Consider the following 72,089-nt stretch of genomic DNA (forward strand, 5'->3'; position numbering starts at 1 on the left):
CATCTAGGGCATTGAGAAATGAGAAATGAGACAGTTTAAATTTCATTACGTTCCCTCACAGCTCTACTGGAAATGCCTTGATTTTCTTGTACCACGGCCAATGCAGTAGCACTGTTTTTTTTTTTTGGGAGAGAATCCGATATTAAGGTGCAAACTGAACTGGATGCCACGTGGCTCACAATCAGACCGTTATTAAATGCCTGGAAGTCTTGAACAGATGGTTCCCCTCAAAGACAACATGACCCCGGAGTCATTCTCGGAGAACTGTAGCAACTGCAGCCAAGTTCTCGCCCCGGAGCTGAACGTCACGAAAGCCGTGGTTCTGGGAACGGTGTTGGCGATCTTCATCGTTTTTGGCGTTCTGGGCAACATCCTGGTGATCCTCTCTGTGGCTTGCCACCGTAATCTACGCACGGTTACGCATTACTTCATCGTGAACTTGGCGGTCGCGGACCTTCTGCTAAGCACCACGGTTCTTCCCTTCTCCACCGTCTTCGAGATGCTGGGTCGTTGGGTCTTCGGACGGACGTTTTGTGATGTCTGGGCTGCCATGGACGTCCTGTGCTGTACGGCGTCCATCATGAGCTTGTGCGTGATCTCGGTGGACCGCTATATTGGCGTTAGCTATCCTTTGCAGTACCCGTCCATCATGACGGAGCGACGGGCATTGCTTGCACTCATTGTTCTGTGGGCTCTATCAATCACCATCTCCATTGGACCTCTTTTCGGCTGGAAGGAACCGGCGCCAGAGGACGAATCCATATGCAAGATAACCGAGGAACCCGGCTACGCCATCTTCTCCGCATTGGGGTCCTTCTACCTTCCAATGGTGGTGATTCTGTCAATGTATTGCCGCGTGTACGTGGTCGCAAGGAGGGAGACCCGAGGACTGATTAGTGGACAGAAAACGGAGAAGTCTGATCACGCCACCGAGGCCGTAACCTTGCGGATACACAGAGGGAACGCGGCGGTGTCCGAGGACGAGGCTCTGCGCAACCGGACAAACTTCACACTGCGTCTGCTCAAGTTCTCACGGGAAAAAAAGGCCGCTAAGACCCTGGGCATCGTTGTTGGATGCTTTATCCTTTGTTGGCTTCCGTTTTTCCTGGTTCTTCCGATCAGTAAGTGTCTTATTTTTTTTTTTAACATTTTGATTATAGGCAAATACCAGCTTTTTGGACGTGTAGATATCTCTGACTGAGGAAAATCTAAGCCAAAAATGTCTTTGACTCAAAATTAAGGGAGTCCTATCTTTCAGTTAAGGATCATTCTACAAAATAAACATGATTTTCTGACTTTTCTTCTTTATTTTAAATCTTTTAAATTTTTCTTACTAACATTAAACAATGTCACACCAATGACATGTTTAAATAAACCATATGCAAAATAAATTAAACGTAAGTTAGTAACATTTGTGCAAAAACCACCATGTGCACCGTTTAAACAGCCCATTATTTCCTTCTTCTGAACTTTGACATTGTAAGTATTTTTCCACAGCTTTTGTATTTTTCCAAAACATGTTTTTAACATTGATAAAATCATTGAAAAAAAGTGACAATTTCTTTTAAAATAATTGATATTAAAATGTTTTTGTTTTTCTCTTTTCACAGTTTTGCTTTTATCACAATGTGCGAAACAATATAGAGTGAAATTATTTAATGAGGTATTTTATATGCAATTGTTCTTCACTATTTGTGAAAGTTTGTCACCATATTTTTAGAATGACCTTTAAAAGAGACTGTTTGGCAAAAGCACGACGGCCTGTTCTTTTTGATCTAGAACGTGCATGTGTATTATCCGGAAGAATAATGAAATCACGTTAGCCTGATTGTATTGCCGATTTTGAATCGTGTTAATGAAATGTAAAGCATGGCAAAGTTTAAGAGATGTCGACATTTCCCCGTTCAGATTGATATGAGTTATACTGTGCACTGCGTTTCCAAGATGGCCACCAACTTACCTCAAAAGGGACTTTGTCAGTGGACAGTGTGGTTTGAATTACTATAAGATTGAAGATCATTAAAAGAGGAAGAGTTTTAGATACCCCTGGAGCTGAGATTCTCTTTGCATTGTGTGAAATATCGGGTCTGTATGTGTGATTTTGACGCTTTTTCTTGACAGAAGTAAGTTAACAGATATGCACAGGGACATTTTTTAGGTTTCCTGTCTGAGATTCAGATGCACAGAGATTTTTCCAAGTGCTAGAAGATGGGAAAATAATGCCAAGTGGGTAAAATGCTGCCATGTGGAGAATGGAGAAGATCAGGAAAATATTTGGCATGCACGCTCATGGTTAATCTCGCAATTTAAGCCTGCATACAGGTCGAAAGAATCAACTCACTTGTGGCTCTGCAAATCTTGTAGTGCAGCTGAAGTGTTTGTTATGCCAGTGGTTTAAAAGATGTTTGTTTAAACCTTCATTTTCGATCGTTCTCTCAGACAACAGGGTCACGAGTGTTCTCGCAATATGTTTGGCTCCAGAAATGAGTTTCACAGAGAGTCAGAACGATCAGTAATTCCCTTAATGCACAGCAGAGCTTCTCGAGTTCCCCAGATATGAATTTTAGCTGTTATTATATTTCCCACCCCTGCAATAGGGCTCTTGTGAGGACCTTTCGGTTCAAGGTCAGTCCGAGTTAAACCACAAAATAGAGTCGGTCAGGAAAAAAACCCCAAAGAATCCAGTAAATGGTATTATTGGAAAGCCAATGCAAAACAAATAAGCATAGTTTTATGAATCTGTGGGAGTCTGTTAACTCAAAAGGACACAAAAATGATTACGAATCTGCATGTCGATTTGTAAGAAACGTGAGTTGCGCGATTCTGAAATGCTTGCTAATTAACTGGCATTAAATTGCATATAATAGAGTGTTTAATAAAGCTCAGGGGATGCAATGACCTTATCAGCATGACTCAGTCCACGCTCTCGCTCTGCAACCACATTTGTAGTAGCAGTGAAATCTAACACACTGCGTTCAATAGGAAAGTTGTTCGTTTAATGTTACGGTGATCGATCCGACTCTATTTTTGCATGTATAGCATCTCGCGGTGGAGCAGAGACACATTTTGCATTCATGATGAGGTCGCAGTTTAATCCGTGATAATTAAAAACAACAAGTTAATTGTTTTCCCAGTAAAGTAATTACATGCTATTTTCATCACCGAATCCACTGGACTCCCGGGGCAGAAAGATTTCACGTAGATGCTGTGAGGTGGAGACATACTGTATAGTATATTATCGGGGGGATTTTGCTGACAAACGTGGGTATTAGGATGACGGATTTGCCCTTCGGACAGACATTCTTCCTTTTAAGCCTGGCTGTTTCTCAAGAACATCCGCTGCATTAAAGTCAGTGTGATAATACTGCACGAACACAGTGACTTATATATATAGCAGCCAGGGAAAAATCACCATGGTAAACAGTCTACCACATTATAATTGTGCATGCACAATAGTTATGGATTTTTATAAAGCGTTATGATTCTTTATGAGAGTCCGTAAGCAACCACCGGTGAGAACACCCTAGCAACTGCATAGCAACAAGACACTGAGTTTTGCATGGGTGAACACTTATTTAATTTTTACACTTTTATTTTTATTTAACGGCTCCCTCTATTTTTACATTTAGATTGCCTTTGGCGTCATATAACAGGGATATTTTTAATTCGTTTTTTATTTATATATGTTCTGTCACCATTTTAATTTAAGTTAAAGTTTTAGTAATTTTGTTGGTTTTAAATAAATGTCTATATAGTTTTTATACATTTTTATTTCAGTTATAGTTGCAGTTATTTTTGTCCATCAGATTAAACTAAATGAAAACTTTTTTACTTGTAGTCTCAGTTATAATAACCCTGCTTAATGGTAATTAAAAACACCAATAAAAAATTATATATAAAAAAAAAAATTATATATACAAATTTAAAATTGTGACATAATCGTGTAATTTTTTTTTTTTTTTACTATGCATCCCTAAAAAAAAAGTTATTTAATTTAAAACTGATATATACTGTATTTATATATATATATATAGGCTTTGAAAAAAAATCACTTAGAAATTGCACAAATGTGACAAATAATTACCAAAAAATGGCAAGTATTTATGATTTATTATTTACCTTTTTTTCCTTATGAATTTGTTTGATGAATCATTCTATAGGCCTGTATGTATGCTTTTGCTGTTGGAGAAAATATAAAAAAATTACACAAACAAAAATGATAACAATACAATAAACTATAACAGTCAGCTTAAGGTAGCTACAAGTATTATACGGTTAAATGTCAAAATGACTCCAATATCATACACTAGAGTGTTGGGGTGGAAATTAAGCGTGATCTGCAGTGGAGTTACAATCATGTTGAATTGTGGTCTATGGATCTGCCTGAAGTGTACATGTTGAGTAGACTCGCTCGGTCGGTCCAAATACACTTCCCTCGGCCATTTGACGAAGTTGAGCGCACTTCAAAATGGCGGTGGGGATTCCCTGAGGAGAAGTTCGCGAGTGTATGTCTAAAAGTGGAGTTAAACACAGCCTACGTTGGCAACGACAGAACTTGCGACCATAGTTGGCTATTGGCTAACGATGCTTTTGGGAAATGCACCCCTGCATGTTTTTATCACCTGTAGCCGAGTCTGTTTCAGGCTTTGTTAGTGTGTGAACAAGCTCTCTTAGAAACTCCTATAGACTTGTGCTCTATGTGCAGTATATATCCAGGTAAACCTGCGTCAGACAGCATGAGTCAATCTTTAACATTGAATTCATGTCTGGAATTCTCACATGGCTTAAACTCTCTCTTTTCTCTGATCATTTGCCCTGACAAGGAACCACGGGGAATGAGGCGGGAGGTACTAAACTACTCAGGCTGAAAAAATGAAATTGAAAACGAGCTCAGTCATCCTGTATTTTTGGAAGCATTTGCACAGTGGATACATAAAATGCAGTATCTGGATCTGTGAGGCTTTAATAAATAATGGGTATCTCAGTATCTACTGTGGTTAATATTACATTAGAGCTAATATTAAAGAGCAGGGGTGGCTTGACATTAAGAAAAGCACAGGCAAACGTTTCTATGTCTACAAGTTTTTGAGAGCGGTCGGATCATTCTCAAACAGTGGCATTTGTGTATCCATGACTTACTGATATAATGAACAGGGTGCTAAAATAAGTCACATTATATGAGATTTAACTTCAGAAATACAAAAAGTGTGATTTAAAAAAAATAATACAATTATGACAATTCCACTTTCTCAGTGGCATCTTTCAAACTTCATATTTATTTGAGGATGTGAGATCATTAAAATATTTTTAAGTCATTTTATTTTTTACAATTGATCAGTATTTCATTATGATTATGTGTAAATTGGCCTTATTAAGCTCACTAGTTTGTTTCTATTATAATGGATGGAAAAAAAATCGTAATAAAAATTTGATAGACTTTTTTTCATGGCACAGAGTACAAAATATTGATTGACTATTGTGGTGTGGTGCAGTGATATACACTGTAGCAAATTAGCTCAAAATAAATGTTAAAGGGTTAGTTCACCCAAAAATGAAAATTCTGTCAGTAATTACTCTCCCTCATGTTTGTTCCAACCCCGTAAGACCTTCGTTCATCTTCGGAACACAAATTAAGATATTTTTGATGAAATCTGAGAGCTGGATCACTCCTCCATAGGCTTTTAAGACACTATACTTGCTGGCCCAGAAAATGCATTAAGTGACTCCAGTGGCTCAATCTTAAGTTTATAAAGCGATGAGAATACTTTTTGTGCGCAAAAAAACAACAAAAATAACGACTTTATTCCACTATTTATTTCCTTCTCTCTGGGCCTCGAGTTTTTTCACGTAGTGTTTTAGCGCAGCGCGTCCAGGGGCGTAAAACCGTAAAACCGACTGGGGGTAAAACCAGTACTGATTACCAGGGCCCCAAGGGGAGAGAGGTACATGTAATCTGAGGTAAAGGCTAATAAATAAATAAATAAATAAATAAACTGTACACTAACAATTTTGTTTGCATACAACACACCATTATAATAGCCTAAATTGAAACCTGTTTAATTTAAAGGAACACTCCACCGTTTTTTGAAATAGGGCTTATTCACCTTCTTTCCTACATTTAGATCGGTGGGCAAATGCATTTTTGTCTCAGTGCATGCATTGTTTTAGTTTGACAGGGTCGGCGTGAGCTTAGCTTAGCATAATGAATGGAATCCTTTGTTGCCAGCTAGCATGTCCTGAGTAAAAGTGATATAAAAAAAAAAAAAAACCCACCTAATTACTTCTTGTGGCCTGCGTATTCACAACAAGTACAAATAGCGATGCAGATTAACACTAGACGATTTCCTATGCAGATTTTGACTTGGGACTATATTAGGGGGAAGCACAGGCGAAGCACTGCTACTTGGGCGCAGAGATATCACGCCCAAGTAGCAGTGCTTCGCCTGTGCTTCCCCCTAATATAGTCCTTAATATATAAGTCAATATCTGCCTAGGAAATCGCCTAGTGTTAATCTGCATCGCTATTTGTGCTTGTTGTGAATACGCAGGCCACAAGAAGTAATTAGGTAGGTTTTTTTATTTTTTTTATATCACTTTTATTCAGGACATGCTAGCTGGCAACAAAGGATTCCATTCATTATGCTAAGCTAAGCTCACGCCGACCCTGTCAAATTAAAACAATGCATGCACTGAGACAAAAATGCATTTGCTCACCTATCTAAATGTGGGAAAGAAGGTGAATAAGCCCTATTTCAAAAAACGGTGGAGTGTTCCTTTAAATTAATAGGCTATAATATCTAAAATTAGCAATTTTATAGACTACATTGGGAGTTATATATACAAATTGAGGAATATGGGGGCCCATCAGGACTGCCTATGCATAGGGCCCGGGATCTTGTGCTACGCCCCTGAGCACGTCTGTTTTGTACGTCACACGCATGACGCACATGACCAGCGTCAGCCAATAGTGAGCCTACGCGGTGACGTGCAACACAGACGCGCTGCGCTAAAACACTACGTGAAAAAACTCGAGGCTCAGAGACTCAGACCCGGGTCACTTTATCTGTGTATTTTCCGGATTCTGTGTGTGAAAGGGGCTCATGAGTGAAAGGAGACCAATCCTGTTAATTCTGGAAAGTATTTATGTGTTTGTTTGTTTGTTTTCCATTTCAAGAAAATATTAAAACAGTATTTGGCATTGGTTTTTCATTGTTAAAGTATTTTTAAACATACAGGATTTGTTATGCTTTTGAAAGAAGTCATTCTTCAGAAATGATTTAATTGAAGCAAAATCAAACGAACCCGCGTCAAATCCCGGGTCACTTTATCCGTGTATTTTCCGGAATCTCTGTGTGAAAGGGGCTTATATGAGTCTTATTATTGGGGAAAACTGCAGAAATGTCCAGACACAAATGGCACAGTTTCCTCAGAATATCCCAGTCAATTCCTGCGCTGATTGCAACGTGCGGCCGTGTCGTGTCAGAGGTCTTTGTGTGTTGTTTACAGAAACGTTTGACAACACCAGATAAACCCAGCGGCCCTTTCTAATGATGACTAACAGTCGTTCCAGCAGTCAAGGACAGTGCTGTTATGCATATGAAATGTGATGCTTCAGCAGGACCTGGTGGCTTGATTTAGCATCAGATCAAAGGTTGTTTCTTTCCATCCTCTACGGCTCGTAAAGAGCTTTAAACCACACCTCAGTGCTCTGAGGACATAACTTTTGATGGAGTCTGACCTGATAAACAGCCACTTTCATTGCTCAGGCTTTTTACGAGAGCCACAGTCGCACAGAAAGTCTCAGGGTCTGACTCGAGGAAACACACTTTTCCCAGTGGAAAGCGTTTGCGTTTCAGTCATTATCATTATGGGCTCGGACAAAATCGCTTTTGTTTTCTCATTTTGACTTCCTTCAATTTGACGCATCATTTAGTCAGATCCACTATTTATATTTCCACATGCATCACTCGGGATTGAACATCAGTCATTTAATTTTTCCATTTTTATATTTTCTTCTCTCTTTGTACATTAAAACACACTGTGACTCCTGAACAACAGATGTGAGGACCATCAGAAGCTGGACGAATCTCACATCTCACAAAACTAATATAGGCTATATATATATATATATTTTTTTTTTTAGAGACTGAAGTAAAATTAAAGTATAATTATGGTAATATCTATCTAACAATCTATCTATGGGGCATTTTTAGGATCATTAATTTTCATCATTTTTTAATACAAATTGTCTTCTGAAAATATTTTTTTTCAAACATGATGCAAAAAATTCTTTAAGCACTTACTCCAGGTTACATTTTCATAAATTTTTAATAATAATAAAAAATATATTTTTTTAAATTTATAAAATGTACATTTATTTATAAAAAAATTTTTGTAAAAATTATAACAAAAAATTATTTATTATATAATTAATATGATTATACATTTTTCAATTTATGAATTTATGTTTAAAATAGTTAAATTGTCATGAAAATAATTTCACAAACCCAAAAGTGTTAATGGTCCTATAAAAGTAGGCTTAATTTTCTTCATGCAGAATAAATAAACTTTTAATTTCGAGGTGAAATATGTAACGTTACGTCACTGGTGGACAGTCACTGAAATGTAGATGACTGAACCTCAGTTTAAGCTCTTCCTCTTGTTTAGCCTGAAGATAGTAATGATTAAATTGTGGCGTTCAGAGACTCTCCCCCCACAGCCCCGTCTATAACAGTCTCTGGCTCTCCTTTATCTTCTACCCTGTGTGCGTAAAAGCCCCTCTAGACTCGCTCTTAAAGTGTGTTACGAGACGCTCTGAAGACAGATGCTGCGTCTCTAGGCCAAGTGGTTTTGCTAGACACTTTAATTCTTTTAATGGTACGGCCGGAATTGCATTAGAAAAAATCCATTGGGTGTGTGAACCCAGTGTTAAATATATACCCATGTAAATTCTCTTTTCTGTGCCTGTGTCCGCTGAACAATTCCTTTCCTCTGAAGGGTCCTTCTCTGATCATATTGAGCCGGATTTATGACGGCAATTTGAATAAAACTATTAACCTTGATTAACGGAGGAACGTTCCAGCGAGAGATCAGATCAGATTCTATAAAAAGACTTGGCCGGCATTGTGACGCATGACGTAGTTATCTGTCCTGTCACACGGACGGAGACGGCGCTGGTGAGAAAGATGCTTTCAGAAGCATTCACACGTTTCCAGACATAACCTTTCTCATTTTCTGCTCCTTATCTATTCATTTCAGGTCCCATTAATCGTTCCCATCTTTTTCACAGAGAGTGAAACAGCTGAAACCTTTTAAGAGCCTTATTTAATTTATCGATTGGTAATCCATTATGATCCGAATCCAGATGAATTTGACTGGATGTGGTCACATGCACATATTACACAGACAGTGTAGAGACATGGAAACACCTGAAACTGTTCTTTCATCAGGGAACTGGTTTTACTTTGCATGGAAACTCACCTGCTTGTTTCTTCATCTGATGTCTCCTCTCCATCTACCATATTGAGACACATAATCAATCCATGATCGATAAATATTGATGAATATGAAGAGCTCTTTTCCAAAATTTTTTAAAAAAATTAGTTTGTCATGTCATTTTGCTGTGTACTGAACCTATTCACTGCTCCATCAACGTTTCATGCCAAATCGCTATATTTCCTTGTTTAAAATGTAGGGGAGACCGGGGACAGTTGCAACACTTTTTGCATTTCTCTCAGTTACTCAGAGACTATTTGGACTAGACCAACCAAATTTGTATACAGTATATTACACTTGCATCTGTCTGCTAATTACCCATACCATTTAAAGATGATTATATATGACATATTGTTCACAGTATTTATTTGAATGGAAGAAGTCAGATGTTGCAACTTACCCCGACCCAGGGGACAGTTGCAACACAACCCAGGGACGGTTGCAACATGTTAAAAATACCTTAAATTTCATTAATTAACTTAAAGGTCCCATGACATGCTACTTTTTGTAGGCTTTAATATAGGCCTTAGTGGTCCCTAGTACTGTATCTGAAATCTCTTTCCAAAAATTCAGCCTCGGTGCAGAATTATAGCCACTACAAGCCAGTCCCAGAATGAGCTTCCTTCAGACAGGCTGTTTCGGTGTCTGTAGCTTTAAATACTAATGAGGAGGAGAAAGGCGGCGCAAGGTGGAGGGTGGGTGTGGCCTTGACCATCTTGCGCAACGGTAACGTGGCGTGCATGTTTACGTTAGCAATGGCACGAAGACACGCAGTCTTTCAAGCATTTCAGTTTGACCCAGAATCTGATCCAGATGGAGAAGCAACGGATGAAGAAGTTGCAACTCAGCGGCTCCAGCAGGACGTTTCCGAAGGGTTAGTTTAAAATATTATGTCTGGATACGGTACTTTATTCGGATGGTTTACAGTTATTATCATGTAGCTAACGCTAACCTACTGTTGCCTTTTCATGAGAGATCTGTAACGTCTGTATTTATCTTATTACAATTACATCAAGCTCTGCGATCTTGAAATGCGGATATCGCGCGCGCGCCATATAACCAACAGGAAAACGGTTATCCAAATAACAAAGACGTGTACAACACTCGCGTTACAGTGTGTGTATTCACACACATAAACTGCATATCTGCATAGCTAATGTTACAGCCACATTCTACGTGTAAAATCTAGGTAACCATAAACAGTAAAGCAACACACTTATATCATTAGTTGACTTACTTGTCCGAGGTGTGTAGCTGAGCCAAAGAGAGTGATCCAGACTTTAGTTTCAGACGTTCAGCAAGCCCAGCTCTGTATTGACCCTTCGGTGTTCATTTGTACATCCAATTATTGAGCAATTGTTATGCTTCGCTCGCTCAAAAGCCATGATATCTCTCGTGGACAAACTAAAATCGCGCGCGCGCGTTCCTACTTCCTAGCTCATTTTCTCATGGGCGTAAAATATTCTCTGGGCGGGCAAAGCAGAGACAGGGGAGGTAACATTTCCTCCTTATGACGTCATAAGGAGGAGATTCAAGATCAGCGCGTATGAGCCTCCATTTTCTCAAAGGCAGAGAAAGATAGCAAAAGCTCGATTTACACCGATTGAAATTTTTTAGAAACTTGGGGACCATATACAGGCTAGGGGAACTCATATTAATGTTAAAAAACCTCAGAAAGTGAAAATTTCATGTCATGGGACCTTTAAGCTTTTTGTCTCAATGAGCATAGAATTCTGAAAATATGAACTGTTTTAGGCCTACTATAATATTATAGTATTATTTATTTCAATAATATTATTGTAGCCTATAATTTATTTATTTAGTCATATTTATCAAATAACAGTTATTGAGTTTTGTTTGTTCATGTGTAGAACATAGGCCTACATAGATTCAGTGTGCAGGTGTTACAGATGCTATTCAATCTCTCCATATTTCAGTGTCAGACAGGAAGAATTGAACAATTTGCAATGTAACAAACTTTTATTAAACATGCAATTTATAACTTGTTGCAACCGTCCCCAACCCTATCAGCCATGACAGAACATCATACGCCTGCTAGACACACTGACTCTGACACATGCTAACCATGTCACTTAGAAGTCAACACAGCAATAATTCAAACTAAGTAAGTTTTGATTAATTCATACAAAATGTCAGGACAGTATGACAAAAAAATATATCTCATGAAAAAATTTACTTTCATACCTCCAAAACAAGTTTTGTTCAATAAATGCAGCAGCAGATGTTGAATATCTCTACTGTCTTCTTGGTGGGGGGAGGGTCTAACTGTGCATGTGCAGTATGAGTGTCATCACTCTAGCTTGTTTCTGATTGGAGAAAAATGACATGTTGCAACCATCCCCATGTTGCAACTGTCCCCGGTCTCCCCTACTGCAAGATGCAGTTCCTTTCCAAACCGCGATAAGCGCCGAACCTATTTTTAGCCTAAACGCGATACATCCTCTGGACTAATCAGAATTCGCTCTCTCTCTCACCCTCAAATCACTCGCGCGTAACATGAAAATCACTTGCGCCAGACGCTCTATTCGCGTTTGGTGTGAACGCCACTCACTCGCTCTCTCACTGACTCACACAAGGTCATGTCGTGATTAGTTTTATGTAAAGTGGACAATGGTTCTACTTTTTATGGGTTCGACACTTTACTGAATGCCAATGTATTTATTACTGACTGACTTGCCTTTTTTCTTTTTTTTTTTTAAAGACAAACCATGAATTTTTGGAAAAAATTGATGGATTTATATCCTTAAAAAAAAGAAGATTTATAGCAAAAAAAAAAAAAAAAATTACTTTGAATTTATCATCAACAATTTTGTTGTTTGATTTAATAATCATTGTTCAACATGTTCAGACTGAGGCAAAAAAACATTTTAACAGGATAAATTGAATATTCACAAAATGTGTGGGTCTAGCTAGGTAAAAAAAATTTTTTTCTTGAAAACTATTTAAATGGATTTATAGCGTTTTAGAAAAGAGCTCCTCATATGTATCACTTAGAAATATGTCAGATAATGGAAGTATGAATTGACTTACAATGATGGTTGATAGTTATCAGATTGTTTTATTGTTCATGTAAACACACTGATTGTACACTACTGTTCAAAAGTTTGGGTAGAGTATGATTTTTTTTAAAAGAAATTAACACTTTTATTGAGTAAGGATGCATTAAATTGTTCAAAAGTGATAGTAAAGACATTAATAATGTTACAAAAGATTTCTATTTCAAATAAATACTGTTCTCTTTAACTTCTCTGTTCATCAAAGAATCCTTAAAAAAAAAAAAAATCAACAGTTTTCACAAAGATACGAAGCAGCAACATTGATAATAATCAGAGATGTTTCTTGAGCAGCAAATCGAGTGATTTCTGAAGGATCATGTGACACTGAAGACTGGAGTAATGATGCTGAACATTCAGCTTTGCATCTCAGTAACTCGTTAATGATTATTGAAAATATCAAGTAAACATTTAATGATGTAAAATTCCTTCTTCGTCTGTCTAGGCTCCATCTTCCCAACGTACAGACCCTCGGAAACAGTCTTCAAGATAACGTTCTGGCTGGGCTATTTCAACAGCTGCATCAACCCCATCATCTACCCCTGCTCCAGTCAGGAGTTTAAGAAAGCCTTCCTGAGTGTGTTGGGTGCGCGCTGCCTCCGCAAGAGATCCACGCCGTCCCACCCGCTGTACCAGACCAGTCCTCGGCACGGCCAGTCTCAGATCCTCGGCCTGTCGAGCCGTGACAACCCGTCCCATCTGAGCCCGTCTTCTTCTATAGTGCTGTCCCGCAGCCCCTCCTCCAGGGAGTGGCAGGCCCCGTCCCGGACCTCGTCGGTGGGGACGACCGGGGTCAGCGTGGGAGCCAAAGTGGCGGGAATGTGTGGTAAGAACCTGCTGAGGACGTGTTGCACGGTGGTAATGGATTCGCCACAGCCCGAACCGCCTGCGCACAACTCGCTTCCCGTCATCAAAATCCATCAGCTCTCGCTGTGTGAGGACGGGGATGCGGTGTGAATGAGCGGCACGCTGGGGAAATCTCTCTGAGGAGACTCACTCTGACTGTGACGCCACTTGAGTCTCAGACTCGAGAACACAAACTGATGAAGAAAAGCCAGACGCTTTGGGTTGAAACGATCTGCGCTGGGAATATTGAAAGCTGATGCAACGCCGTTGATGCTTATTAAAGAGACAGTTTACCATTACATGTAAACCGTCTTTATTTACTCACCCTCATGTTGTTCGAAACCTGTCAATTGACAGTCAGTGGATTAAAAACGCATGAGGTTTCGCAGCTTCAACGGCGGGAAATGCATAATGACTTAACCCTGTAAAGCCTGAATTATGAAATAATAGATTTAATTACTGCAATGGAACAGTTTATTGAACAAAATCGGGAAAAAAAAGTTTGGTTACACTTTATTTTTAAGGTGTCATTGTTACAGTGCAATTATATATTTAAGTACTGAGTAATATTAAGCAACTACATGTACTTACTATAGGGTTAGGGTGGGATTAGGATTTGGTTGAGGGTTAGTTGCATTTAATTATGCATAACTTACTGTTATTACTATAGTAAGTACATGTAACATATGTAACAAGGACACTGTAAAATAAAGTTTGCATATGTGTTTTATGTTTTGTATCATATTTGATACATCAGGCTTTTATGGCTAATACTGAGAATATTGAGCTCATAATTTAAAAAAAGAAAGAAATTTTCTTAATATTCAGAGGCTCAAACTGAGCAAAAATATGCAATTTGGTGCAGATGCTGATATTTATATGACCAAAAAAAAATGCTTGTAGTGTAAATCAGTGAGATCTTTATAACAGTACAGCAGATACTTACATAAAATGCATATAAATATCAGTCATCACTCTATATCTGCCAGTAATGTCTTAGAAAGATGATATTTAAATGTTTAGTTTTATGATCAATCTCCGTTTAGTTTTAAAACATATGCAAAAGAACAAATAAACCTTCCTCAAAAGCCTGATGGATCATACTTGAGACACATTTGAACATGATTTTTCTAAAAGAAAATGTTTGGATAATCAAGTAAACCTGAGTTGCTTCAGTCCAGCAAGTGTTCATCTTGAAATATTACCAACAATATTAAAGTTATTCTTACATTTACTTGATGAAAAAGACACAAAAGGGGAACGTTTTTACATGTATACAAAAAGGCCTTTTTCTTGCAAAAAAGTACAAACGATCAATCAGACGACAGAAGCCATGTAGTAGACAGGTTTTACAGCAAAGTTTTGATCATGCTGATGAATAAGAGGCCTTAGACATTTATGATACAGTAGGCTTTATAGGGTTAAACTCAGTAGGCTATCATGTTCTTCAGAAGATGTTGAATATATAACGCACAAGTCTTATGGACTATTTTATGCTGCTTTAAATGCATTTTTTTTATTTTTTTCCGAGTTTGACAAACATGGGCACATCGTTTTATGCTTTTAAGCTTGGAATAACATGAGCATGAACAAATACTGACAGAAAAGTCATGTTTGAGTGAACTATTCCTTTAAAAGGAGGCAGTGCACGTGTTTGTTAGCTCGGAAATTATGGTGGACATCATTCTGCATGGGTCTGTGATGATAAATACCAGCAATTTTTATTATTATTATTATTATTATTATTGACTGCAGTTATTTTACCAATGTTTGATGAGTGTTTCTATATATGTAAAAAAGAAAAGAATATTATATTTTCGAATGTTCGCTCACCAGTTCAGTTTCTGAAATTGCACTATACAGTTAATGGCCAACATTTGATGTTTGCATTGAGTATAATCAGAAAGTCTTACAGAAAACCCATGTGACCACGATTAATCGGGATGCACAGAAACCTTTGTGAACAGAGAATTGATCCTCAGTGTGTCTTTTTGGTATTCCTGCATGGTCACCTTATTATCTGTGCACCCCTGCTAACGTTAAAGCTGGTGTCAGACACGGCTTTCCATGTGTTTCACCGTGGGACCAATAGTCCCATAATCCCAAATACTTCCCATAATTTGTGTTTTTATTACTGTGATCTGGAAAATGCACAAATCTCCATGTGATATTGATACTTGACGATAACAATGAATATGTAATGACCTCAAAAGGACCAACTTATGTTGCTTAAATGCCTTATAACAAGTGGCACTTCTGTTATTGTGTTTGTTTCTCAAATGAAAGAAAATCATGTGATTCCAATATGGATAATATCCAATAAAACATACTGAATCATACGTTTTGGGAATAACTTCCGATGAAGGCATCCCACTTATAACATAGCGTCCGGAACGACTCACCATGAGAATGTTTTCATGGCTTCTATGACATTCCAGCAGTGGACACACACATTCCCCTAGTGACGGGCGGCTATTCACAATTACATGGAAATGTGTCATGCTGTAACCATCAAGGATGAGAAATAAATAAGAACTGTGTCTACTTTTAATATTTTGGGGGTTTATATGCCTGTGAAAGTACACGAGAAATGAGATGATGGGGATGTTCGGGAAACGATGCAGTCTGGGTTCAAACCTGGATCTCATGGGACGCTGCAGCCTTTTATCAAGACCATGTGTTTTACAGTTATGACTGTACTTTTGTTTTTGTTTTTTGCACAAAATGTAATTTTTCCCTTAAGTCCACATATAATTTTAGCAAGCATGTGATTTTTCCATGTTTATACACATTTTTTTTCCTGAGTCATTTATAATGAGTATTTGGAAACGCAACACACACCAACTATCTTCCCAAATTTGTGATGAACACAGTTTGTAAATCTTTTGTCGCTGCGATTTTTTACCAAAATAAAAGCTGTATGATTTAATGTTTTAAGGCGAAGAAATTAAGACAGTTATACATATTAGTATTGTAATTTTACTGTTGATCTGTAAAATAAAATTCAAATAAATCATTTTATTTTACAATGTTACAATTATTTTTTATTGACTTTGTACATGTTTTGCTAATTTAATTAGTTTTTTATATAATTAAATAATTTAATTTAAATAATATAAATATTTGAATAATTATTATTATTATTAATAATAATAATTACTATTAAATACTAATTTTTATTTTACAGAACAACTAAGATTTTATTAAATAAAAAAACATATTTTGATTATTATTATTATTATAGTATAGAAAACAGGAAGAACAGGTCTTGCTTCTTTTTTTGGTCTTTAGCTGAAAACATGCCTGATTAATCAAGTATCGTTGCATCAAAAACATCTGTAATTTAGTGTTTTTTTGAGCCAATTTCTAAATCAGCATAATATATATTCTTTACAAACACAATACCGTAGAATTTTGCGGTTGTTAAGGTCTTCTGGGTGGTTGCTATGTGGTTATTTAGTCAAAAGTCCATCCGCAAGTCAGTTTGATATTCTGGTCGATAGATATGGCTCGGGTCCCTGCTGTTTCATTTTATTGTTAGTCTGCTTTATTGTCTGAAAATCACAAGTAAGCCTTGAGATGTAATATACTTCTCAACAAGCTGCACAATTTGAGGTGTCATGCATGCCTGAATTCAGGACGAACTCTGATTTTCAGCAATTGCAATCATGAGGTTTGTCTCAGCACTAATATGGTGAACACATTGTGGTCTTGTGGCATCTCAGAATGGCTGTTTTTGATTTATGGCAGTGCTCAAAAAAAGCCTGTCTACGGAAGCATAAACCGAGTCATCTGGGGAAGGCTGTTTTTGTAGAAGTATAGTTGTGACTATAGTTCAAACACCTCTATATCTTCAACATCTTATCAGCACCGTTCACAAGATGAAGAGACACAGAGAGCATCTCAGATCACTTCGAGTGGTGTCTCGTACTGTTAATGGCGCCTCACATTTGACCACTTACTCTCAAGCAGACGTTTCTTGCACTATTCACCGTCTCCCAAGCTCTTTATCCCTGTGTTGCTATGTGGCATCAGGCCAACATTTAACGTCGGAATGTAAATTTAGTTTAGTTCACTCTAATATATTACAAAGGCATAAAAGGTCAAACGCAGTCGGGACGCTACTATTAATTCAATCGCTGTGGAACTCAGCATCAAATGTGAGGGCAGGTTTATCAGACAGTATGTTCATACCTTGAGCCACTGTCATAGGAGATCTCAGTGTCTGAAAGAAATAGTTTATACAAAAATAAATCATTGTCAACTTCATGATTTTAAAGGTCATATGACTTTCTTTCTTCCGTGAAATGAAACAGAAGTTTTATAGAATTTCCAATTGCTTCTTCAGTTTATTTTATTTTTTTATAACGCACATTTCTACTGCCTCAAGTGCTGCCCAAAGTGCTGTATAAAGCCATCGATAAAACCAAACTCAGAGAATACAAAACACAACAACATAAAATTAATATTTAGTTCTCTCCTGGGTCAGTGTCAAACGCCAAGCTATAAAAGTGCTTCTTCAAAGCCGTTTTAAAAGAGGGCAAAGTGGGGACAGAGCGGATGGCAAGCGGCAAGTTATTCCATAACCTTGGACCGGCTATCGAAAAGGTGCGATCACCTTTTCGCTTGAGTCGGGTAGGGCTGTACCCGAATATTCGAATATTCGTTCGGTGGGTTGGTATTCGATTTGAAAATTTGACATTCGAATATTCGTGTTTTTTTGTTTTTGTTTTTTGCACACCTGGCATCCCCCTCGAAACGGTTCTCATTCGCGCTTGAATATGTTTAACACTATAAAATCTGGCGAAATACAATACTCTTTTTTACAATTATCTTATATAGCCAAGCCATTTTTAATAGGATGGACAGTTGAAGGAACCCAACCTCGTTATACTTAATAAATATATTTGCTTCTTCTTGGCCTACTAAACTGTTCCTGCAACGGGAGTGTTCTCTGGCTAGAGCGCAGAACAGCGGAGTGTGTGTGGACAGAAGTGCATGAGAACAGCGGAGTGTGTATGGACAGAAGTGCATGAGAACACTGAGCTTGTGTTTTGGGTTAAGCTGCGTTGCTTTGACATTGTGGAAAATAGAAATAGAAACAAAATGTATTAGCCTTTTATCCGTTATTATCAATCTAAATTAATCTCATTTTTAATTTAACTTAATTTAGTTTTTCTTTATTTCAATTTAGTTTTTCTTTATTTAAATTTAGTTTTTCTTTATTTAAATTTAGTTTTTCTTTATTTAAATCTACCCTTTACTGTGTCAGTAATTTGTTAGTCAGAAAAATATTAGACTACCTTAAAAGTATTGCTTAAGTTAACAGACCTGTGTGTGTGTGTGTGTGTGTGTGTGTGTTTTATATCACTAGTGCAGTGTCCGTTCTCGGAGCATAAGCCCTGCCCACGTGAGGCGTGCCGCTTCCCGCTCACGCTGTTCTTTATTAAAAGTTTATTAATTCTGAATGTGTCGCGTCTTTCGTGTCCATCTATATTGCGCCAAATGCGACACTGCACTCCCTTGTGAAGTCGATTGGATGAACGGTTCTCGAAATAATCAAAATGCAAACAGACAGACAGATACATAGAGATTCCTGCCTTTATTAGAGAGAAGAATATGTTCAGCCCCCTCTCTCCGAAGCTTAGAATATTCGATGTTCATTACTACCGAAGCTTCGAAGCTCAAAAAATGGTATTCAGACCAGTCCTAGAGTCGGGACCGCGGTACCTGGAGCAATAATTTATCTGCCGATCTCAGATTCTTTACTGGCTGGTGCGGAATAATAAGATCTGACAGATAGGAGGGCGTGAGACCATTTAAAACTTTATAAAAATTATTAATAAGGCCTTGAAGTCGATCCGAAATCTGGTAGATAGCCATTGAAGAGATGTTAGAATCGGGGTGATCCTGTCCCTCTTTCTCATACCGGTCAATAGTCTAGCAGTGGCATTTTGAACCAGCTGCAATCGATTCTCCAATGACTGAGAGAGTCCAAAATACACCACATTACAATAGTCTAGTCTGGATGATATAAAAGCATGGATGATCATCTCCAAATCTCTAAATGAGAGCATAGGTTTCATTTTAGCTATTAATCTTAAGTAGTAGAAACTAGTTTTCACCACAGCACTAACTTGTTTTGCAAAATTCAATTCAGAGTAAAAAAATACACACAGATTTTTTGTGCATGGGTGAACATTTCTGGAGTGTGGCCCCAAGTATCTAGAGATAAGTGGCAAAGAGCTAAGAGGGCCAAAAACAACAACATCAGTTTTGCTCTCGTTTAAGTGGAGAAAATTCTTAGACATCCAGCACTTTACATCATCGAGACACTTAACAAGGTTGGAACAGGACTTATCAAGTGGATGTAGTGGGACCGGGGGTAGCATCTGGATGTGAAGAAGGCTTAGGGTTAACCACTCTATCAAAAGTATTAAACAAGTATTAAAAAATGTTGTTATAAAATCTGAGAGATATTCAATTTTAGCTGCTTTGACAGCACACTGATAGGTAGACAGGCGGTTCTTCAAAAATGTTTATGTTCTGCTTTACGGCACTCCTGCCTGAGAGCCCGGGTATGGGGGTTGAACCATGGACGTGAGCTACGTTTAGAAACCTTTGATTTTAGTGGTGCAAGTGAGTCTAGAATATTTGTACATGTCTCATTAAACAACATAGTAATTTCCTCAGTGTTGAGGCTATGCGATTGAGCTTCAAAAACAGACCTCGTTAAAGACTCTGTAGGCATTAGAAAACTCCTTTACAGTTGAGGGAATTATCACACGAGAATAATGCACATCCTTCTGATCGTTAGGAGGTAGATATGGAGCTATTATATTAAACATGACAGACATATGATCCGACAGGCAGCTTTGCTTAATATCAATGTTACATAATGAAAAGCCATAAGTTAGAACAAGAAAGGCCGTTGATATGTTGAAGGAGGTCAAATGAGTCAATGAGTTGTAGAAATTCCTTCACCAACTGATGGCAAGGGCAACAGACATGGATATTAAAATCACCCAGGATTAACAATTTATCCACAGTAGGGACTATATATTAGACAGAAAGGTACAGAATTCCTGCATAAAGTCCTTATTATATTTTGGTGGTCTATAAATAAGGGCACAAGTCACTGGGCTGGGTAGTTGAATTGTAAATAATTGCAACTCAAATGTACGATATTGTACATGTTTCTAACACACACAACCAAATCGCCCATACCAATACACAAATGACGTGGATGAAATCCGACGGCCAGACAGCAAACAGCCTGGCGCCATCTTGATTAGAGACAGAGACTTGCTAATCCTTGTCATACTAACCCTGTGTACTCCTCTTTCAGTGGTGGCCATCTATGACTACTCCATTGCATTCGAAGTCCAAAGGCACCAACGTCAACAATAAATGTAATTCGAGACCCATTCAAATTCCATAACAACGTATGAGTAAAACACAACAGTCAATGAAAAGATATATAGGCCTACCCAGACAGCAACATAGTGTTGGCCCAGATCTGGCCCACATCTGGTACACGTGGAAGGCCTAGATGTGGGTTGGATCTGGGCCAACATGTTGCTGTCTGGGTATATTTTAAATTTGGAATAATGTGCATGGAAGATCTGTCCACAATGAGACCAGAAATGTTTATTAAGAGTGTAAATTTGCTCATTTGACTTCTTGTTGACTTTAAGTTAAACAAAAAAGAATCATGAAAGTAGGTCTACAATCTTTTAAAATAAAACTGCTTTTGGAAAATTTTTCGTAGAGCTATTGCATCTCTATGGAAAATGTTCCAAAAGCAGTTTTATTTTTAAGATTTATTTTTAAGATAAATCAACCATTGTTGCCTCCATAAAGAAAATTTCAGTTAAAGGGGGAGGTATAATGCCCTTTTCAAAAAATGTAAAATAAGTCTTTGATGTCCCCAGAGTGTGTATGTGAAGTTTTAGCTCAAAATACCCCACTGATATTTTTATATAGCATGTTAAAGTTGTCACTTTTGAGGGTGAGCAAAAACGCACCGTTTTTGTGTTTGTCCCTTTAAATGCGAATGAGCTGAGGCTCCCGGCACAGGGGGCGGAGCTTCAACAGCTTGTGTCCTTTTACCTCACACAGACATGCACTGAAAATTTCTAAAACTTTTAGACTTTTATGTTCAAACCGGAGTCATATGATGTCAACGGAGTCAATGATGGAGAGACTCAAGAAGAAGTGACAACATGTAGAAGCAACAAGACATCTCTGAATGGTTAGTTGATGAATATATGTAGCTGATGTATAGATCTTCTAGTCATTGATTAGCATAATCTGTCTAGATGATCTATAAATCGTGTTCAGGGGGTGGGGTTTATGTAAATTCTAGGGTTGGTGATGTCACTAACCCGGGAGGAATGTCCTTAAAAAGCAATTTCTTTAAAAGCAAATATCTCCCTTTGCTTTGAACTTTGAGCATTGTAACTTTGCAGATGTTGTTTATGCTCACCAGCAACATTACACACTAACTAAAGTTAGAAAAGTAAGAGTTTTCTTAGTGAGAAGAACAGTCTGAATAACCTTTTTTTTTTCATTACAAAGAACCTTCCAGGTTCTATAGACGTTAAAGAGGCTATATGCAAAAGTTTTCATGTATTAATCTTTTTATATTGACAATGTGCGAACAGCTTGTAACGAACTTAAAAAAAACAAGACCTTCACCAACTTCCTATGTTGTCTATAAAAGCCTGTAGCGCAACCTAGGAAGTTGAGGTCAGGCCCTGTAGAACTCAGAACGTTTTTGCCGGGAAAATCAAAATATTGTGACAGTTAGGAGCACTCCCGCGAGAATCAATTCCTTCAATGACGCATGAAATGAATGTTGTTCAGGATTATGACAAAAGAGCTGTGCTGTACTGTCATGTGTCGTGCAAAGAAAAAATATTTCATTCAAACTGTAGTTTCACACAGCCAGATCTATATATTCGATTTATAATCAATCTATCATAACAGTGTCATTTTAATTACCTCATCTCTCGACATGATGCCGGTGCAGAGCTGGTGCAAACATCCACATCGCTACGATCAGATGTTTTCTTCACTGCTGTCATTTTTGTCCTGTGATTATGTTGTTATTGAGGAAAGCCTGTAGCACATTTACTCATCTAAACGTCGCTTTCAGCAGCGCGGGCGCCGTCTGGATGCTCGTTAAACGTATATCACCGCAAAGGTAGGCTATTTCCAACATCTTTTTACTCTTAGCGGGGGAAAAAAACCCTAAAAACTAAAAATTACTTCACTGTGATTGAGTAGGCTACATTGAATCACGTTTCAGTCTCTTGTACGTTAGGTGTGGACGAGAGCGAAACTGGGAGCACGAGCAGTAAGTTGCTGACTGCACATATGACCTATGCACTAGTCTTCAGATATTTTTTGTGTGATTTTTATTTATTTATTTATTTTAATCAGCACATGCACTAGTTCACGAAAAATCAACTTTGTATATGTGGACAATCGACATGCAAAAGAAAATTGAATTCTAATCTACGTGTTTTGGATTAAATAAATAAACGTTTTATAAAAATTATCTATGGCTTTATTATGGTAAAAGTGTAGTAACCATGTTTTTTTTTTTTTTGGCAGATTGATTACCCCCAGTTTTAATACCATGGTTAAACTATTGTTAATTTGTGGTTACCATGGTTAAACTCTGCCTATATAGTAGCCATGTTTTTGATTTGTTTTATTTGTAGTAAAACCATGATTAACTTTCATAAGGGTAATAAAAAAGTCGCTTAAGAAGGGGACCAATAAAACAGCCCAATATAAATCTGTTTGCATATCTGAAGGGAAAGCAGGGAATTTTTTTTTCTTATCTTTATCTTCATGCAAGTCTGTCTTGAATTTGTCATTGGTCTGACACACCAAGGTTGCACATTTCCTGGGTCTGGGTAACGCGGCGTTCTCACGGGACTGAGATACACTTCATTCAGGCCTTCGTGAGAGCCGCTCCAAACATAGAGCACATGAGAAAGCCATCGCCCACAGAAACATGGCAACATGACAATCTCTGCTTAAAATTCCAGCCCTCGCTCGAGGGATTGTGTGTTTAGACCCCAGGGCACCATTTACCTCCATGATGATGATCATGGGCTCTGCGAATGGTGTGATTTATGTGTACAAATGTATGTTTGTATATATCAACCTCAACATGCACATTACTGAAATGCAAATGACTGTTCGGCCACACATGTGGTGGTTACCGTACACCAGATTTCTTATGGAAAATGCAAATCTAAATCAGCGTCACTCTCTCTTCTCAGATGTGGTCTATAAAAAATGTTGAACAATTATTATCATTATTTATCATTATAATGCATCTGCCTCACAACTAGCCACTTACTAACCCACTTACTAATGGTTGTTATGGTGCATTATTATTTAAAATAGATTAAAAAAAAAGTTTTGGTTTACTTTGAAACAATTTTTTCTTTCACAGCACAAATAATTCCGAAATGTAAAACACTTTGAGTGAAGGTTTTTTTTTTTTTAAAGAACTACAATAAAAACGTACTACAATAATCTTTGATTTATTTATATAATTCAGAAAAATCACAAAAAGAATTACAAAGAGCTAGTAGACTAACACACTGAATTAAACATAAAAGTTTGAAGTAGAAAGACTTTTATTTTGCAATATAAAAATCTCTTTTATTTACACATTTGATAAATCATTTACAGTGTAGGCTAATTATCAAACATGGCTCACATTCAGAATTTAATGAATTGCAATTCAGTATAAAATGGACAACATGAATGTTAGAAAAATGGCTCAAGGACAAAACGATCCTCATTAAAGGTAAAAAAAAAAAAAGAAGAAGCTCTTAAACATCAGTTCTGGGGGCAAACGCGGCCCCTCGTTTTGAAGAAAAGTTCCTGGCTTACACCCACCTCCACTGCTAATAATGAATATTGTATGCAGAAGATCAGACAATAGCCCATCATGTAATGATCTATAGCGGCTCTTGCCGCAGGACAGCGGAGGAGAATTTAAAGACCTGTCAGGGTCATTAGTGTTGTAGTCCTGGAGCTGCGGGGGAAGACAGCGCCTGCTCAACATCACCCGACAGGAACTTTAAATGGGAGCTCATGTACATTTGCATTACTTTTCTGATGCCCTCTTATGTGGGAGGCTGAAATCCCCTCGTGCCCCTTCACTCTCCCTTTGCAAAGTGCCTTCAATTGAGCACACACGAGCAAAATGTACCAAAAGTACTCATTACCACATTTTTAAAGACAACTTTGTCTAACAAGTGGTCATTTTGGACATGTAGGCTACTATGATAAAATCATAGCTTTTTGAACAATGGTAATATGTTCTTTGGACATGTGGTGTGACAACACAATGGTTTTTAGAAAATAATAGTACCATATTCTTTGAAGTAGGATGTGAATATCATGATTTATGAATATGGTATTCATTTGATACTGCATTGTCAAAATTGGCAGCCTGTAATTGTTTCCTTCAAAGAGTTATTTCTACCTGATTTAACCCATACAAATTCGTTTTGTAGGCATAAATGTATTTAGGTTGAATTGATTTGACTATTTTTTAAGTGTTGATTGTTTATCCACTCATAATTGGACGTGTATTTTTATAATGATCCACACGCCAGCACCTCCTACTGTTCTAATGCGAGTATAACACACAGAGTTTCAACACTTTGGCTGTTCAGAATAGCATACTACATTTTTGTAGTAGCCTATATATATGCTCTGAATATCCAGACTATAGAAGACATTGCAATGTTGACTTGACAGCACTGTCAGTGAGCTGTAGATCAGTGTTTCCCAACCCTGTTCCTGGAGGCTCACCAACAGTGCACATTTTGGACGTGTCTATTTCTGGTCTTGGACTCTTTATTAACGATCTGATGAGTTGAATCGGGTTTGTTTGGTTGGGAAGAGTTGTCAAATCTGTAGTGTTAGTGTGCCTCCATAACAGATCTACTGTAGAAAGTAGCTTGCACTCAATCTGGCAGGTTTAACAAGAATAGAAAGTGGAGAAAAAGGTGATACAACACCAACTAAAGAGGCCTAATAATAAATAAAGTACAATATAAAAATAAAATGACAGGAGAGTTGGTTATAGAGGAAAACGAAGGCTGCGGACTTGTTGCCTCGCTGCTTTATCAGGTAATGACTTTGAAGGCAGCGTTTGCGCACAGAGGTTCCTCACGGAAATGATTTCGGACAGACATCTGAGGCAGTGTAATGGTTTAATGATCTACAGCAAAATAGAGCGAGTTGGTGAATGTTTAATGAATACAATTAATTTCTCGCAAATTACATCATAAGTAAAAAACGTTGATCAAAAATGTACATTTAGACACAAACCGACCACCAGCCGCAATTTTCAGACGCCATCTTTATTTTTCTAGCTAAACTCAGAGCCATAGAGAGAGAGAGTTGCGACACTCTTTGATGTCGCCGCTATGGCTGTCACGTGGTTCATGTAAGCCCCAATAGTTCCAAAACGTACGCTGGCTGTCATGTTCTTCTATGGGACAGACAGCAGCGATTGCATTATTGAACGGTAAATATAAAATAAAACACACACCCAAGTACTTTTTCAGCTGTTATTGCATTATTGCATTTTGTTAATGTCAGTTTTGCATTTGGAGATAAGTTTTAAGCTATATTTTTGGAGGGAAAAGCTTAGTGTTCATGTTCGCATGGGTAGTAGCACTGGCTTTAGCGGCTCTAACTTAACTTTTCCATATCATTCATCTGATGATGGACGTCTCATGATATTTATTTTAGCACAACTGGGCTGTATTAGGCTATTGATTCCCGTGATTTTGCTTATAAATTTTGATTCAGCCATTAGCCTACCTTCGTGATCACGCAAAGAGGTCTGCCGTGGCGGTCCGTTCAGAATTCGCTTAGAAGCTAGCTCACTTCTTCTGATGAAAGTGGCCACCCCCAGGACCACAACGTGAAACATGATCATGTTAAGACTAAGAATATTATTTTAAGATTAAGGCCATACACATTATCAAAACTATAACAGATTAAAAACGAATTTAAGCATGGCTGATACAAATGAAGGTTTTCAAATAAAATATTTTTTATTAAACAATGACAGACAACAAAAATGTGTGCTTGTGTGTGTGAACAAGAAAAACAAAAACCAGGGGCAGGTGATCCATGAAACAGACAGGACTGGTGATGGCCATAACAATCCTAAAGGTCCAGCATTGTTCTCACAAGCCGCTTCACTCAAGACAATAATAACATAATGAAAAGTTAGTATATCCCAAAAAATTAAATTAAATAAAAGTTGCTATAAAGGTGGTAGCGATTCATTACCGAACTCTTAGCTGACGAAGTCGCGCTAGCTAACTAACGTTAGCTAGCAGGCAGTGCTTGAAAATTGGTTGAAACAACCAACATAAAATATAAATAATTACGCTGTGCATGTACAAATGAAGACCAGTATAAGCATCGCAAAGGGCCTCTGATACAATATAGACAGTTGACAATTCAAAAGAGGTCGATATTTCGGCAACTTAACTCTGGAACAACTCGACGCGCAGCAATGTAAGTGAATGGTGTCCAACGCCCAAATGACAGTGTTTGGAACTATTCCGATCTTCATATCCCGGAAGTAGGCGGTTAAAAGCGCCGCCATTATTTACAACGGAGGTCTATGGGAGTGTCGCAACTCTCTCTCTCTATGACTCTGGCTAAACTCTAACAGAATGGAAAGCACAGGATTGTGGGATATCAAAGGCAGTGATCTCAGGAGATTGGAAGAAAAACTAACACTGCATTCGGACGTGCCCTGATGCCTTCCGACCTCGGAAGGCACTATTTATCAGTTTTCGGACGCAGCCATTATATTATCATACCTTCTGATGGGAGTGGGAGGAGAACAATCATCCAATCAGAGAGTGATCAGGTGGCCAATAATGTCAATACTTGAAGGCTGCATTCAAAATCGCATACTTCCCTACTATATAGTAGGCGAAAAACAGTATGTGACAAAAGAAGTATGTCCGAATTCACAGTACTACTCATAAGAGTAGTCGAACAGTACTCGGATGACCTTCTACTTTTGGCTAGATTCTGAAGTGCGCATACAATGATTTGTGAATGGCACTGAAGTGACGCAACTGACGCTGGTAAGTCACATGATAATGACAACATGGCGTATACTACATAGAACATTTTTTTATTTTTATCGGTCATGAAGTAACTACCTACTCAAGAGAGTATGTGATTTCACTGGTTTCTATCTATCTATCTATCTATCTATCTATCTATCTATCTATCTATCTATCTATCTATCTGTCTGTCTGTCTGTCTGTCTGTCTGTCTGTCTGTCTGTCTGTCTATCTATCTATCTATCTATCTATCTATCTATCTATCTATCTATCTGTCTATCACAACATGACTTTTCTTAAATAAAACCCCAAACACAGGATAATTTATAAAAATCAGTATGCATATGATATGAAAGCTGTCTCAAAACAAAGGTTTAAAAAACTTTACTGCTGCTTTTTGTGTGCGGGAATTAATATAAGCACTCTATTAGCTTCACACTTTTTCAGTATTACTATCTGATACCATAAATGAGGAAGGTGAAGTACAAATACTACATTATTGTAAATAATGTGTTAGACAATGGACAAGCTGTACAGGTTTTGTTCAACAACTGCATTTTATTGTAACAATCAAAGACATGAAGAATGATGAATTCTGTACATATCTTCCATGAGAAATGTTCAGCTTGTCATAACACTCACAGACATTAATCAAGAACTGTATCACTTGGTGAATAGGCAGGCAAGACGATTTATAAAAACAAAGCAGAACTGCAACGTAAGAAAATCATTGTGACCAAACGTTTAATTCAGACTAACACCGATCAACCTTACGCATGCCGGACGATCCGTTTGAGAGACAAGAGTCACTGCAACCATCAAAATGTCCTCACGGTAAAGGGGTCGTGGCTGTGACGTCACGGGAAACGGGTACGAATAAAACCCCCGGTGAGAAGAGGTTACCGGGGCAATGCTCCAACACGGCACGGCTGTCGTATCAAATCAACATCCATGCCGAGCGATCGGGACCATTGCTATGGTGACCGCCTTCATCCTAAACTCAAATGAAAGGGTGAAAAACAGCAGCTCTCTCTCGATCTACTGTTCGCCCAGGGGGGTTTCTATTAATTTCCATTTGTATTGTTGTAGGGCCTATTCTTTCTGGTGAAGACCCCCTTTGTGTAAACAGTGGGACAAAGTAGGAACGGACAGTTTGACATTTACAGCGAAAAATGAGTGAATTCAAATCACACCAAAACCCCACATGACTGCGCACCACGGCCAAGAACACCACTGTTAGGCTTTTCTCTTTTTTTTGTATTTTTTTTTTTTGTCATTGCTCTAAAACGTCTCAAGAACTGCAGTTACATAACGAGAAAATAAAGAAGTGCAAAGAACGTGAGGAAGACAAACGTCAGGGATTTCAGGGAGCGGTGTAACACTGACCCGAAACCGAAATCATAGCATACATACAAAAAGAATCAAACTATTAAGTTCATTTTAAAACAACATTTCTAAAAAACATTGAACAAATCAGGCTTTTGTGGAAAAGTTGACACTTTTGCAAAAATGTAAAATACAAATGTGGTTTGCATCCTAAACAATAAATAACTCATCGACTCTTCCTACAAGGAAAAACAACAAATCATCAAAATGGCAACAGCACGTTTAATACTAAACGATACAGAGTTTTGTGCCGTTCTTTTCCAGAATGCAAACGAATAAAAACATTTAAGTATGGAGGCAAATGACGGATACAGTACTAGTTCCTGTTCTTTGAACGCAGCTTACTTGGTTAGCCGGAAAAGTTTCAGAAACACTTGGCAAAAAAACCAAAAATGTTCTTTCTTTGAAGCATGCATTGCATGTTTACGTCATTTATCAAGGCGGAAATAAATAATTATTTTTCATTTTAATCTAAGTGCATGTAAAAAAAAACAAAAAACTAATTTAGTCACTGATCAAAGAATTACAAAACAAATGCTATTATTTCCAGTTCATTCGTCGCATGTGAAATGGAAGGTTGCATTGCATTATGGGATACAGTACACAGTGCAATATGCTCTGTTGCATACTGCACATTTTGCAAAATGTAGTAGGTCGTATGTAAAACTCTCATACTGTGAACAGTATACATACTGAAAAATTAGTATGCTAGTATAGTATTCCGAACATTGCAACATATGCCAACTATTCCAGAGCATAAGGCCAAGTAATCCTGAAACGTATTCATCAAAGCAGCACACACTCAAAGAACAGGACGCTAGAATGATGAGGTTTGGGGGGTGGATGAACGGAAGTGGAGGTGTGCTTGTTGGGACGCGTGTCCAGATGACTGGATCAGTCCCGGAGAAAAAGCCCAAGTTTCTTTAACCCCCATCCCACCCCTTCTTTTTTTCTTCTCTGTGGAGTAAATGATTTTATCCCAGGTTGGTAATGTTGGCCCTGCCACCGGGGGGCGCCACTATGCGCTGAGTGGGACGACGAGGGACGTTGTCGTCAATTTGAGCCCCTGTGAAACAGAGCATGAAAAAACACAGGGCTTAGATGGAGCACACATAAAATGTGTGAGAAAACAAAGAGTATGCAGCAATAAAAATTGAGTGTTGAACAGTTATCAAAATGTAAATATTATTTGCATAGTGCTTTTCACAAAACAGAAAAAGCTTTACAGAAAATCATGATGTTAATGTATATAATGTCTTCATGCCTTACTGTTGCATTCAGCAGATTAAAGCTGGGCGGTAATATAGTTTACATTTTGTGACGGCAATCAAGCATTTCAAATATACAGTATACAGTATATATCACCCTACGTGAATTTTCTGTATGCATGCGGATAAAGTTGGACGTACAGTACTTTTATATCCAACTTTATATAACGAGCCGGCCGATAATATAGTTACATTTTGCAGTGAAATGTAAAAAATCAAGCAGTTGAGATTTGCTATATTGTACAAAATGCTTTATCTGACTGCACTGTGTGTTGGATCATATATATACAACTTTATATATAGAGAGCTGGGAGGTAATACAGTTTACATTTTGCAAGGATATAAACAATCAGAGATTTGCTATATAGTGCAAAGTTTGTATCTTATAAATAAAAATAAGATGCATTTTTAATCTAATTGAATGTAAAAATGTCAAATTAATTGGCAGTGTGATCCAATAAAGAGCCAAAAAGAAATGCAAAAAATCCTGGCTGGAAATTTATGGAAGATCATGCGGAGCGCAATGCATTGTGGGATACAGTGTGATCTGGTTGTACTGTATATTGCACATGACAGGAAATGCTATATATACTGCACATTACAAAAATAGTAGTATGGCAATATGCCATAATGAAAAGTCCCTTTGTTGTAAATTAAGTGTATTCTCACCAGACAGGCTGAATCCAGACTGGTGCAGGTTGCGAACCGGTTGAGGAGCAGTTTTGATTGGAGAAGTCTTACCAGAAGTGACAGGGGTCATGACCTTAGGTGTCACAGTGACCTCACACACGGGGCCGTCGTATAGACCTCGCGGGACTCCGCGCAGCTCGGCAAGCTGTGAAGAGAGACGCCTTAATTACTCCAAATCATGATCTCTAATCACTTGTGCTGAGTTCATCTGGGAGTTTTATGTGTGTGTTTATATATAATGTGTATGTACCCTGCTGCGGGCCTTTATCCTCTTGTAGACGTAGTCTGGGAAGGGTTTACGGGTGATGTAGCGTCCAGAACCCTCAGTAGTGTGCAGGTTCCCGTCCTCTAGGACGATCTTCCCCTGGCTGATCACCACCAGAGGAGCTCCACGCACCTCAGTCCCCTCAAAGATGTTGTATTCCACCGCCTGAGAACGACACGGGTAAAGCGCTCAGATCTTTAACCACTACGTTCTACAAATGTCTGTCTAGTCTGTGTACTTTCAACAGAATCTGTAGCACACCCCTTAAGTAATTACATATTAAAACATTATGGGGTTACACTATATTTTAAGGTGTCATTGTTACAGTGTAATTATATATTTAAGTACTGAGAATTATTAATTAACTACATGTACTTACTATAGGGTTAGGGTAGGATTAGGGTTTAGTTGAGGGTTAGTTGCATGTAATTATGCATACTTTACTGTTATTACTATGGTAAGTACATGTAACATGTAACAAGGACACAAAATAAAGTGTTGCCGCTGCATTTATTCTGTCTGGAATCATCACATTTTTATGAACGAATCACACTCAACATGTTTATCAAAATTATGTTCAAATTATTTATAATCTACCAACAATGGATTAAGTACTGTTCATTTTCTCATTTCAGATATTTTCAAGTGATTTTTTGAGCAAAACTATTTAAATGTTGTATAAAAACAATTATAAATCTAAAAATTACTTTTTCATAAATCTGTAATATTGATTCATATTATATTGACCAATACAAAAAATATTTTCAGTCACATTCAGTCATTTCTTTAAAAAATTGGGGTTGGTGTGATTTTTTAATGTTTTTGAAAGAAGTCTCTTCTGCTCACCAAAGCTGCTTTTATTTGATCAAAAATACAGTAAAAACAGTAATATTGTGAAATATTATTACAATTTAAAATAACTGGTTTGTAAAATAACTGTTTTCTATGTGAATATATTGTAAACTGTAATATATTCCTGTCATCGAAGCTGCATTTTCAGCAGTCTTCAGTGTCACATGATCCTTCAGAAATTATTCTAATATGATGATATGCGGATCAAGAAACATTTTTGATTTTATCAATGTTGAAAATAGTTAATACGTTTGCGGAAACCGTGACAGTTTTGTTCAGGATTTTTTGATCGGTCAAATTTATTTTAATTTGAAATCCTTTGTAACATTTATTAATGTCGCTTTTGATCAATTTAATGCATCCTTGCTGAGTAAAACGTATTAATTTCTTTCCAAAAAGAATCCCGCCGAGCGTAAACTGTTCAGAGGTCACCAGCGCTCAGTGACAGCAAGTGTGACCTCCTGATAGTTCACTCTCTCCATATTTGACCGCATCAACATCTCATTCCAGTCAAATTAAATCGGTGTAGACCGCAGGATCGGCCTCGCTGACAAACATGAGCGGACAGAGCGAGCGAGTCAGCAGAATATTAAAACAGCTCAGAGCAGAGGATCATGGGAGTCAGAGCTGGTCCAGAACTAATGGTGTCGCCCACATTACGGTTCATTTAAAGAGCCCTCAGACAGACAGACAGCCTGTTCTCTTCTCACCAGGTGGTGACTCTTAGCAGAGATGATTTTGGTGGTGTCGGGGTCCCAGAGCACCAGATCGGCATCAGAGCCCACGGCGATACGGCCCTTCCGTGGGTACAGGTTAAAGATCTTGGCAGCGTTGGTGCTCGTCACAGACACAAACTGGTTTTCATCCATCTTACCTGTCACCTGTGAAGCAGAACATTCATCTTAAGGACAAGGTCAGAAACGTGTTACGGGAATGATACAGTAATGAAAGTTAGGTATAGGTATAGTGTGTTGTGCACGCCATGAAACAGAATATCACTTCAATAAATGGAATAAAAAGTACCTTTAATTATTATAAATAATGCTAACATGTATTATAACATCCAATCAGATTTTAGAGAATAAACTAATAATTGATAAATAACTTTTTTTTTAAATGTACCATGTAATAATAATAATAATAATTTATTATTTATGAAAATATTGATTATCATAATTTAAAATAATGTCACATGGCTTATCCAATCAGATTTTAGAGAATAAACTATTGATTGATAGGTAACATGAATACAAAAAAAAAAATGTATGTACCTTATAATAATAATAATTTATTATTTATGAAAATAATGATCATCATAATTTAAAATAATGTCACATGGCTTATCCAATCAGATTTTAGAGAATAAACTATTGATTGATAGGTAACATGAATACAAAAAAAATTTATGTACCTTGTAATAATAATAATAATAATTTATTATTTATAAAAATATTGATTATAATAATTTAAAATAATGTCACATGGCTTATCCAATCAGATTTTAGAGAATAAACTATTGATTGATAGGTAACATGAATACAAAAAAATTTGTTATGTACCTTATAATAATAATAATAATAATTTATTATTTATAAAAATATTGATTACAATAATTAAAAAAATTCAACATGGTTTATCTAATCTGATTTTACAGATGAAACTATTGTAAATACCCTGCTACCTTATAATAATAACAATAATTATTATTATAATTATAATCAAAATAATGCAACATGGCTCATCTAATCAGATGAAACTATTGATTATTAAATACACACTTTGGCTGCAATAAATTAAAAAAGATAAACCCATAAAAAGTAACAAATGATTTTGAACAGCAAATTCTCGTTTAAAGCAGATAAAGCGTCTCTCACCACACACTTGTCCCAGATGATGGACATTCTCTCCTCAGTGCCGTTAGTTCCCTCCGGGATGAGGGTGAAGTTATCCTTGCCGACGGCCCTTTGAGAGGTGTTGAAGGTGCAGTGGGCGCTGCCAGTCACCTGCAGATCACCACTGCACAGAGAACAGATGGTTAAAACAACGACAAACGCGGCAATAGAATGTTTTTTGGACAATGTATTACCAAGGTATTCTTTGAAGAACCTTTGAATATCATGCAAATATTTAAATATGTTCTGTTGTGTGTTGCTAAACTCCATGTGAACTTCTGTTAGTAAAAAAACATGCATCAACTTATTTTATAATAATACATGCAATTTTATGACTGCATATTAATTGAGAAATATAATTTCCTGTCACAACACAACCGTTTAAAATGAACTAGTAAAGGCAACAAGTTGTTTAAAAATTGTGAAAATGTGATCAGTTACAGGATCAGAAATACACTTTCCATTATAAATCATATACATTTTATTATCTTTTGTTAGTTAAAACACGTCAGCGGAATTATATCAAAAACCCATTTGATATAACCATCAGATACCTTCGCTGTACTGTACCATGTTATCTGCAGTGTTATTTTAATATAATTAATGTAATATTATAGCTTTATATTCAAATTTTGAATTTGATTTGATTTTTATATTTTTTTTATATCTAGACATTATTTATACATTTTAATAACAATTTTAATTTTAGTTATTTTAGTACATCAAGTAAAATGAAAGTAAGAAATTGATAACTAGCTGAAATAAAATACTTTTTTTATATGTATTTTTTGAGTTAACTTTTATTTTAATTAAAGACAATGTTTTTGTTTTTTTTTGCTTTAGTTTTAGTAAATTCTTTCATAATCATTTGTATTTTATCTTCGTTTGTGTAGAGAAAAGCTCACAGTCGGCCGTTCTTTGTATAATGGTGCCCTCTAGTGATCAGCCCATTAATGACAAATGGGTGACCATAATGAATAACGCCTGCTCTGCACACACTCACTGTGGTCCAAATACCCCCTGTAATCTATGTCCCATAATGCACTAGGACACACACCAGGCCAGCAGGGAGTTGAGATAGTCCGGGGTGGTGGGGTCGGGGCTCAGGGGTGGAGATGTGATGTAGGCTGCAGCTTTGGCCCAGTTCTTGCTCCAGTAGTGAGTGCCGTCTGTCCCCAGGCTGGCTGAGATGGGCTCTCCGTACACCACGGTACCTGAGCAGGGAAAGCACAGGGTCAAGGTCGCTACAATGGTTTGAAGAGCTGTTTGCAGCTCAGTGAGCACACTAGATTTAAAGTGATGTTGGGTGACGTCACTTCTTGTTGACGTTCAAAGTATTGTTAGTGGTTGTTGTTGTCTAGGACATCTCTCCTCTAGCTAACTTCCCTCTTCATGCTTCTCTCTCCTCCACTCCCCACACCCCCCTTCATGTGCACGCGCACTAACCCCCCTAACCCCCACCCCCAAATCATTCTTGTCAGTTATTGGCTGGAACACTGTTTGTTATGTTTCGTGGTCCAGCCTGGGCCAGTTTGTTTTTCTTGCCGTTTGTGGAGCCTGGGTTGTCTACAGAGACCACGTTTTTTTTTAGTGTGTTCAGGGGAAAGGCAGCTAGCGGATAGTGAGGAGATGTTTGCTGTATGTGACAAAAAATGTTTCGGCCTAAAAAATGCGTGACATCGCTGAGAGCACCTTTAAGAGCTACTTCGTTCTTCATACTTAAGTACTTAAGTGCTCATAAGCAGACGATGCTCCGTTTCAAAGTCTAAAGAGCTGTTTTGCTGTATAACGTCTGCTGGAAAAACAGCTAAAACCAGTCAATGCAGGATGGCTGGACGTTGCTGGTTTAAGCTGTTCAAGCTGGTTTTAGATGTGAAAACCCCTTTAATACCAGCAATGACCAGACTGGAAAACCATCTTAGTCTGGTTTTAGCTGTTGTTGTTTTGTTTTTCAGCATTGTCATTATCCCTTACTTGAAACCAAGTCAAAAAAGACTAATAAAACTCCCTTCTAACAGACATTAGCATAATGCTAAGCTAACAGTTAATTTAACAGTTGATTGTTCATTGCACTTATTATAGATAATGATTAAAATATTTTTAAAATGACATTTTCATTACAAAAAAATATGTGAAAAGATACATCATAAGGCAATGTACTTGCTCTGCTGAAAAAAAAAAACCTACAAAAACTAAAGCTAAACCCCTGGTTTAGGGGGTTTTGGCCAATTATTTCAGACTGGGAGACCAGATCTTATCCCTAGTGAAAAAAAAACTACAACAAAATGTATTTAAAATACATTTATTTCATACTAAGTAGGCCTGTACTACAAATCCATTAACATATTTACTGACATATCGCTTGAGACTTACTCATGTAATTATAATTCAACTTTATGTGGAGTACTTCTTTACTGTACAATGCACATTTCTTAATATAAAGCCTAAAATGTGTGGGTTTTTTTTATCACTTTTAGTAAGGATAGTATGATCTCTGTATATTATCAGTCTTTAAATGAAAGATATTTAAAGTGTACTTAAAGTATACTTGCAATAGTTCCACTTTAGCACAATCAAATATACTTAAGTATATCTTTAGTTGGACCTCAGCACTATTTCCGCATAACTAAAGTGCATTAAATTAAAATTAGTTGTTACAATTCAGCAGACTTTTAAGTATATCAATTTAGTATACCACAATTATAAGTGCAGGGTATTTACATTGTAGTATACTTAGCATAAAATGAATGTATTTCAAATACATTTGAGTATATTTAAGGAAACCATCTTAGACCTCAGCTAAGGCTAAGCTTAGGCTGGTTTTTAGCTGATATTATTCTGATATTTTCAAGCAGAGGCTTACTAGTATTACTATTTGGCACAGCATCCGTGTTGGAAATTGCTTAAAAATGTTGTCTGGGTCGGCAGGTCAATAGTGTTTGGAACATCGTCAGTGTCAAATGGCCTCTAGGTAGGAGTCTATTGATAATGTGAGAATAAAACCCATGTGACAGCTTTTTCCAAGCTCATCCAAGGGTTGAGTCGGATGTCGATCAATTCATAGGACTTTTATATCAAACATCTGATGTACCTTTTTTCCTAGCCTGGGCGATGACATCAGCAGCACTCTTGCTCATCACTTTGGTGATGTAGAGCGGGCAGTTGGTCTGGTTGGCGATGGTCACAGCCCGGTTGATGGCCTCGGCCTCCACCTATAAAACATCGGCCGACACTCACTGACCTTCAGCTGAAATTACAGACGCAGCCGAGGTAAAGTGCTGCTCAGCACCTCCTGAACGCTGACTGCACTTTATGTGCGCCAACGGACTCGGCTAAAGGTTTCTGGAAGGCTGATACCAATGATCAATGACTTTGGCAGCAAAAACTGTGGGAAAGTGGAAAGTCTGAACTCCCCTGATCCCTAAAGGGAAACAAACCATAAATGTGTTTTAGTGCTGCATGTTTGAAGGTTATTTTGGAAGCGTTTCTCGGGTCTCGATGTACGTGTAAGGCCAGTGATGTGCTAAAAACCTCCATCCATGTGGTGCACAGCTGTAATTTTGCAGTATGAGTGTCATGATGGTGTATTTGGTGTGGTGTGATGTGCTCCAGATTATAGCTAAACTATAGTCAAGGTGCATGTGAAGCGTTTTACCTCCTCTGGGCGGCTCAGAACGTGTCCCTCTGGACCAGTGATACCCAATCCCAGAATCCTCTTCTGCTCCTAAAAGCAAAAAGAGAGTAAAAGAGATATGGATTTCACATAAAAAAATAAACAAAAAATAAAACACAATTTATCATTACAGCAATGCAGACATTTTACTTTTTACAAATACTACATTTAATATTATATAATCTCTTTTCATCTGCATGAAATGTGGAAGGGAGGATGATAAATAAAAAAAATCTTAATTATCCCAAAAATATACATATTTTTTCCTTCTTTTGAGGTGATATACAGTACTGTAGATCAAATTCAATATAAAAATCGCCATTGCCATCACAGGAATATATTACATTTTAAAAATATTCATATAGAAAACAGTCATTTAAAATAGTAATAATATTTCACAATATCACTGTTTTTACTCTATTTTTGATCGAATAAATGCAGCCTTGGTGAGCAGAAGTGACCGTTAGTATATTTCGTATATTATACTGTATATATGTTGAGCTCACCTCAGCAATGATGTCACCGTTCTCTGCGTGCACCTGGGCGATGGCTCCAATGTCCCTGATCCCACTGAGTACTTCATACATCTATAACAGACAGGAGAAACAACGTTCGGTGTGTTTTCTGTGTTTTTTCGTCTGCTCTGGATCTACGGCTTCAGGAAACGAAGGTGAACATGCTCTCTCGAATCACATCAGTGCATGTAGAACTCATCATTACTGCATTCTCAATGCACCGAAAACACAGAGATTTAGACTTTATCAATTAAATAAACCGTGTTTAATCCAAAATAATAAGCATAATTAAAGGCATATGCATGAGAGATCATGCTTTACAGTCATACCTGGGAGTCATTTAGCTGAAAAATATCCTTGTAAGCCAAGTAGACCAGGAAAGAGTTGACACCTGGGAGAAAAAAAGACCAGGATGTTAGACATCATCAGACATGGACACACATGCAGAGCGGGTTGAAGTAATTGGGTCACAGATAGTTTAAAAGCAGAAATGTTCAGACTGTACTGCTGTCTTGTAATGATTCTTCCTTTCAAAAATGTGTGTAATTTGAGCCATAAAGTGCCTAAATCATCACTTTCATGTGGGAATACTGTACTAGGTGGATAAACCTAATCACTGATGTAACTGATGCATTGTGACATTATTTTCATGACAATTAACCCTCCTATTGCATTTGGGCCAGGTTTCACCCAGAAGCAGCATTCAAATTTCCCAAAACATTGCAAATCGATTAAAACCATATATATATATATTTTTTTTTATAATAATAATAATAAAAAAATTAATATATATATATATATATATATATATATTTTTTTTTTTATTATTATTATATAAAAAAAAAAGTATATATATATATATATATATATATATATTTTTTTTTTAATATATATATATATACTTTTTTTTTAATATAAATTATAATACCTTGTACGTTCTGGGTGAATTTTGAATTGAGTTTTGACTGTAGTAATAACATAGTAAAATCTTGCTTACACTTTCATTGCACATATTTAAGCTGAATTACAAACACCTCTTTAGCGCGTCGCACCTCTCCCAACTCAAACATCCCAATCACCGCTCTTACGGGTGTTTGTGAAGGCATGTCTCGAAAGTTAAAAGGTCCAACATATTATAAATACTTTTAGCTGTTTTGCAATGTGTCATGAGAGAAAGCTACTGAGTAACTAACATTCTGTCTTGAGCAAACGTGATTATCTCATTTATAATAAACCCATCCAATGTATCTGCACCAGGCGCATGTGTGAGGAACAAACTGAAGACTAAAAATGTCATCTTTTAATATCATTTCATTATTTAATATTATGTATCTGTATTATTATTCTTTATTAGTATTCATAATCAGTTGTATTATCTTAAGAAGTTTAAAATGCATGAGTTAGACTATAGATTGCATGTACACATGTGTTTAAGGATCATATTTTAGACACAAGGAGGGGAGCTGGGAGAGTTATATATTTTGCTTAGAGATATGTGTGCAATGCAGCGTTCACTGAGCAGAGATGTTCCACTAATGATGATACATCAAATGTGTACAGTTGGCATGTTCTTTACAAGGAAAGGAATGTTTCAACTGATGCAAATGTACCACTAATGTATACACAGTGGGAAAGTGGATTGCACCATGTGTAAGCATGAGGTATACGTTCCATTTTTAAACATAAGCAACATGTTTTGATACCTTACAAGGAAGTTGAAAGTCACTCAGTGGTGTATATAAGCTCAATCTTACTGTACCACCCCAGAGAAACATAAAAGCAAGACGGGGTGAGGAAGGAGAAACATAGATAAACCATTACAGTTGGCATGATGGGGTGAGAGGATAGAGAAATGGGGAACAGAGAAATCTTGAATGAAGACCTCCTCGCCTGTAGCCTTATTCATCTATGCCTGTTTCTCTTGTATGTATGATACATAATAAATAAGAGATCTCTTGGCAAAGTAACTGGTGTAGCTTCCGTGATTCAACCATAACGGGGAAAGCATAATTTTCAAATCGACACATACCGTGATCTTTGACCAGCGCCTCGACCTCCTCCTGCATGCCCTTGTGCCACTCCGTGATGTCCACATGGAGAGAGTAATCACAGCAGGACTTGTGGTCGGCCCACTCCCTCCACTGGTTAAAGGCAGCGATCAGACTAACGCCCGGCTCCGGAACCACATGATCCACTGAAAATACAATATATTGATCCTATATACTTAAAGCGAGGGAACTTGTGTATATACTATAGAATTAAATGGAAGGATATTAAACTTCAACATTTAACTCATCCCACACATTTTAGGGGTTTAAAAGACACTTAATATTCAGTGATATTATCAACTTGTCCAGACTGTACTGACACTATTGGATGAGAACAAAACTTGAGCTGGATAATGAGAACAGTCTTCAATAAAGCTGCTTTATAGCTGAATCGAATTTGTTTCATAATTGAGGCAACTGACTGTTATTGAAATTAACTGAATCAACACTGAACTGACACTATTGGCTTCTGTAAAGCTGCTTAAAGGTGCTGTCTGTAAGAGTGACAGCTAGTGGTGGAAATAGGTACTGTAGTACAAATTCAAAATATCAGATATCGTTGTTTCCCCCGCCCCCTCCTCCTCAGACTTTCCAAGTGACTCGACGATCACACGGGTTGCCAGTTTGAGGACACGCGACATGAACGAGCGCAATTGACAATGAATGATTTATCCGCGTTTTAATATGCTCACGTTCATAGAGATTCTTAGATGGATATCAAGGCTTTTTAGGTTGTGTGGAATCTGCAATCTCTGACTCAGTTTGTTAGCTTGTTTCCAAGGCTGCAATACGCTGTGTTTCTGCCAACTGGCAACCAGGGGTGTCAAAATACTATTGGGGGAACTGGAAATGGGCGAGATCACACAGACCAAAACAAAAAACCACTGACAACATGGAACGAGTAAAATTATAAGTAAAATAACTGGCCGTAGAAGTGTTTTTCAGAAAACCGAGTATGTGAACTTAGCATGTTTCCTGAATATCTGCAAACATATTATGGTATTTTTATGCTTTAGTAGAGTAAAAAAGTTACATACAGAACCCAAAGCTGAATTAAGCATTTTTCATGATTTGATTATTTTTCATATTACTTTTCATAATGTAATGAACTTTGCATTGTAATTGAATCAGTTTATAAAGCTGCTATGTCTAATTTATTCATAAATCAAATTCAGATAAAATGTACATTCTTTATATGTAGAAATTTGACTATCATCCAAAACATATTATATATGACTCATTTTGTATTACATTTTGAAAATAAAACTTTATAATTAGGGCCAAATTACTGGGGGGAAAAAAGAAATCCTGTTAAATACAAAATATCATGAGATTATGATTCATAATTCTGACTATCAACTAAATTGCATATAAATCATTATTTTATAATTATTTTTGTTATTATATATATTTAAACACCATTATATATAAATATATATATAATATTGTGTATATACAGTATATAAAAATAATATTGTACATTTATACTGTACATATATTTGTTATTATATATATATATATATATATATATATATATATATATATATATATATAAATGCAAACAATTTTTATATATAATAATACAATTTCATATATATTTTTTATAAATTGCATATTTACATTTATGCATTTGGCAGACGCTTTTATCCAAAGCGACTTACATTGCATTTCAAGGTACACATTTTAAATTCTTATCAGTTCTGGCTTTCCCTAGGAATCGAACCCATGACCTTGGCGTTGCAAGCGCAGGCGCTCTACTGTTTGAGCTGCAGGAAAACACATATAAATTATTTTATGGTCTTGTTATTAATTTTTTTAGACGTACTGATCATAGTGGTGCCGCCAGCGAGAGCAGCTCGTGTGCCCTGGTAGAAGTCATCAGCCGCTGTCATGCCCCGGTCGGGCATCTGGAAGCGGGTATGAACGTCAATGCCACCTGGGATCAGCATCCTGCCGTGGGCGTCGATGATCTTCACACCACCAGGAACTATGAGGTTTTCACCGATTTGCCTGGAGAGAGAAAATAAACATCACAAAGGTCAACAGAGGTCATCTCTACTGTCAGTCAATCCCTCAGACTAGAAAAACAATGACATTAAATAATAATTAAAACACTTGCTTGATGACTCCATCCTCCATATAGATGTCGGCATGGAAAGACTGATCATCGTTCACTATCTTCGCACCTTTGATTAGAAGACGGTCACTCTGTGAGAAAGGGAGACAGAGAGTCATACAAAAACTGCATTTATTCCCAGCATCTGTATGCCAACTATTTATACAATAATTTGACTGCAACTCAAAAGGTCTCACATGCTCTCAGTTTAAGCACAGAAACACTTTGTTTTTGCATAGTATGAACAATAAAACAAAAATGCATGTGCATATTTTACAGTAACATCTCCTTCACTGGCGGTTCTTAAAGGCCACATACCCACTGCTGCTCAATACAGGTTTCACTCATTTACTGAGTTTAATATACAGTATATATATCTCAAAACAACTGTAAGTTCAGGAGTGACTCCTGCATTTCATACACACATGGATAACTTAGGGGATTCACCTTTGCATTTAAAGTGCCCCTATTATGTTACTTTAAAGGCTCCTCATTTTGTTTCGAAGGTCTCCTACAATAGGTTTACCTGCATCCAGGGTCAAAAACCACTTTAATTCTCTCATAATATACATTGCAGCTTCAGCTCTTTTCTCAAAGTGTCTGAAACGGTTCAATCAAGGATTCAGTCTCTCTAAACCCCGCCTTTATGAAATCCTGCACTGCTCTGATTGGTCAGATGGCCCAGTCTGTTGTGAATGTGATTGGTCTACTCTGCTCTGTTCTGATTGGTCAGATGACCCAGTCTGTTGTGATTGGTCTACTCTGCTCTGATTGGTCAGATGGCCCAGTCTGTTGTGATTGGTCTACTCTGCTCTGATTGGTCAGATGCCCAGTCTGTTGTGATTGGTCGATCGCTTACAGCGAGTGTCATGCTTTGGAAGTGCAGCAAAGTGGATTTGCTTTGGCAGCGAATCCAGAGTCTTCTCGACATGATGTCGACAACACGAACCAAACTCTTTCAGTCGCTACAACTACAGTGTTTTAGGTCGGGTCAAAGTAGACATTCACACTGACATTATGCAAATTTGTAACAAACCTATGTAGGTTTGAGTAGGAAGTAAGACTGGAGTTACTGATGACTCGTTTCAGGCAGTTCAGAATCGATTCTTTCTTTTGGAAGACAATAACTTTTTATTACTTTTCATAACTTTCATTTATCTGCACTTTGATCTTTAAAACATTGCAGACGTTTTAGATTCACAAACAGCTCTATTACACACTACATGAAAGGTAATATTCGAAAAAGCATAGTAGGGGCACTTTAAGGCAATTGACTATAAACCTTGCAGGGTGTGTGTGGCTATAAAAAGTCACCACTGTTGTTGACAATGAAGTGAATTGATAAATGCTTTTGCATGACAAGGTCACTGTAGGAAAAATCTAAATGAGATGCAGATCTCTTCAACTGGAGACTATAACAGTCCTGTTATAAACCACTCCGTGCACTAATTTATTTTACAGACAAGCACTGGACATGGAGTTCAATCACAGATGAAGCATAAAGATCGCTAAGGCACATCAGAAAAACACTGATTCTTATCATGCTAAATGTATTGTGACACGCGATCATGGGCGCAACTGTTATTTAAGGACACCGTGATTGACTGCAGCCCGCATGCTTTCCTTCTGTTCAGACACACAGTTCAATTATTTTCCAATCAATATTAAATGATTGAATGCCACAGTATTGCCACTTTAACCCATCGTGATAGTGACTTCCAAAGGCATGATGGGGATTGTAGGGGGTTTAAGAAGATCTTAGCTGCATTGTGCTCTGTAATTAATGACCTGATGAGATAATTGTCATAGAAGTCCTATTCTGTCGCTGGTTGACTGCTAATGAGTAGCTATCGTTGAGCCGTGGTTCAAGATTCTACTGTAAGAAAAGAGCTTGTGCTGTGGAGAACAAGACAATGCTGGAAAGACTGATAAAAAGAACAGGATTTATAGATAAAATAATATATTTATGATTGACCACACTTAAACTTAATATGCTTTACAATCATATCAGAATGATTTTATTTAACGAAACAAGCACAAATGAATGTTGACTTTACAATTTAGTACTTTATGTCACATTTTTAGTGCTGTTGATGACTAGCAATGAAGTTTGATAGAAAATACTACTTACTAACCTACTTTTAGAGGCACAACAAACTACATTTCCCATCATTCTCTGTCGCAACACAGTTACAATGATAAACAATAAAATACACAGCGTCTGGTTTAAGACATGCTTTTTTGGGGGCGTTAAATAATGGTGCAAATACCAGTAAATAGACTAGGCCAAACGTAAATCACCTCACGTGATTCATTTAAATACTCTCCTCTCATAAATTTTGCGTTTGAAAGGGAAACTCCTACAAATGCATATTCAATAAGGTCAGCCGCAAAAATAACACTGGCCAAGCCTTTTCAGCGCTAATTTTTCACTGCGTGTCTTTAGTAAATCCTAACAGTAGTTTTTAACACCAAAAGAGGGTTTGTGCTGGAGCAAGCTGTTAGTAAATCTGTCCCATAATGTGCATCATTTGCTCTTATATGTTCCATTGGGTGGTTGAAATGACCAAAATCTTATATCACGATTTGAATAATTTTATTTAATTAAAATAATATATTATGAGAAAAGTGAAAGTAAGGGTTTTAAAAAAAAAAGAAAAAAAAATGCTGTAGAATTCACTTTGAAACCATTTTCACTCAGAAATTGCTAGTAAATTACACAAAAAACACAAAGAAATGGCAAGTAAAATAAGACATTTTGAAGTTGAAAAACTGAAATAGTATTTTCTTGTAAAACATACTCTAATATTAATTTGACAAAATAGATATCATTGATATTTCACCACTTTTGACACCAATTTCTATATCAAATGAAAAAATGTATACTAGCCTTATCTAAGTAAATAAGAAAAAAAATATTTAATAAGATACAAAAAAATAAATAATAATAATTACAAGGAACAGCACAAATAAATATAACAGAAAAAAACTGGATGACAAATCTCTTACGGTTCATCCTGTCTACCGGTATATCGTTCAACCATTATTGCTAAAATATAGCCTATGTATTTTGGACTGTTGTTAGTAAGTGGAAAAGAGAGAATTGTTTTATTCAGACCAAAGTACCCTGAACACACCTTGCAAATCACTCTTCTCTACACAAATCCATTACTAGTGCTGTGTCTAGACAAACGCTGGCTCATTCTGCAGCCTAAAGGCTCATTATAACAGACCTTTACATCTGCTGACCTCTCGGCTTATTCAGCAGTAGTTTAGTGTTCTAATGCATTCAGGAATACTGACCAGTTACATGATTAAACACTCAATTTAAAGGCAGCATTTCATATTCATCTAAATGGATGGTTATGCTCCTGGATGCTCAATCAAAAGATATAATTGGCACAGCTGAAGCATCAACAACATCACACTAGGAAAACTTGAAGTCCAGTGAAGCCCAGCTAACAAAAAGATGTTCCAAGAACGTTTTGCTAAGGTTCACATTGTTATAAATGCGTTATGTATGAATGTTCTCTGAACGTTCAAAATGTTCATGAAAAATGTTTTTTGGGTTATGTGTATTTTTGGGTTTATCATTCTTCAAACATTTTTTGAAATGTTACTTTTGGATGTTCTACTAACATTCTAAAACAAGTAACATTTAAAAAATGTCAGACGAACGTCCAACTAAAACATAAAAAATAAAATTAAAATTAAAATCCATGTATAAATAATGTTTTGGGATCATTATTAAAGGTATAATGGAGGATTTTCTTTTTCTGGGTGGATCATCAAGACTATTGGTCCCTACTCTAAACAAAAATGGTGCTAAATAGCACTAAAAGTGGTTCATTGGCTTATAATCATAGGGGAACCACTTTAAGTGCCATATAGCACCTACCTTTGTCAAATGGTGCTATGTAGAACCATAAGAGGTGCCATAGAGCACCTTAACCACCCCAAAGAACCGCTAAAGAACCGCTGAAGAACCAAACTGGGCTTAACAGGTTCTTTAAATGGTAGTGGTGCTATATAGCACCTTAACCACCGCAAAGAACCCCTGAAGAACCGCTGAAGAACCATTTTTTTTTGGTGTGCTCCTTATTGTCAATCATTCTGGTGATATGTTTACGTAAGGCCGTCGTACGTGCTCGTCCTTTCTGCGCATGCGCACTTTTATGTGTGGTGAGCTACGGTTTCAGCCATTCACTGAAGCTCGCCGTTCTCACCGGGTTTTTTCAAAATGTCTGAGGGTCGCAAGAGAAAAAGTGTCTACGAATTGTATGACAAGAAGAGAAAGGCCTCTGAAGAAAGAAACAAGACCAGAGTGTTTTTGGGAGAATTTTTCACACGCTGGCATGTGCTAAAAGCACAGGTCGGGCTTCCCACTGATGCCTCAGTCACGAAGTTTCTACTCGACAGGTAAAGTTTGGCATGCTATTTGGAGAAATCCATTTAAAATCACTGCTAGTAAAAGTTAATGTAAGCTATGATTAGCGATGCTAGCGTTTAATAGGCGTTCTCTCGGGAGCAGGGAGAGTGTTGCGCATGTGCATTTTTTCAAAAAGTGGAGAAGGCGGTTCTTTTCTAAAATTCGGGAAAATCCTCCGCTATACCTTTAAAGACCAGATAACTTTGAATGAACATTATATTAATGTTACTGGATGAACGCTTGCCTTTAACTTTGAGAGAACGATGCCAGAACATTAGCTGAAGGTCTAAGAAGGTTCCCTGTCAGCTGGAGAGCGGCTGTCCATCTGTGCTCGGCAAAGACTTGGAGGTTACCGTGTCATGACCTTTATGACCCTAGATCTGATCTGGATAAGCCTTGTGTCCAAAATACCCTCCGCTGATACTTATGACACACTGAACTCTGACTGGACCTTTCCTTAAAAGAATCAGAGCTTTACATGAGTGAAATATGAAGCTATTTGCTTTTAATAGTAAAGTAGATCAGTAGGAACAAACAGACGTATAGTGTATAAACCAGAGCCTGTGCGAGATGACCCCGTCCATTGATTCTTTACTGTCAGGTTTCGACCTCACTAATGGCAGCTATTTCAGCTCTACTGAGCATATTTGTGGCACAATTTTAAAAACACAATTATGTAAACATACATCTTACATTTTGAGGTGCAAATTAATAGTATAAATATGTAAGAAGGAAAAATATGCATAATTGTAATATGCAATGTTTTTTTAATTATTCACCAATATTTTGGCCTCAGGGTTTTTCGAGGTGTAATGGAGGACAGATATAAATATTGTATTGTATAAATAATATCTGAAATACCATAACTTAAGATTCAAGATGCTTAAAATGCTTTTAAATCATATCAGAATCTTGTATTTTTAGAGGCAAGCACACATGAATGGCGTATTTACCATTGGATATGGTGTATTTAAGAGATATTAGTAAAAGAACAGTGGAAGAAACAAATTGTTATTGTCAACGTTGACTTTACAATTTAGTATGTACACATTTTGAGTACTGTTGATGACTAGCAATGAAGGTTGATAGAAAATACCACTTATTTATCAGGTTTATGAGGCGTCAGAATGGCATGATGAAAACTACATTTCCCAGCATTCTCTGTGGCAACACAGTTAAAAAAAAATAAACAATGAAAAAATGCAAAGATAAAGCATTAGACCTTATGTTCATCACTAGATCTTTATTATGTTTCATTATTGCCAAAATAAGTTTTTTTTTTTTTTTGTAGTAAGTGGGAAAAATCTATTAAAAAAATATAAAAAAACACAATTCTCATATTAACCCTTAAAGGAGTAAATGCTTGGGGAAGAATCAGATCATGCAATTATCATGAGGCATATCTGAGACAATCATCATCTCAATCAAACATTTTTTAAGGTATTCTTTCATCAAATGGAGGACAGATATAAATATTGTACAAATAAATAGATATGTAAATATATATAATGTCTACAACACAATATAGTTCTACCCATCTCTAATAAAAAATAAATAAAATACAGTTATGGTAAGGCATGGACAGTGTACAATGTAGTGAAAAAATATAAACATTATACAAACAAAATAAACATTAAAATACACACAGTAAATGGCCGCTAGTTAATACGAGACTATGTGATCTTGTCTGTGTAAAATTCCAAACCCGCTAATCCTGATACATTTTGCATGAGAACACGCAAGAATACCAAGAAGAAGAAAGGTTACGCAACTTTGTTGTAAGAATGTTGTCTTGAATCCGCAGAAGAACGTAAACTCGTCTCTACATGTATTTACATGTTTATGACGTTTGACAATGAAAAAACAAAAGCTGACACCAATCTGTACAGCAGACCCACCAAAAATACCTTTACAAGCTCAAATAACAGTGCTCATATTTCAATTCATAATTCCTGAGGACTCTGACACTGCTGACGCTACTATAGTGTTTTACTCAAACTGCAAAAAACTAAGTTAAAATATTTTTCTGTGGTTACAAATACTGCTGTTCGCACTGAACTCATCCTGAACCCAGAATATTCCTTTAATCCATTGTAAAGCCTGTGAATGGGCTTAATTGGTCATTACGTAACAGCAAAAAGATCCCTCCTCTAGTAGATCAAGCAGTGCAAATAGTGCTTGTACTTAAAATGTTGAACTAAACGCTTGTTATGGTTACATTTCCGACAGCTAAGAGTGCATAGTGCCGCTCTGTTTAGAGTAAAGAGACAAATGCAGCACTTACTCATTTTTTTCTCTTCTTTTCCCCCCACGTAGTGTGTAGTGCAGTGAGCGTGAGAGGTTGTTAATGATGGCTTCCAGAGAGCCCATCCATACCAGACCAAATCCCTGCGACCCACTTACAGCAAATCCAGTGCATACTTTTATCCTAAAGACACACTACTCAAATTGACAACCAGGGGGGCTTCCCAGAAAAACTGCCTTTCCGAAAGTAATGTGCACTGAGAACTAAGAGAAGTGGGTCAAACACACTCAGATTGGTGAAGGTATACGGTCACATCTAGCAGTGGTGGAAGTGTTTATGTGGCTGATCAGGTTTGTGTTTCACGTCTTCACAAGAATAACACGTATGCATGCATGTATGCATGAGGTCTAAACACAAAAAAATACAACATTTTGAGGGTCTGTTCTGCTCTGTTTGCGGCGGCTTTAAAATAAATAAATAACAGAGACCATAGACATTGTAGAATTATTTTAGTAATGCCTCACAAATGTCCACTGACAAATTATTTAATCAGGTTAAAGCTGGTTTGCCAATCATATACTCATATAATCCTAACCTGAAAGCTGTATAAATAAGCTTTTCATTGATGTATGGTTTGTTAGGATAGGACAATATTTGGCTGAGATACAACTATTTGAACATCTGGAATCTGAGGGTGCAAAAAAATCAAAACATTGAGAATATCTCCTTTAAAGTTGTCCATTTATGTTTGTGATTGTGCTGCATTCACTCACAAAAATAAATGTTTTACATATTTACGGTAGGAAATTTACAAAATATCTTCATGGAACATGAACATTACTTAATATCCGAAAGATTTTTGGCATAAAAGAAAAATCGATATTTGTGACCCATTCAATGTTTTGTTGGTTATTGCCACTAATATACCCATGCGACATGTGACTGGTTTTGTGATCCAGGGTCACGTATGTGGTTGAAATTATATACAGTGTTTTGAGTGGTAAGATCTTAACGCAATTACATGAATGCAGAACATTGTGTTTGAAATAACAAAACATATAACATAACAAAATGCAAGTATGCATTGCACTCTCAGCATTGTCACATTAGGTGCTACAACGAGCAATAGTATAAACTGTTTTCTTCTACATTTGATGTTTATAGCTTGCACATATGGTTTAAAGGGGTCTCTATATCCTTATTCAGCACTGAGATTGCAAGAGCTTCATGCAAACAACAAAATTGACTCCATACGTGAATATTTACACTAGGAAAATGGTGAATGTGGCCTTTTTCTGTTCATCTGCAGTCACAGAAAAAGAATATCACCCAAACTAGCCACAGCAGATTATTTCCAGGTCAAGAACTTCTTCCTAAATAACAGCAAGTTGACTATCACTGTTGAATCACTGATTATTGGAGCACAGATTATTCAGTCTGTGTACTTTTAATTCAATGTGGAATTTGCAATTGCTTTGTAATTATTTGTGAAATGTACTTGCAATTTCTGAGTGAAAATGAAAAGTCTGAGTTTGCTGTGTTCCAGGAGCTCAACTTCTCTGCGCTATAGCTGGAAATCTGGAGTCTTTCTGATCCCAGAGGGTTAATCGTGAGTTCAGCTGGAGATCAGAATGACGTTCTCGGGTTCTGAACTAACAATCAGTGTAATCTACAGGATCAGTGTGCTGTCAGAGATGGAAAATGATCTTTATCATGACAATTGAGGCCATAACAATGTCACAGTTTTAACCAAACGCGTGTCAAATTGTAGTGAGCAGTTTGTCGACACCTGCCAGCAATCAAAAGCACATTAGGTGTTGAAACCAAGTTTATTGGCGCTGACATTGTTCTCAGGAAGACGTATCATTACGTGCTATAACTCAACAATTCACTTCAGTGATTTTTCTAACCACACATTTAAAGCACACACACCAGGGGCCCTATTTTAACGATCTGAAACGCAAGTATCAAACGCGAAACGCAAGTAACTTTGTGGGCGGATTTCGGCAAATCTAAAATGGGTTGGTCTGAAGTAGCTACATTACTCATAGTCTGGGCGTAACGTGAAATAAACCAATCAGAGCGTCATCTCACATTCCCTTTAAGAGCAGGCGCGCTTGTTCCATGGCGGCTTGCTATTATAACGGCGGATTTGCCAGGCGCATGCCAGGAGCGGTTCACAGCCGAGGACACTGACGTTCTCGTCAGGGCCGTAAAACACAGAGAAGTGACATTGTATGGGGATGGGAGAAACACACCCAAATTAGCTTCGGTTAAACAGGCGTATAATAATTAGTAAATGTGTAAGCTAGATTTATGCCTATTTTTTCACATCTTCATGGACACAATAATGATTTCCCTCATGTGGAATATTTTTCCTTGTAGTATGGTTTGCAAAAATGTCAACTGCTGCGTCTGTGTAGATGAGAGAAGCAAAGTGTATGCGCGTTGTGCACACGCTACATTATGGCCAAGCATGTGCCCTTAAAATAGCATCTGAATAATGCGCCACTGACTTTAAACTAGGTTTCTCCTGGTCTGTGGCGGAATTGTTTTCTGGAACTGCAAAATAGCACCAGGGAACGTTTGCGCCGGAACACGCCTCCTCTTTTCGCTGATCCGCCCCCGGGAGCGCAAGTTCATTCCCTAATTTACTGACGTGCGTGTGTGGAGGGAAAAGTCTGCTGTGCGTCGGGTGCAAAATAGGAATGATACATGCGTCGGTGTACAAAGTCAATTGCGCTGGGTGCAAGATAGGGCCCCAGGACTACATTTACATGTAAAACATAAAACATCACAAAGGAGATTTCTAGATATCTTGTGTTTTAGATAGATGGTTGTGAGATTAAATGGAGAGCAAACTCTTTAAGTCTCCTGTTTCTCAGATAATCTCACATTCGGTCTTGGGGTTTCAGAAGAGATGTGTGGTTAGAAAAATAACAATCCCATTATGTTTGCAAAATGATCAAATGGAACGTTCCCTTAACATTCGCATAACCAAGAAAAAACATTGGACGTTTTAAACATTAATAGAACAGTTAGTCTTTATAACTTAATGGGAACGTTCTGGGTCCAGCCCAGGCCAATCAACTCTTTTCTTTCTATTATCGGAGAGACCAAGCTGATACTACTAAGAATGCTATCAGAACTGCTGAGCATTGAACAATAAAATGCTGCATTCACACCATGTCATGATTACCGTAAGTTCGAGATGACAACACATGATGTTCTACTCTCAGCTGTTCGAGTTTAGCTTTTTTTATGGCAACACAATCAACGCCTAAATGAACTGCAGCAGTCAGGTGGTACAGCGGTCACATGGTACAAGTAGGAGCTCTCTGAATATTCCCAGCTTACAAGTTGTAAATCCTAGGGCGTGAATGCTTTCACCTGATTGAAATCTCGAAATTACGACATGGTGTGAATGCACCTAAAGTTTCAGAGCTTCTATCATGATGGGTTGATGACACACATCTGAGTTTTTTAAGGTGAGCTTCACTGCTGTCACCAGTTCAAACGGGAGTCAAAGGGAATGAACGACTGCACTTTTATCAAATCAATGAGAGAGCATGAGAGAGAACAACATGAAACCAGCAGATCTCTCAGACATTCGATACGCTGCGGATGATGAAGTCAGGCGAAGCAGAACATTGTCTGGGCTGTGGGAATGTGATTGCTGCAGAAAACATGCCTAGAAAGTGGGCCGTGTGTGTGTGTGTGTGTGTGTGTGTGTGTGTTTCAGAGGGAAAGGATCGAGTGCTCAGGCCATGTTTGTCATGAGTGATGTGGCGATGTGACACTGTAAAACAATGATAAAATGAGATTGAAGTATAAGAAGTATAATTTTAGTATAATTGTAGTATAATTGTAAAAACATCCCTCTTCAGCCCTTGTCTTTTTTGCTTTGAAATCATTTTTTATAGAGCAAACATAAGAATAACTTTCAAATAGTAAGTAATAATTCAGGGTAAAAACTCACTGGACTGAAGCAACTGAGGTTTACTTGATTATCATTTTTTAGAAAAATCAGGTGAGTTTCGAAACATGATCCATCAGGCTTTTAATGAAGGTTTATTTGTTCATATCTCAATCATCATTATATTGTATTGCATTATTTGTTTAAAACTACAGAGCGTTGATCATAAAACTAAGCATTTAAATATCATCTTACTAAGACATTACTGGCAGAAATGAGTGATGACTGATATGCATTTTATGTAAGTATCTGCTGTACTGTTATAAATATCAGAATGTCATCTTATTTTTTGCCCTTATAAATATCAGCAGCATTTGCACCAAATTGCCTATTTTTGCTCAGTTTGGGCCAACACAATTTATGTGTTTTTTACTCCTCGAGTATGAGCTTCATATCCTCACTATATCATATATGATCCATAAATGCCTGATGTATCAGATATGACACAAAACATAAAACACATATGCAAACTTTTATACATATATATATATTGTCTCAAGGTTCACTAAACTCTCTGTTTCAAAACATTAGATTTTTCTCTGCCTATTATTTCATAAGTCAGGCTTTACATGTTTAAGCATCTTCATGCAGATCTTTCCCATACAATCTCATTCACATTTCCACATATATTAACTGGGGTGCCATTCACATTCGGCTTTAATTTAAAATAGCACATGGCAGCTTTTGATTCTAAACACATGGATGCAAATGAGATTTAAAATCTTTTCGAAGAAAAAATGTGGGTCTGTTCCTCATCAAAGCTGATAAACAATATCATAAGATATAGTACATCAGTCATATGGACTAGTTGTAGGTTATTGTATTGTGCTTTTTTGTTCCTGTTAGAGCTTGACAGTTGATTTCAGTATAAACTGTCATTGTATGCATAAGCGCTGTATTAATATTCAAACACTCCGCAGAAAATGAACAGCATACAGATTTTGAACAATGACATAACGTGATCTAGTCCTTTAAGTCTTTGAGTGTGTAGTATAGAGCAGTATAGTATCAGCGTTTGCCACCCACTGGCAGTCTTATCACCATCCCTTAAGATGGCTGAAGCTTAGCTGACGTTTAAGAGCTAAAGGCAAGATCTACCGGCAAAGGCAGAGTTTTCCTCTTTCTCCCTCCTGTCCCAGATCTGTCCGTTCCTGCAGGCCTTCTGCAACCAGATCACCGCCTCTAAAACAATCCCAGAGAATATCGAATGCAGTGCACACTGTCTTTGCACTGTGATAGGCCAGTGGTGGACGGAACATGTATTACAGGCAAGTGTCACCACATACCATGACATACACTTTACATTCACTGACCTACTTTTCAGAAGAGGATTTTCATCCATTTCCTCTGGAGACGGTTTTCTGCATTTGCCACGGCTGTCAAACCAGCGGGGGTGTACGAGGAGGCCATTGCTCCGGCATTTAAACCGAAGCTGCTTTTTACATTAATGAACTGCACTTTAGAAAGTGGATTTTGACAAAGCCATCATTCACTGAATATATAGCCTATGTTGTAAGATACATTTCTGCAATAGATATATACATTTGAAGGCTCAGTTGGAATAGTGAATAATGCTTGATTGGATTCTCTGATTTGAGGCTATGATATATCCTGGATGTATGCATGCTTTACACAGGCTAGTTTTTCAAGTTTTCAGTGCATGCGAAACCATAATTCACGAAGATTTCCAAAGAACTGCAATGATGCAACGCTTCACTGAAGATAAGATATTCCTAGGAAGATGAGACATATTCCTAGGATCTTAAAATAATACATGTATGCATGAATGCTGAACAGCTTTCCATACAGTCGATTTTAATGTTGAAAAAAATTATACTTTTTGATGGCGGGTTTCAATGCATACAGAGACACTAGTCACAAAAAATCACCAGTGATGAATTACTGTATATGCATTTGTGACATGATATAGCAACATTATAAGACACATTTTAGCAACAAAATAGGATTGAATGTAATAAATTGTAGTATTGCAATCAAATGTGGGCAGGTTATGTTTAAGGCTTGGGATAATGCATTATATTCTATTTAAACGAGGCTGTTTTATAATGCATGCACGACAGCTTTCCATAAGGTAAAATATTCATCCAGTGGGACCTAGCGGAGCTTCAATGGATCTGACCCACAAAGAACCCCGGTGATAAGTGGGTCTGAATGTGTGTGACACTGAAATGAGAGGTGACAGTAATCCAACATCTGATGTAAAGGTATTGGCATAACTGGACCACCGTGAAAGCACAAAACCGCAAACTGCATATATAAGGCTTAACTTGATCATTTCAGCACTGAAATGCCATTATAGGAATCTCCGCTCCTGTTAGGAGTCGCTGTCATCATTTCATCACCTCACATTCATAATCGCGAGTGCTTTCAGACCATCGTTCGTGTTGATCTGTACTCACAGTGATGCGAGGGATGTTCTTTTTGCCCTGGTATCCGGACATCTCTGCGCTGATGGCTGGAGATCCGCACGCGTAATGGTTCCCGATGCGCGTTTGCAGAAGCTCAATGACACCCGCCGCTGTCGGCACTAAACAACCCGGATGCGATGGTGGGATGTTTCCAGACAATCCTGCAGAGATTCTAAAGGTGGATGATGAAGTTTCCCCTCGGTTTCAGGAGACGGGCTCTTCTCTCTTGTTCCGGCGCAGCGGCAGGACGTTCCAGACAGACACTGATGGAGATTTACGCGGCCAAAGCCACCGTGCATGCGCAGCGCAACACCCCACCCTGATCCACGCACGCACACACGCGCACGCACGCACACACACACACGCACGTTAAGGAATCAATTCTATTTCTATAGATTTTCTATGTATTCCTATACAATCACAAACTTATTTTGATGATAAACTTGTGGGAAACATAAAAGCATTCAGAAGAGTTACATTTTCTGTATAAAATGAGCTGATAAAAATGTTTTATATCCCTGGTTGTTGATAGTCTTTTTTGGTATCTTTTTTGGGGGGATAATAGCCTATACATTTTGTATAAAAACTATACAGATGTTGTTTAAAATAAAACTATTAGCATTTATACAGTCTCCTGGCCTGGTCTATCCCTATCAATTTATGAAATAAAATAAAAGCTGTTGGGAAATATATTGTGTTGATAAGTTTTAATATAGCTGTTTTTTTTTGTTTTTTTTTTATGTTTAGCAGCTTAATTTATTGATTTATTTATGAATATAGTGGGATAAAGCATAGTGAGTTATGGGTCTGATGTTTCAAATGATGAAACCATTGAGCAATATAATATATTTGATTAGGACTAATAATACAATTAATATATAATACAGGTGAAGATTATTTGATGATTCTTTGTGCCTTGTATTTAACAATACATGTGACTTTATATGTCAATGAAAATAAATTGAGGAATTTGAATGTGTCAGGCCTGCTGATCAATAAGTCAGATTTTTAAGGATTTCTCTTTTGAGATCTCTCATATTTAAACAAACTATAATGGGGAAAATGATAACAAGGGAATATGTTGACAAATAATGAATTAAGCATTTCTCCTTCACACACACTCAGCCCCTCCACTTCAGCATATGCAACCTCAGAACACCTGCCAGCAGCCAATCACGTGAATGGAAGCCCACAGGCTCCTCCCACTGAGTTTCTATGGTTGCCGTGGGTAACTGGGCATAGGCTGGTCCTCTACGCCTGTCATCCATAAATGAAGACCACCGGCAGCACAATGGATCCTGCTCTTGTGTGAGATCATTTGGTATTTCATGGCCTGGTTCTCACCGCATGGCTAATCGTTCTTTATCAATGTGAGCAAAATGAGAGTACACACTATTTGTAAGCATCTCATATTGTTGAATAGAATAAGACAATGTGATTGTGTAAAAGGCACAACCAGTGAGCTGCTTTACAAGCTGAAACCAGCTCCAGCATGCAAACTACAAGCATTTTATAAACCTCCACTTGCTCTTCTGAGTGTCTAAAATCACAGTGTGCATCTTGTAGTGTCTGTGGATCTGGAAGGATGTTTGTTTACTGCCAATGGCTACAGTGTATGGAGCGAAAACAGTCTCAAAACCTTCCACAAATGCACGCGAGAGATCCACATGTCCGCGCAGCAATCCACAAATGCACGCGAGAGATCCACGTGTGCGCGCACCAATCCACAAATGCACGCGAGAGATCCACGTGTGCGCGCACCAATCCACAAATGCACGCGAGAGATCCACGTGTGCGCGCACCAATCCACAAATGCACGCGAGAGATCCACGTGCGCGCAGCAATCCACAAATGCACACGAGAGATCCACATGTGCGCACAGCAATCCACAAATGCACGCGAGAGATCCACGTGCGCGCAGCAATCCACAAATGCACGCGAGAGATCCACATGTTCACGCACCAATCCACAAATGCACGGGAGAGATCCACGTGCGCGTAGCAATCCACAAATGAACGCAAGAGATCCACATGTGCGCGCAGCAATCCACAAATGCACGCAGAGATCCACGTGCGCGCACCAATCCACAAATGCAAGCGAGAGATCCACATGTGCGCGCACCAATCCACAAATGCACGCGAGAGATCCACGTGCGCGTAGCAATCCACAAATGCACGCGAGAGATCCACACACACAAATCAATCCACAAATTCACGAGAGATCCAAACACACACACACAGCGATCCACACACACGGCAATCATGCATTATTGTCCTTAATCGCATTGCTTTGCTCACAACACAATCCACAACTTTGCTTTATCTGTAACTGTAATTTCAGAGTCTTTTGCATTGGTGTTCTGCCTTAAAGGAACACTCCACCGTTTTTTGAAATAGGGCTTATTCACCTTCTTTCCCACATTTAGATAGGTGGGCAAATGCATTTTTGTCTCAGTGCATGCATTGTTTTAGTTTGACAGGGTCGGCGTGAGCTTAGCTTAGCATAATGAATGGAATCCTTTGTTGCCAGTTAGCATGTCCTGAATAAAAGTGATATAAAAAATTTAAAAAACCTTACCTAATTACTTCTTGTGGCCTGCGTATTCACAACAAGTACAAATAGCGATGCAGATTAACACTAGGCGATTTCCTAGGCAGATATTGACTTATATATTAAGGACTATATTAGGGGGAAGCACAGGCGAAGCACTGCTACTTGGGCGTGATATCTCTGCGCCCAAGTAGCAGTGCTTCGCCTGTGCTTCCCCCTAATATAGTCCCAAGTCAAAATCTGCATAGGAAATCGCCTAGTGTTAATCTGCATCGCTATTTGTACTCGTTGTGAATACGCAGGCCACAAGAAGTAATTAGGTGTTTTTTTTTTTTTTTATATCACTTTTACTCAGGACATGCTAGCTGGCAACAAAGGATTCCATTCATTATGCTAAGCTAAGCTAGCGCCAACCCTGTCAAACTAAAACAATGCATGCACTGAGACAAAAATGCATTTGCCCACCTATCTAAATGTAGGAAAGAAGGTGAATAAGCCCTATTTCAAAAAACGGTGGAGTGTTCCTTTAAGAATGCCCCTGAATATGCGCTTTTGTATCTGTGGAATCTTTTGAGACTGTCGTTCCGCGGCCCTGATTCACAAATGCACACAAGCCTATCTGTCCCCATTACCTGCAAAGATGCTATATGGTGTCTTCCTCCAGAGGGTGCTAACCGGCCTTCGAGCTGAATCTCCCAAAGGGCTGGATTCATTTCGTTTTCTGACTTGGCGAGACAACTGAAGTCTAAACATTTTTCATCGGATTGCTATTGAGGTACAGCTTATTTCACTTTCATAGGCCTCCTCTTGTGCTCTAGTCTACAGAAGTGCTTCACAAACTGATGCACGGTTACTGGTGCCACTCAACGGTCCTCTGTTGTTCTATAGTTTTAATTTTGTGTTATGTTTGGAGCAGTTACTAATGTTTTGCCAAATCAAATTCACTTTATCTGTTAGGGACTTCATTTGCTGAGAAAGTGCCACTACAGATAAAAACATAGCACATTTACATTTACAATAATTTTATTTTGGATTTCCTCTTAATCTCAATTCACCAATGATTTAGTTCTATTGTAGATCCTTGATTAGTTTTGGTTTAGACAACAGTATTTCATACCTGATTTTTGCATATCCACATTTACAACTATATTCAAATTATTGTGACATAATTTAACCCTTAAACAGGCAAGAGTAGAAAATAAGCAACAAATAATTTCATGTCATTTTTTATATCATCTGGACTTAAGTAAATCATATCCAAAATAATTTTTGAAAAATGTTATGTATTTTGGATTTTATGAGTTGTGACTCCCAGATTACATTGCCTGTTTAGGGTATAAAAAAAGGACCAAATCTATAACTGTAACTGCCATTGCATGTTTAAAACAATTAAATCCTATACTTCAACTCATATAATCCTATACTTCAACTCATACAATGTTGACATATTATATATTATTGGAAAGCTTACAAACTCAAGATTCAGCCTGTGAAAACCGTTTTGAAATCGGACCTTGCGTTACCATAAAAATGGTAAAAAAAAAAAAATGGTAAAACATTTTGGATTTAGGTCAGGCTGACTAATTGATCACAGATAACTTGAAGCAAATCATGTGACCAGCCTACTCAAGACAGACAGGCTGTATCAGTTTAACCTGTACATTTTATAATTTGTAAAAACAAAACAAAAAAACCTCACAATACAAAGATTGTTACAAAAAAGAATACAAAGTTCATCCCTTTTTTATACCCAAAAGTGGCAATGTGACTCAGGTGTAACATATATTTCAAAACGTGCTAAATAACAACATGAACAACATTTTTATACATTTTCTTTTTCAGCACCTTAAAGGGACAGTTCACTTTGAAATTAATTTTTGGTATGTTTTAGCTGACCTCAAGGGCATCAAGATGTAGGTGTCTTTTTTTCCGCAGTAGTTTCAATTTTGATATTTTTAGGTCAAACCGTTCTTGTCTGTCAGTCATATAATGAAGGTCTATGGTCACCACCTCAAAGAGCATGCACAGAGTCCAAATTAAAACAATTCCCTGTCGTCCAAATTAAACAATTCCCCATCGTAAGTACACATTGATGGCCTAAGACACGAAACGAGCGGTTTGTGTGAGAAAACGAACAGTATTTATATCGTTTTTACCGTTATACACAGCCATGTCCAAGTGATCTGATCTGACGTGTACGCAGACTGGTGCATAGATATATACACACTAGATGTCGCCTTGTCTACGGCAGTTCATTGGAACGAATGTCTTTAAGGCGACATCTAGTGTATATATCTATGCAATTCATGCAAATTACAGCAATTAGAATTAGAAGTTCACCTTGTATGACTTGGTTTCCAATGAATCTCAAATTGGCACATCTTTCTGTCTTTGAAAGAACAATATTTGAAATCTACAAGGACATTCTAAATTCATACTTTAATAATTACATTAGATGCTATTTGTTTTTGAGCCTTTACTTTGGTGTTAATGTAATAAAATAAACAGCAGTAATTGTTTAATTGTTAAAATACAATTTTTAAAACCACATTGTACTTCAGCCCCCCCTACGTTTTCCATCACCAGCCGCCACTGCTGTATTGTACTGTACCGCCTTGTCTGTCTGATCCGCCTGTTCGTTTATCTTGTCGATGACGGCAGAGATGATGGTATCCTGAAGTTCCAGAAGCGATGGCTGTTCTTCGTTGCCTCTTGCCTTTTTCATTTGAGGTTTTGTAGGTGTGTTAGGAGATGAGACACACTCCTCAAAAACACTGGCCTGGCATGCATAAGAGTGTATTTCTCGGGCAGTTAGTTTTTCCTTATTTACCACCACTTCCATTGCGCTGTTATGCTAGCTGCAGAGTTAGCAATGACTAGCTTGAATAATAAGACGCTATTTTTCCGAAAACCGGCATAAAAAAACTATGAAATTCAATAACACTGCAGTCGAGCAATCAGTGAAAAAAACTTTTAGCAGCAAAATTAAATTCTAAATGTTAATTTGAGCAGCAATCTTCAACAGTTGTTACAGGTCTATTCAAATCGCGTCTGGTCTGGCCGCCATCTTGAATTGAAAAATTTTATTAAAATTAGTTGACATTAAAGTAGACCAATTAAATACATTAAGTGTGTTAATATCAAAGAATGTCATCATTAATTATTGAATCAGATTTACCTTTTGACCTTTTTTTAATTACCGGACCTTTTGTGTCACGGTTTATGAATGCATTGTTTCCTGCTTGTCTCGTGTTTATGTTGTTACATGTGTGTGGGTGTGTGTGAATGGGCGTGACCGGCCATCATTGTTTATCAGCGGCCAGCTGATCACACTCACGGCGCCAGCTGCAATTAATCTCATCATCCTTAAATACTCACTCATTTCTCATCTCCTTTGTCAGATCGTTGTTTCTCTGTGTGTGTGTGCGCGCGTGTGCGTCCGCGTGCGTGTTTTTTCCGGTCCTGTGATACGTCTCCAGTTTATACTTCCTTGTTCCTGTTCGGTGTTTTCCGTGGATGTCGTTCTATGTCTGGATATTATTCATCACTACCAACGCACTCAAGTCACGTCACTTCATCTGCACCACTGTTGACCATCGAAGTCCCTGCGCCACCCATCAGCTGCTGCATCTTCTACATTTTCAACTTCTACATCATCTTCGCTGGAGGAATTTCTCACAAGCAGTGCTCGTCGAATGGATTCCCAAGAGCAGAATCTCAACGACACGGGTCGTGCAGTTCAGGCTCCGGTGGCGCAGGTGTCCCAGCTCACCCAGCAAATCCAACATCTGCGAGCTCCCACTGCGCCGCCCACGCCGTTCGTTCCCCCCACACCACCAGAGAGCCCCTCCCAGTCGGAGCCCCGTCTTCCAGTCCCAGAATCCTACTCTGGTGAGCCCAGTTACTGCAGAGCTTTTCTAACACGATGCTCTATGCATTTTTCCCTCCAACCCAGGACCTTCAGCAGTGAGCGAGCCAAGGTCGCCTTCGTCCTGACGCTGCTGACTGGGAGAGCGGCGCTATGGGGAACGGCGGTGTGGGAGAACCAAGATCCATGCTGCGCCTCGTTCCAGACACTCGCCGCTGAAATGAAACGAGTCTTTGATCGGGCCGTCGCCGGGAGAGAGGCGGCCAGAGCACTGGCAGATCTGCGTCAGGGAGAGAGATCGGTTTCTGACTTTTCCATTGAGTTTCGAAACCCTAGCGGCTGAGTGTCAATGGAACGAGGAGGCGCAGTGGGACATGTTCCTGCATGGGTTGGCTGACCGCGTCCAGAAGGAGATCTACACCCTGGACCTTCCTACATCCCTTAATGGACTGATCGAGCTAGCATTGAGAGTTGACGCACGACTGTCCCGAGTCGGGCGACGGGTCCTGCCCAGCCGCACTCCTGGAGGAGCTGAGGGTCCACGTTTCAGCGGCGGGGACGCGGTCAGCCCCGTCTACGATCACGAACCCATGCAGGTAGGGCGAGCTCGGCTTTCCCGGGAGGAGAAGGAAAGGCGGAGATCCCAGGACCTCTGCCTCTACTGCGGTAGAGCAGGCCATTTTGCTCACAACTGTCCGGTAAAGAACCCGATAGTAAGTATGAGGCTACTATCGGGTGGGATCTCCGCCGAGAAGACCTCATCCACATCTGCCCTCCTTCCGGTAAGACTGAGATGGTCAACCAACACCCACGACTGTCAGGCACTTCTGGACTCCGGGGCTGAGGGTAATTTCATGGACCACACACTCGCACACAAACTTCAGATTCCCCTCAAGCCCCTCACACACAAGATTGCTGTACACGCCCTCAATGGTCAAGAACTTCCCACCATCTCCCTCACCACTGAAGACATCACCCTCATCACGTCAGGCAACCACTCCGAGACTATTTCTTTTTATATACTGGACTCACCTCTGGCACCCATCGTTCTCGGGCACCCCTGGCTCATCCGTCACAACCCTAGAGTGGACTGGCAACAGAAATCTGTCTTGACCTGGAGCACTAAATGTCATGAGTCTAACGTGCCCGCGGAGTACCTCGACCTGAAGGAAGTGTTCAGTAAGTCTCGTGCTGCTTCTCTTCCTCCGCATCGTCCCTATGACTGTGCCATAGATTTACTGCCAGGTAAGTCTCCGCCTAAAGGCAAGTTGTATTCGCTTTCTGCTCCAGAAAGGGAGGCTATGGAGAAATATATTTCTGATTCTCTAGCAACGGGATTCATCCGTCCTTCCTCTTCTCCAGCGGGGGCGGGGTTCTTTTTTGTGGGGAAGAAGGACGGATCTCTGCGACCTTGTATTGATTACCGGGGGCTGAACAGCATCACGGTAAAGAATACTTATCCTTTGCCGTTGATGTCTTCAGCCTTCGAGAGGTTGCAGGGAGCGTCGATCTTCACAAAATTGGATTTACGTAATGCTTATCATTTGGTCCGCATTAGGGAGGGGGATGAATGGAAGACCGCTTTTAACACCCCCAGGGGGCACTTTGAATATTTGGTCATGCCTTTCGGGTTGTCCAACTCCCCAGCGGTCTTCCAGGCACTCGTCAACGACGTGCTGCGAGATATGGTCGATCAATTCATAAATGTTTACCTGGATGACATATTGATTTTTTTCATCTTCTCTCCAGAAACACGTGCAGCATGTTCGACGAGTGCTTCAGAGGTTGCTAGAGAATGGGCTTTTTGTCAAGGCGGAGAAATGCGCTTTTCATGCACAGTCTGTTCCTTTTCTGGGGTACATCGTTTCGACTAAGGGAATGCGTATGGATCCTGAGAAGGTTAAGGCTGTGGTAGATTGGCCAAGTACAGATTCCCGTAAGGCCCTACAGAGGTTTCTGGGGTTCGCCAACTTCTACCGGCGTTTTATTCGCAATTTCAGCCAACTAGCCGCGCCTCTGACCGCCTTGATCTCCCCCAGAAATACGTTCAGGTGGTCAGACACAGCCGAGGCTGTGTTTGTCAAACTGAAAGGTTGCTTTGTTTCAGCCCCCATCTTAATTGCCCCTGATCTGTCACGTCAGTTCGTGGTGGAGGTCGATGCGTCAGAGGTGGGGGTAGGTGCAGTGTTATCCCAACATTCTCCCTCAGACGACAAGATGCACCCTTGCACGTTTTTGTCCCATCGTTTATCTCCTGCCGAACGTAATTATGACATTGGTAACAGAGAGTTGTTGGCAGTCAAGTTAGCATTGGAGGAATGGCGCCACTGGTTAGAAGGTTCGGGGGTACCTTTTATCGTCTGGACTGATCACAAGAATCTGGAATACATTAGAACCGCCAAAAGACTGAACTCCAGGCAGGCTCGGTGGGCACTTTTTTTCGGTCGTTTTGATTTTACTCTTTCGTTCCGCCCGGGTTCCAAAAACATCAAACCCGATTCTTTATCGCGCATTTTTGACCGTTCCAAACACCCGTCTACTCCCGAGTGCATTTTACCTGAGACCCTATTTGTCTCCACACTCACATGGGAGGTCGAATCGAAGGTCAGGACGGCCTTAGAAGGGGTAACGCCCCGGTTGCCCACCGAATCGGTTATTTGTGCCGGAGGGATTACATTTATGCATTTGGCAGACGCTTTTATCCAAAGCGACTTACAGTGCACTTATTACAGGGACAATCCCCCTGGAGCAACGTGGAGTAAAGTGTCTTGCTCAAGGACACACTGGTGGTGACTGCTGGGATCGAACCAGCAACCTTCGATTTACCAGTTTACCAGTTCAGTGGTTTAACCCACTAGACCACCATCCTCTCCAGTGGGGGCATTGTTCCAATGTGGCTTGTCATCCAGGAGTTAATCGCACTAAGTTTCTGGTCAAGCAACGATTCTGGTGGCCACTTATGGCTCGAGACATTCACAGTTTTGTTTTGGCTTGCTCGGTTTGTGCCACTGGTAAGACTTCCAATCGACCCCCAGATGGGTTACTTCAACCGCTGCCTATCCCTTCGAGACCCTGGTCCCATATTGCGCTAGATTTTATTACCGCCCTCTCAGGGCAACACGGTAGTTTTGACCGTGGTGGACCGGTTCTCGAAGGCGGCTCACTTTATTCCCTTGCCCAAATTACCCTCAGCCAAGGAGACAGCGTTGATCGTCGTAGATCACGTCTTTCGCTTACATGGCCTCCCGACAGACGTGGTTTCCGACAGGGGACCCCAATTTGTGTCCAAATTTTGGCGAGAATTTTGTAGATTGTTGGGAGCGACTGTCAGTCTGTCCTCTGGGTTTCATCCCCAGAGCAATGGTCAAACCGAGAGAGCCAACCAAGATTTGGAAAGGATGTTGCGATGTTTGGTCTCCAAGAATCCTTCCTCTTGGAGTCAACAACTGTCTATGGTGGAGTACGCCCACAATACGTTACCAGTGTCATCGACGGGCCTATCTCCGTTTGAGTGTAGTGTAGGGTACCAGCCACCAATTTTTCCCAGTCTGGAATCCGAAGTCGCGGTTCCCTCCGTTCACGCCTTTGTCCAGAGGTGTCACCGCACATGGACTAGAGTCCGTGAGACTCTACTCCAAGTGGGGGCGCGCACCAAGGCTAAAGCCGATCGCCACCGGTCTAAGCCTCCCGTATACGTCGTTGGTCAAAAAGTGTTGCTTTCTACCAAGAACATTCCTCTCCGCTCCGTTTCTAATAAGCTTGCTCCCAAATTCATTGGCCCGTTCACTGTCACCAAGATCATTAGTCCGGTGACAGTCCGCCTCAACCTTCCTCCTGCGTATAGGAGAATTCATCCCGCCTTCCATGTATCAAAGATTAAGCCCGTGTTTCATTCTCATATTAATGTGTGAATGGGCGTGACCGGCCATCATTGTTTATCAGCAGCCAGCTGATCACACTCCCGTGCTGTGTGTGTGTTCCCGGTCCTGTGATACGTCTCCAGTTTATGCTTCCTTGTTCCTGTTCTGTGTTTTCCGTGGATGTCGTTCTATGTCTGGATATTATTCATCACTACCAACGCACTCAATTCACGTCACTTCATCTGCACCACTGTTGACCATCGAAGTCCCTGCGCCACCCATCAGCTGCTGCATCTTCTACATTTTGAACTGTTATCTTCCATAAATGAGTTTACTTGCAATTGCTTCCTGTCGTCAGTTATGACATTTTCTCCTAAAACTATAAATTGAATGAATTAATGCCGGAGTAATTATTTTACTTTATATAATTTATGTAGACTACTTAAATTAGTTCTTATAAAACGTAAGTATTAAAATTAATCAATATTAATTTAACTGTGATATGAAGTTGTTGCCAGCCATTTACAACTCATACAATTGCCTAATAATCAAATTTACTATGCCTTCACTATGTATATTATTAACCAGGTTCTATGGTATTAACATGTGAGCTAGAATGTGTCATTTAGCCTTTTGTTTGGGTTCCTTCTTTTAATTTGTATTGATTGAAATGTTTTATATATTTATTTATTTATATGGACAGGCCATCATTCATGGCCTATGTGAGATGCAGGCATTATCCTGGCAGGAGGCTGAGGAGGTGGCCCTACTTATCACCCTAGGTATGCTTGTAATTTGCATTTGCAAAAAAAAAAAAATTTATTTATTATTTCACAATATTTTTGACAATGGCATTCATCTTTTATTTTAGTGAAGTCGACGAATTTGACAGAGCGATTGCAAAAAGAATGAAAAAAGAAGGAACATTCGCCTACCAGAAAGTAATTATTTTACCTTATGCATTTACATTACATTTATTCATTTAGCAGACACTTTTATCCAAAGCGACTTATAAATGAGGAGTTTTTTTTAATGCAATTGAAGACGAAAAGTAAAGTCACTAACACAATTCTTTCTTCCTTTTTTCTTTGCTTTGTCCTATTTACAGCAAGATAAATAAAGTACATAATTGTTTATTATTGGTGTTTTGTCTATTCTTATTTGAGTTTTGCTTTGCATTCAAAATATCAAAAAACAGGTTTTGTAATGTTAGCATGGTATAATGTTAATTAGACCATTTGAACTGAAAGAAAAATTGGAATTTGAATAAAAAAAAAACGCTGTAGCAATATAATATCACATAATATTTTTCAGAAGATAGTTCAATCTGTAATTGTATCCCTTCCATCAGTAATTTTCTTTCAATTACACCCACGCTCAAAAAATAACTACTGGGTAATTTGTTAGTCAGAGAACACAATGAGTTTTTTTGGCACATGCATTAAGCAGGGAACGCAAATATTTATTTGGATAACTTTAAATAAAATAATAAACAGAGCAATTCCAAGCGGGTCCTCACACCATCGGTGCTCGGGCCCTAACGAGACCGTAATATTGCATCCTATTGTTTTCAATGGCATTTGGATAAGGGTGTTATACGATCTTCGGAACAGCAGGAGGCGCTGTCTCGAAAAACGAGGGGTCTGAGAATGCTGGACTCTGGGCGCGGGACTGTAGATCTGCAGCTTCATAATATTGGGCGTTTTAAAAAAAAAATTTTTTTTTATGATTTTTTTTTATTGATATAAATGACTCAAAAACATATGATTCCAGCAATTCAGCCTACATCAACAATGTTTCACAAGACAAATATCACACCTTTAGACAAATTAACAAGTCATAACAAGAAAATAAAATAAAAATATGTTAAAAAAATAATATTAACAATAAAAAAATAAGACCTTTTTCCTTTTCCTTTCACAGACCTTTTTCCTAATTAGACATTCAGTATTCATACAATTTAGTAAACAGCCTAGTGGGGACATTACAGAATCAAGAATTTCTCCATAAATTTTAACAAAATTTCATTCTTTTTATTTTTAATTCATTTTAATGATTTCTTTAGTGATTCCATCTCGATTAAGAATAAATTACATTTAGGTATGCATTTTGCAAATTTTTGTTTATGGATGTAATATTTACCATGCAAGATGTAAAAATTCACCACATATTCAAACATTTTGCTTCTGTGTGTGAAAGAACATATAACATCTTTTAGAGATAATTTATAATTCACCTTTCTTGGGGCAAAAAGAAAGGAGCTAAGGTCAGACCAAAATTGTAAAGATACATCACAATTGTAAAACAAATGAGCCAAGTCTTCCTCATGTACAGTACAAAAAATACATTTGTTGTCAATGTCCATGAATTTTGACAACAAAGCTTTACATGGGTAGATTTTGTGAAGTATTTTAAAGTGTACCTCTTTAACTTTATTTAGCATACAAAATTTATTTGGACTTGACCATGCTTCTTTCCAATGAATATCAGCGATTTGTGCATTCCAAAAAAAAATTCCCTCTAGGAGAGATTTTATGTTTGGATTGAAAAATTAATCTGAGATTTTAATATTACAGGAATGAGAAAATAGTTTGATACCATCAACTATTAACTCAGGAAGTTTCCTTTCGTTACTTCCAAAAGTAAGGTGACTTTTCATCAAATGTTTTAACCCATTGGGAATAGCTTTAACAACTCGCTGAAACTCTTTAAATGGAATGGGGAAATTGTAGATAAACATAAAATCTTCATAAGACAAAACATTTCCATTTTCATCAAACAAATCCATGACAAAATATTTTTTTTTTTCAAACCATTTGCGTAAAAATAAAGATTTATTCCTAGAGGTAATAAGATAATTGTTCCAGAGAAGCATTTTATGTGGAGAAAAATTGTGATGGAAACCAATTTTCCTGGCTAATAACACTTGCTGGTAAAATTTGGATAGATTAATTGGTAATTTCCCAGGCAGATAGTTACATCTCAGTAGAAAAGATAAACCTCCAAGCTTGTTAAAGATAGACTGAGGAATAAAGAACCATAATGAATTTTCATTTCTTTGACAGTTTCTTAACCAATTAAGCTTAAAAGTATTGTTAATATAAAAAAAATCTAACATCTCTAAGCCACCATCAACTCTTTTGCCTGATATAATGTCCTTTTTTAACTTGCAAGGTTTATTTTTCCAAATAAAGTCGAGAAAGGTTTTATTAATTTCTTTAGAAGTTTTATCACTGACGTAAAGGGAGAGAGCTGGGTAAACAAATCTGTCATAATATTGGGCTTTTTTTTTTTTTTAAATAGGACATACAGGAAGAAAACAACATCTTCTGTACATCAAAAAAGTCTATAGACAAATCACAATTAGGCCAGGGGGTTATCAAAAACAAAGTATAATGTAAAGAAAGCAAAGAAAGGAAAAAAATTAAATAAATATCTTGTAAAGCTTACAGAGGTCATATGATCTAACAGCTTTTTTGTTTGTGCACTCAGATATTGAGAGAACATAGTTCTTAATATTAGCAGCAAGCTCCAGAAAGCTTGGTTTCTTTTTTAAGAATTTTGACTTTGGTTTTTGGTTAAAATAATAAGCAAATTTATCACATAATACTCTGAGCATAAATTTTTATCATGTTGAGTGAAACCAAACAAAACATTTTCCCACCGCAATGCAAATTGAGGGTAAATATGGACAACAATAAATTGAACCACTTTGCTCCAAAGTTTTTTGGTATGTGGGCAAGACCAAAACAAATGGACCAGTGTTTCGTTTAGCTCTTCACAGAAAGTACAGCTGATATCCAAGTCTTTTTTCATTTTTTTCAGGTAAAAGTTAGTGGGGTAAAACCTGTGAAGCATTTTGAATGAGATCTCTTTAACTTTGTTGGTTAAAAAAAACTTGTGAGGCAAAAGCCAAACTTTTTCCCAACAAATGAAGACCAATAAGATACAGCAGCGGGTGCACTCCTAAAATCCTGTAGAAAAAGTTGACGAACTGCCTTATTCATACTTTTAGGTAGCATTGAAAAACAGATATTTCCAACAGCTGTTTCCTTCACATTCACCAGTTCAGGGGGATCAACAAGTCCATTAACACCTTTAAAAAGTGAAATGACAGCTGAAGGTATTGCATCGAAGACGATAGAGAAGTCCTTAGGTGAAATAGGGATACCAAAGTGATGAAGAAATTCACTGTAGTTAAAGAGTTGACCATGCTGATTGAATAATTGATTTACAAGCAAAATATTATTGTCAAACCACCTTTGAAAGAACAAGGATTTGTTTTTATACAAAATATGTCGGTTGTTCCAAATATAAAACCTTTGAGGAGTGAAGTTGTGCTTGTAAATTATTGACCAAGACAGTAGCATTTGTTTATGAAACGAAGAAAGTTCAATATTATAAGTGCATACCAACAGGAACTGGAGTCCACCAACTGAAGAGAAGATATAATGGGGAATAAAATTCCACAGATTGGTTGGGCACTTTAAGTACCGCTTAATCCATTTAATTTTGAAAGTGTAATTTAATGTAGTAAAGTCAAGAAAACTAAGGCCACCTTTACTGTACTCATTCATTAAGACAGACTTTTTCAGATAATGATTACGATTCTTCCAAACGAAGTCATAAAGGATTTTATCTATGGTTTTACACATTGGTTGATCTATGCATAAAGAAAGAGCAGCGTATGTTACTCTCGATATTCCTTCTGCCTTTGAGAGTAAAATCCTGCCTTTCAAAGATAAATCACGTAATAGCCACGTTAAATTTCTTCTTCATTTTTTCAACAATGGGAGTGAGATTATTCTTGCTTCTTTGGGATTCATTTTTATCAATCACAATACCTAAGTAATTAATAGAGTTTTTCACAGGAATATTAGCAATTAACTCAACATCACAGTCTTTAAGAGGCAGTAATTCACATTTTTTAAGGTTTAAGCGGAGACCAGAGGCTTTACTGAAGGTTTCTATTATGTCAATAGCAAGAGGAACCTGGGAGCTGTCTTTTAAAAACAGTGTTGTGTCATCTGCCAGCTGACTAATAATAATTGTTTTTTCAGCAATGGAAATGCCCTGCAAATTACTATTTTTAATATGATCACACAAAAGTTGGGCTGCAAGTAAAAAAAGATAGGGAGAAATGGGGCATCCCTGCCGAATTCCACGTCTGATTTCAAATCTGGGAGAAGACCCATTTTTAAGCTTAATTGAGCCATTTGCATTACTATATAAAGTTTTGATAGCATCACAAAAGAAATCCCCAAAGCCAAACTTCTTGAGTGAATGAAAAAGAAAATTATGTTCGATAGTATCAAAGGCCTTAAAAAAGTCTGGGAAAAAAATGAAGCTGTCATCTGAAATTAAATACGAATAGTCAATTACATCTAAAACTAATCTAATGTTGTCGGAGATATGCCTCTTAGGCATAAAACCTGATTGTGTTCCATCAATTATAGAATCTAATACTTTTTTTATTCTTCTAGCAAATATAAAGGCCAAAATTTTGTAATCATTGTTCAGAAGGCTGATTGGACGCCAATTATCAATATAAAGTAAATCTTTTCGTGGTTTAGGGAGTAAAGTGATCAAACCTTGAGTCATGCTCCATGGTAAGGTTTTGGCTAATATACTTTCATTAAACACCTGCAGTAAGAAGGGCGCCATCTGCTGGGAAAACAATTTATAGAACTCAGATGATAGACCATTTGTCCCAGGTGATTTGTTGTCTTTTAACAGTTGCACTGAGTGACTTCTGCCAGGGATAAGGGGAGGTCACAAAAATCCCTTTCTGAGTTGTCGAGCTTAGGAGTATTATGAAGAGAATTAAGGAATATCGAAGAATCAACGTCAGCATATTCTGAGGTATATAGCTTTTTATAAAACGAGGAACAAAAATCAGATATTAGCCTACATGTTGATCATCACTTATAAAGTTGCCAATTTTTAATTCATTAATAGTATTACTTTTTGCGCGATACTTTTCCAATTTGAAAAAGTATGCAGAATTTTGTTCCCCTTCTTCTAACCACCGTTGCCGAGACCTTATAAAAGCTCCTTCTGCCTTCTTTTTTTATATATTATCCAGGCTCTCTTGTAAATTAAGAATTTCTAATTTATCTTCCTCTGTTAAGACGTCTGGTGAAATTTGAGACATTACCGAAATGCCTGTGATAACTCTCTGTTCCTCCAATTTTCTACTTTTAGCAAGATTACTACCAAGCTTCCTAAAGTATTTTGCTGATTCATATTTAAATAACTCCCAATTAAGACTAAAATAATTTTTTACCACAGCTTTGCTGAAAAAATGTTTAATCAACTGTGGGATTTTCTGTTTAGCCTCCTCCACTTTAAGAAGATAATTATTTATTTTCCAGTAATTGGCTTTGTAAACATTATCTGAAAAAAATTTCAAAGAAATGAACATAATGGACCATAATATTGGGCGTCACAGGCAGCGCGAGTTCC

At 37.9% G+C, this 72,089-nt stretch overlaps 2 protein-coding genes across 2 annotated transcripts in view; one reads left to right on the forward strand and one right to left on the reverse strand.

Annotated features, from left to right (window-relative positions):
* The window catches only part of adra1aa (adrenoceptor alpha 1Aa), a 24,703-nt gene extending 8,737 nt beyond the window's left edge, over positions 1 to 15,966 (forward strand). Inside the window, exons 2-3 of the mRNA XM_082187290.1 lie at positions 1 to 1,121; positions 13,015 to 15,966. The exon at positions 1 to 1,121 is cut by the window's left edge and continues 614 nt beyond it. Of these exons, the coding sequence (XP_082043416.1) occupies positions 197 to 1,121; positions 13,015 to 13,526 (1,437 nt within the window). The 5' untranslated portion in view covers positions 1 to 196 and the 3' untranslated portion in view covers positions 13,527 to 15,966. The remainder of the gene's footprint in view (positions 1,122 to 13,014) is intronic.
* A 12,128-nt stretch (positions 15,967 to 28,094) lies between these two features.
* dpysl2a (dihydropyrimidinase like 2a) lies at positions 28,095 to 55,663 on the reverse strand. Its single transcript, XM_082187870.1, has 14 exons — positions 55,338 to 55,663; positions 42,271 to 42,359; positions 41,977 to 42,161; positions 40,133 to 40,297; positions 38,433 to 38,494; positions 38,095 to 38,175; positions 37,571 to 37,639; positions 37,007 to 37,127; positions 34,973 to 35,129; positions 33,898 to 34,039; positions 32,734 to 32,904; positions 31,157 to 31,336; positions 30,886 to 31,051; positions 28,095 to 30,014 (listed from the first exon to the last, which is right to left on the reverse strand). Exons 1-14 carry the CDS (start codon positions 55,377 to 55,379, stop codon positions 29,923 to 29,925), a joined length of 1,722 nt encoding a protein of 573 aa, XP_082043996.1. The 5' UTR covers positions 55,380 to 55,663; the 3' UTR covers positions 28,095 to 29,922.
* Positions 55,664 to 72,089: the final 16,426 nt, after the last annotated feature.

This window comes from Leuciscus leuciscus (genome assembly GCF_965113295.1).
Source record: "Leuciscus leuciscus genome assembly, chromosome: 13".
Lineage (NCBI taxonomy): Eukaryota > Metazoa > Chordata > Actinopteri > Cypriniformes > Leuciscidae > Leuciscus > Leuciscus leuciscus.

Bases quoted from the DNA above. Each gene is read 5' to 3' on its own strand.
- dpysl2a (XM_082187870.1), bottom strand. From the start codon at position 55,379: ATGTCCGGATACCAGGGCAAAAAGAACATCCCTCGCATCACT. The intron at 42,360-55,337 runs GTGAGTACAGAT...CCTTTCTCACAG, and splicing joins AGAACATCCCTCGCATCACT to AGTGACCGTCTTCTAATCAA. The intron at 38,495-40,132 runs GTATGTGTCGAT...TTTTTCTCCCAG, and splicing joins GGCGCTGGTCAAAGATCACG to GTGTCAACTCTTTCCTGGTC.